A 72,089-nucleotide genomic window follows, 5' to 3' on the forward strand; every position below is an offset into this window, starting at 1 on the left:
GGCCTTTAACAAGCTTAAAGCGACACTCATGTCTGACCCTGTACTAAGGGCCCCAGACTTTGACAAACCGTTCCTAGTAACCACAGATGCATCCGAGCGTGGTGTGGGAGCAGTTTTAATGCAGAAAGGACCTGATCAAGAATTCCACCCTGTAGTGTTTCTCAGCAAAAAACTGTCTGAGAGGGAAAGCAACTGGTCAGTCACTGAAAAAGAATGTTATGCCATTGTCTACGCTCTGGAAAAGCTACGCCCATATGTTTGGGGACGGCGTTTCCACCTGCAAACCGACCATGCTGCACTGAAGTGGCTTCACACCGTCAAAGAAACTAACAAAAAACTTCTTCGGTGGAGTTTAGCTCTCCAAGAGTTTGATTTCGACATCCAACACATCTCAGGAGCTTCTAACAAAGTGGCTGATGCACTCTCCCGTGAAAGTTTCCCAGAATCAACTGGTTAAAATCGTCCTTAAGATGTGGAAAATATTGTTAGTCTTTATGTACTTGGTAGTATATTTAGAGATGCATGTGTCTTATTAACTCTGTTTTTCCTAGAGCTCCAGGAAGAAATCCCAGCCAGTGTTTCACCCTAGCTGAGATTTGGGGGGCGTGTCATAAATATAAGGGGAAGGGTAAACACCTTTGAAATTCCTCCTGGCCAGGGGAAAGCTCCTCTCACCTGTAAAGGGTTAAGAAGCTAAAGGTAACCTCGCTGGCACCTGACCAAAATGACCAATGAGGAGACAAGATACTTTCAAAAGCTGGGAGGAGGGAGAGAAACAAAGGGTCTGTGTCTGTCTGTATGCTGCTTTTGCCAGGGACAGAACAGGAATGGAGTCTTAGAACTTTTAGTAAGTAATCTAGCTAGGTATGTGTTAGATTATGATTTCTTTAAATGGCTGAGAAAAGAATTGTGCTGAATAGAATAACTATTTCTGTCTGTGTATCTTTTTTGTAACTTAAGGTTTTGCCTAGAGGGGTTCTCTATGTTTTCTAATCTAATTACCCTGTAAGATATCTACCATCCTGATTTTACAGGGGGGATTTCTTCATTTCTATTTACTTCTATTTTCTATTAAAAGTCTTCTTGTAAAAGACTGAATGCTTTTTCATTGTTCTCAGATCCAAGGGTTTGGGTCTGTGGTCACCTATGCAAATTGGTGAGGCTTTTTATCCAACATTTCCCAGGAAAGCGGGGGTGCAAGTGTTGGGAGGATTGTTCATTGTTCTTAAGATCCAAGGGTCTGGGTCTGTAGTCACCTAGGCAAATTGGTGAGGCTTTTTACCAAACCTTGTCCAGGAAGTGGGGTGCAGGGTTTTGGGAAGTATTTTGGGGGGAAAGACGCGTCCAAACAGCTCTTCCCCAGTAACCAGTATTAGTTTGGTGGTGGTAGCGGCCATTCCAAGGACCACGGGTGGAATACTTTGTACCTTGGGGAAGTTTTGACTTAAGCTGGTAAAAATAAGCTTAGGAGGTTTTTCATGCAGGTCCCCACATCTGTACCCTAGAGTTCAGAGTGGGGGAGGAACCTTGACAGTGAGTTTTAAGAGCATCAAAGAATGTGGAAGGACATTGTATAAACAATATGGACTTTAAACTCAGCTAGCAGAGTGTTGATGGAGAAACCACAACTTGAACAAGCAGAGCATGCAAAGCTGGCTAAGGGATGCACCACAGAGGGGCCAATGGAAAGCAACTCGTGGAGATCAGTTACTGACCAGAGCAAACTAGCTGGTGTTCAATATATGCCCCAAGATGGTGTACCAACAGCTATGGTCTAACCTGTCTTACACAAGCTGGAATGACAAGATGTTTTGTGGAAGGAAACTGGAAAATTCCAGCCCCAATTGCAAGAACTCATAAGTGATGCCTTGTTCCCTGACTGGAAAATGAGAGAGGACACCTTGTTTTGGTTGGACATTTCAGCAGAAGTATGGGTCACCATCAGATTGGACCATGCCAGCATCTCCAAGAAGAAGAACTAAGCTGAACTGCCAAGCAGAAATAGGATTAAATGGCTTGTATCCCTCAGCACATCACTTCCCGAAAACCAAAGTCACCTGGAAGGGAGAAGACTGCGTTCCTGGGGCCAGCCACCAGGGAGTACTCCTAGCTTGGATACCAGCTTGGATAGGCACCTTTAACCATCTCTTTTTACTTTGCAGCAATTCAGGTTGCCCGCTAGTGCACCAAGAAAAGATTTCAGTCATGTCTGTTCTTCGCTCCTCCTGCATTTGCAGTGTCAACTCCTGCTGGGAACAGTAACTGAGCTGAAAGCTAATAGCTGAGCAAAGATCTGCTGATAAGTAGCACACAGACTTTCTCATGACCCAAATCAGTCAATTGAAACTGGGTACCTAATTAGAAAGGAAGTGTACATGATTGTGCATGTGTTTTAAAGATTGTTACAGTGTTACAGGGTGTTGTCCTCGTTTTGTATCAGGTTCCAATCAAGATTGTTATAAAGTAGCTTTTCAACTGAACAAGTTATTATTGTTAACTCAGGCCTGGTCTACACTAGAGGGGTGGGATCGATCTAAGTTACTCAACTTCAGCTACGTGAATAACGTAGCTGAAGTTGACGTACTTATATCTACTTACCGTGTTTCAGAGTAACAGCCGTGTTAGTCTGTATTCGCAAAAAGAAAAGGAGTACTTGTGGCAACTTAGAGACTAACCAATTTTGGTTAGTCTCTAAGTTGCCACAAGTACTCCTTTTCTTTTTGCTACTTACCGTGGTGTCTTCACTGTGGTAAGTCGATAGCTGATGCTCTCCAATTGACTCTGCCTGCGCCTCTCACCCTGGTGGAGTACCAGAGTCGACGGGAAAGTGCTTGGCAGTTGATTTATCGCGTCTAGACAAGATGCGATAAATCGACCCCCGCTGGATCGATCGCCCCCTGATGATCCAGCAGGTAATATAGACAAGCCCTAAGACTGTGAAACACTGTACTTTTCTGTTGTAGTTCATGGTTTCATATTCCCTTTCAAGTTCTAGGTATATACAGACATAAAACACTATCAAAAGTGCAAGCCTCTAGAATTGCACTCGGTCTATACAGTTTGTCTTAAATATAGGGGTTTATTTTAGAAAGTTAGGAGTGTAATTTAAAAGCATTAACTGTGGATACACTGGGAGGGAAATCTTGGTGAATGCACGGGTAAGCAATTGACCAAATTGCCTTATGCTTTAGCTTTGGGATTGTTTTTCCTGTGTTGTGTTAGCAACACTGGCCAGTTGAAAACCAACTAGCACGAATATGGCCCTATTCGGAGGGATTCTTAGTCAAAAATCTATACAAAGTAACCTTCCCAGGATAGTGATTGAGTATAAGTATTATTTTATATTGTGGTAGTGGTGTTTGATTCTGAAAACTCGGATGGTTATTAACCAATTTTTTCTAGTTTGTTACCAAAATCACAGTCCAATAATATTTGTATCTTCTTATATCCTCTACTGTTAGTTGCTGTTGTTAGGAGTTAAGGAGCTCTACTGTTAGTTGCTGTTGTTAATTTATAAAATTAAATTTAACTCTCGAGTCCCTTTTCTTTAATTAAATCAAAATTCCAAGAACCCTAAGAAAGGTGGTATAGGTAGTCAGTTAAGCAATTTGCTCAACTAAGGTTTGTTTTATCTTTCTTAGTTATTTAGATCATTAATTTTTAGATATTATCTATCATTCTCCTTGTGGGATTTAATTATAAGTTAAGGCTCAGTTGGAATGGAAACCCAGTGTTTCACTTAAGCAGTGAACCACAACACTTTCAGCCTAATTTTGGCTTGGTTGTTAGAAAAGGAGATCTAAGATGCTGTTTATCAGCTAGATTTAGATTTCAGAATGACACTAAGACATTCTGAGTTATATAAATCAAAGTTTCACTATTAATCTACACTGGCCAAACCACTTTTTTCTGATAGGGAGTAAAAGTCCTTTGAGCAATCACAGTCTACATAAAAAAATGATTTGACAGTAGAGCAGAAGATCATATCTGTCCATTTAGAAATGATATAGCTGAAGAAACACAGGTCCCAAAAGCATGTAATGATTAAAAATGTTATTTCATGAGATTGATCATTTCCTTCAGGAAGAAGTAATATAACAGTGAGGTTTGTTACATGCATATTCATCAGAACATAGTAATACAAAGTAACCTGAAACAATGTAGAAGATGGTATTTATTGCAGTCATTTACTCTCTTCACTGAAATATTTCCATATTAATAGATGATGGACCTTAGTCTCAGATACACGAACTCCCTTTAACATTGCTTTTAAAATGCATGTAAATATGACTTACTTTCTCTTTAGTGGCTTTAGTGTAAATAAGAATAAGGCCCATAAGTCCAATTTCATAAGTAGTATATACATATGTATTCAGTTATGGATGTGCTATAACACAGACTGGTCTCCAATTTTGCAATATATGTTCCATGGATGATCAATAGTGCTCCATGTGGGGGCAGGGCATGTCTGTGTACAATGCATTGCAAGATAGTGGCCTTAGATTGGGCTCAGATTTTCCTGGATGAAATAGCTGATGGATTCCTTCACTAAGTAGTTGCTGAACCGAAAAGAAGGGATGCCATTTTAGATTTAGATTTGGTGAGTAGTGAGGACCTCATGGAAGAAATGGTTGTAGGGGACAACCTTGGTTCGAGCAGTCATGAGCTAATTCAATTCAAACTAAATGGAAGGATAAACAAAAATGCACTTAATGCATCCGATGAAGTGAGCTGTAGCTCACGAAAGCTTATGCTCAAATAAATTGGTTAGGCTCTGAGGTACCACAAATACTCCTTTTCTTTTTGCGAATACAGACTATCATGGCTGCTACTCTGAAAAATAGATCTGTGACTAGCGTTTTTGATTTCAAAAGGGCTAACTTTAAAAATTAGGTAAATTAGTTAGGAAAGTGGATTGGACTAAAGAACTTGTGGATCTAAAGGTGGAGGAGGCCTGGAATTACTTCAACTCAAAGTTGCAGAAACTATCAGAAGCCTGCATCCCAAGAAAGGGGAAAAAATTCATCGGTAGGAGTTGTAAACCAAGCTGGACGAGCAAGCATCTCAGAGAGATGATTGGGAAAAAGCAGAAATCCTACAAGGAGTGGAAGGTGGGAGGGATTAGCAAGGAAAGCTACCTTGTTGAGGTCAGAACATGTAGGGATAAAGTGAGAAAGGCCAAAAACCATGTAGAGTTGGACCTTGCGAAGGGAATTAAAACCAATAGTAAAAGGTTCTATAGCCATACAAATAAGAGGAAAACAAAGAAAGAAGAAGTGGGACCGCTAAACACTGAGGATGGAGTGGAGGTTAAGGATAATCTAAGCATGGCCCACTATCTAAATAAATATTTTGCCTCAGTCTTTAACGAGGCTAATGAGGAGCCTACGGATAATGGTAGGATGACAAATGGGAACAAGGATATGGAGGTAGATATTACCTAATCTGAGGTAGAAGCCAAACTTGAACAGCCTAACGGGACTAAATCGGGGGGCCCAGATAATCTTCATCCAAGAATATTAAAGGAACTGGCACATGAAATTGCAAGCCCATTAGCAAAATTTTTTAATGAATCTGTAAACTCAGGGGTTGTACCGTATGACTGGAGAATTGCTAACACAGTCCCTATTTTTAAGAAAGGGGGGAAAAGTGATCCAGGTAACTACAGGCCTGTTAGTTTGACATCTGTAGTATGCAAAGTCTTGGAAAAAATTTTGAAGGAGAAATTAGTTAAGGACATTGAAGTCAATGGTAATTGGGATAAAATACAACATGGTTTTACAAAAGGTAGATAGTGTCAAACCAAACTGATCTCCTTCTTCGAGAAAGTAACAGATTTTTTAGACAAAGGAAACGAAGTGGATCTAATTTACCTCGATTTCAGTAAGGCATTTGATACGGTTTCACATGGGGAATTATTAGCTAAATTGGAAAAGATGGGGATCAATATGAAAATTGAAAGGTGGATAAGGAACTGGTTAAAGGGCAGACTACAATGGGTCACATTGAAAGGTGAACTGTCAGGCTGGAAGGAGGTTACTAGTGGAGTTCCTCAGGGACTGGTTTTGGGACTGATCTTATTTAATCTTTTTATTACTGACCTTGGCACAAAAAGCAGAAATGTGCGAATAAAGTTTGCGTATGACACAAAGCTGGGAGGTATTGCCAATACAGAGAATACAGAGACCGGATATCATACAGGAAGATCTGGATGACCTTGTAAACTGGAGTATTAGCAATAGGATGAAATTTAATAGTGAAAAGTGCAAGGTCATCCATTTTGGGATTAATAACAAGAATTTTTGTTATAAACTGGGGACAAATACTTGGAAGTAACAGAGGAGGAGAAGGACCTCAGACTATTGGTTGATCACAGGATGACTATGAGCCGCCAATGTGATATGGCCATGAAAAAAACTAATGTGGTCTTGGGATGCATCGGGCAAGGTATTTCCAGTAGAGACAAGTAGGTGTTAGTACCATTATACAAGGAATTGGTTAGACATCATCTGAAATATTGTGTACAGTTCTGGTCTCCCATGTTTAAGAAAGATGAATTCAGACTGGAACAGGTACAGAGAAGGGCTACTAGGATGATCCGAGGAATGGAAAACCTGTCTTATGAAAGGAGACTCAAAGAGCTTGTCTTGTTTAGCCTAGTCAAGGTTCCTCCCCCACTCTGAACTCTAGGGTACAGATGTCGGGACCTGCATGAAAACCTTCTAAGCTTACTTTCAATAGCTTAGGTTAAAACTTCCCCAAGGTACAAATTAATTTTATCCTTTGACCCTGGATCTCCACTGCCACCACCAAACTCTAACTGGGTTTACTGGGAAACGTAGTTTGGACATGTCTTTCCCCCCAAAATCCTCCCAACCCTTGCACCCCACTTCCTGGGGGAGGTTTGGTAAAAATCCTCACCAATTTGCATAGGTGACCACAGACCCAAACCCTTGGATCTGAGAACAATGAAAAAGCATTCAGTTTTCTTACAAGAAGACTTTTAATAGAAGTAAAGGAATCACCTCTGTAAAATCAGGATGGTAGATACCTTACAGGGTAATTAGATTCAAAACATAGAGAATCCCTCTAGGCAAAACCTTAAGTTACAAAAAAGACACACAGACAGGAATAGTCATTCTATTCAGCACAGTTCCTTTCTCAGCCATTTAAAGAAATCATAATCTAACACATACCTAGCTAGATTACTTACTAAAAGTTCTAAAACTCCATTTCTGTTCTATCCCCGGCAAAAGCAGCATACAGACAGACACAGACCCTTTGTTTCTCTCCCTCCTCCCAGCTTTTGAAAGTATCTTGTCTCCTCATTGGTCATTTTGGTCAGGTGCCAGTGAGGTTACCTTTAGCTTCTTAACCCTTTACAGGTGAGAGGATTTTTCCTCTGGCCAGGAGGGATTTTAAAGGGGTTTACCCTTTCCTTTATATTTATGACACCTAACGAAAAGAAGGCTGTGAGGAGGTATGATTGCTCTCTATAAATATATCAGAGGGATTAATACCACGGAGTGAGAAGAATTATTTAAGCTCAGTACCAATGTGGACACAAGAACAAATGGATATATACTGGCCATCAGGAAGTTTAGACTTGAAATTAGATGAAGGTTTCTAACAATCAGAGGAGTGAAGTTGTGGAATAGCCTTCCAAGGGAAGCAGTGGGGGCAAAAGACATATCTGGCTTCAAGAATAAGCTTGATAAGTTTATGGAAGGGATGATATGATAGGATAGCCTAATTCTGGCAATTAATTCATCTTTGACTATTAGTGGTAATATGCCCAATGGCCTGGATGGGATGTTAGATGGGGTGGGATCTGAGTTATTACAGAAAATTCTTTCCTGGGTGTCTGGCTGGTGAGTCTTGCCCACATGCTCAGGGTTTAGCTGATCACCACATTTGGGGTCGGGAAGGAATTTTCCTCCACGGCAGATTGGAAGAGGCCCTGGTGGCTTCTCGCCTTCCTCTGCAGCATGTGGCACGGGTCACTTGCTGGAGGATTCTCTGCACTTTGAAGTCTTTAAACCATGATTTGAGGACTTCAATAGCTCAGACATAGGTTAGGGGTTTGTTACAGAAACTGGTGGGTGAGATTCTGTGGCCTGCGTTGTGCAGGAGATCAGACTGTATGATCATAATGGTCTCTTCTGATCTTAAAGTCTATGAATCTATGAGATTGCACTGATTATTACCTAACCTAATCAATACATTGGAAAAGTACAACAAATCAGCCAAAGTTTGTGCTAACTCAAGTTACTTAAGACAAATAGCATTTTTGAAAGTTTGTGATTGAAAATTATCCTCTAAAGGAATATAAGACAAACATATAAACATTAACAACAGTAAGAAATGCAAGATGAGTTAATATGATGATCATCAAAGTGGCTAAAATCACCTCTTTTGTGAAACATGGCATGTTGAATCAGGAAACAGATTGACATGTAATGTACTCAAAGCCCATTAAACTATCTAAGTCCTTACTGAAAGGTCAGTGTCAAAAATAAACTTGACTTAAAATTGCATAGATGCTACTGGGCTACAGTAGTTTCCTTTTGATATTATGGAGAGATGTAGCATGGTCTCAGGTTAAGATTGCAAACTATAGTTAGAAAGCTGTACTTTAGCCCTCCTATAATTTTAGTTGGAAAATTGGCTTGGCCACAAATTATGACATAAACAACGAGGAGTACTTGTGGCACCTTAGAGACTAACAAATTTATTTGGGCATAAGCTTTCATGGGCTAAAACCAACTTCATCAGATGCATGAAGTGGAAAATACAGTAGGAAGATATATATAACAGTACATGAAAAGGTGGGAGTTGCCTTACCAAGTGGGGGTTGAGACAATTCAGTTAAAGTGGGCTCTTATCCACAGGATGAAAAATTACTATGTAGTGGTAATCAGGGTGGCTCATTTCAAACAGTTGACAAGAAAGTATGAATAACAGTAGGGGGAAATTAGTTTTTAGTTCTTGTAGTGACCCATACACTCCCAGTTTTTATTTAGGCCTAATTTGATGGTGTCCAGTTTGCAAATTAATTCCAGTTCTGCAGTTTCTCGCTGGAGTCTGTTTTTGAAGTTTTTTTCTTGAAGAATTGCCAATTTTAAGCCTGTTATTGAGTGTCCAGGGAGGTTGAAGTGTTCTCCAACTGGTTTTTGAATGTTATAATTTTTTACTTCTGGTTTGTGTCCATTTATTCTTTTCTGTAGAGACTATCTGGTTTGGCCAGAGGGGCATTACTGGCACATGATGGCATATATCACATTGGTAGATGTGCAGGTGAATGAGCCCCTGATGGTGTGGCTGATGTGGTTAGATCTTACGATGGTGTCCCTTGAGTAGATATGTGGACAGAGTTGGCAACAGGGTTTGTTGCAGGGATAGGTTCCTGGGTTAGTGTTTTTGTTGTGTGGTGTGTAGTTGCTGGTGAGTATTTGCTTCAGGTTGGGGGGGCTGTCTGTAAGTGAGGACGGGCCTGTTTTCCAAGGTCTGTGAGAATAAGGGATCATCCTTCAGGTTAGGTTGTAGATCCTTGATGATGTGTTGGAGAGGTTTTAGTTGGGGGCTGAAGGTGACGGCTAGTGGCGTTCTGTTACTTTCTTCGTTGGGCCTGTCCTGTAGTAGGTGACTTCTGGGTACCCTTCTGGCTCTGTCAATCTGTTTCTTCACTTCAGCAGATGGGTATTGTAGTTTTAAGAACACTTGATAGGTGTTTGTCCTGTAGGTGTTTGTCTCTGTGTGAAGGATTGGCGCAAATGCGGTTGTATCGTAGAGCTTGGCTGTAGACAATGGATCATATGATGTGGTCTGGATGAAAGCTGAAGGCATGTAGGTAAGCATAGTGGTCAGTAGGTTTCTGGTATAGGGTGGTGTTTATGTGGCCATGGCTTATTTGCACTGTAGTGTCCAGGAAGTGGATCATTTGTGTGGACTGCTCCAGGCTGAGGTTGATGGTGGGGTGGAAATTGTTGAAATCCTGGTGGAATTCAACAATTGAATACACTTCCTATGTGAAATCCAAGTGTAAGCCTTCTCTCCTGTAGTTTTGTACAGGTACTACACTACAGCGTGGCCCAAGACTTAAAGTCACAGCCTGTCCTGCAGCCTTTTGGCCATCCAGGACAAAGGCTGCCCTCAGTTAAACATATTAATCTCCATTGATATTGGTGGCGTTATAGATGTCTGAGGGCAGAATTAACTTCAAGCCTTTACTTTTGGTCCTTTCTGTCTGAAACTGTTACTCCTTTAACATTGACATATTTTGTAAACCATATACAGCCACTGTCTCTTGACTGATGTTTATTTGGTAGTGAATCTTGGAATGGACATCTGTATATGAAAAGGGTATTATGATGTTATGTATCTCTACTTGAGCCTGGTGGCACTAATGTATGTTTAAAGGGCTTTCTGTTATTTAAAGCATCTCTTCCTATTGTAGAAACTCATTTGACAAAGCTTGATTTCCAGGCAATTATGCAGCTATTTAACTTCTTCCCAGTAAATTGCCCATCTTTACATCCACCCCACAGCTTCAACACCACCTCCTATACTCCCTCAGTCATGAGCATCTAATCTCTACCTGCCATCATGCCTTATTTTTTCTGTCCCTTTTAGATGTTAAGCTCATTGGAGCAGTGATTATCATTTATTGTATGTTTGTACAGCACCTAGCATGATGAGGACCACCTGCTTGTAGACTTCAGATGCTACCGCAACATAAATGTTAACTAATAATAATAATGATAATTTCAGCACCCTCATCTCAACCACAAGTACAGATGAAGTCAATGAGAGCTCTGCTCTGAATAAATGAAGTGCTATAAAATGCTAAAGTTCTCTGAAAAACTGGATCATAGGCACCTCAAATTTTGCACTCAAAATGAGAGAACATTTTGGCATTGTCTTTGTTCTTGTTTCTCATCTGTAAAATGAGAATAATAATAGCACCTTGCCTCACAGGGGTGTTGCAAATATAAATTAATTAATGCTTGTGAAGCACTCATGGACTATAGGTTTCAGAGTAGCAGCCGTGGTAGTCTGTATCCGCAAAAAGAAAGGAGGACTTGTGGCACCTTAGAGACTAACAAATTTATCTGAGCATAACCTTTTGTGAGCTACAGCTCACTTCATTGGATGCTTTCAGTGTAGCTCACGAAAGCTTATGCTCAAATAAATTTGTTAATCTCTAAGGTGCCACAAGTACTCCTTTTCTTTATTCATGTACTACAGTGATTAGTGCCGTAGAAAGGCCCCTGAGGAAATTAATAATTTGGTCTCCAGAGCAGTGTTTGAATAGTGTGCAGTAAATAAAGCTTATGGCCACACACTGAACAATGGGGGGACAATAAAATATTGAATAGCTGCTGATATACTGATCACCCTCCATTCTGTGCAGTGAACGCAGAAGGGGTCCTCTGGAAAAACCTAATTGACCATGCATTAAAGGCTGTATCATAACACATACTCACAAGATGTGTGTGAAGGAATTCGAGTGGCATAGACAACCTTAATTCTGATATTTCCTAACTTTTGGGTCCTTGACTTTGTAACCTAAATAATGTTTGTTAGTTTTTGTGTGTGTAATAAAATAGAACTTCCTTTACTTACTTTTAGAGTCAAATCCTTTAACTTGACAGAACAAGCTTTTGAAAAAATCAGGATTTTATCTAATTTGGATGTAAGTGACCATTGGACCCTATGGAGCCAAGTCCATATTTGGAGGATTGTCAGATCTGCTCCGTGCAAGCACTAGTGTCCAGGCAGAAGATGTGTGCAGAGCTAATACAATATAGTGACACTCTTCATCTTATGTTGTATGCAGGTTTCCATTATTCCCCAGCCACATACAGTTCCGAGGGATATAAAGAGATATAGTTCCTAGGTTGGGGAACATTCACCTCTCTGTTTTGGTGGGGATATAAGTAACATTGATAACTTGCATATTAATCAAAGTGTAATGAATAGATAGCAATAACTTAGCCAATAAGGCAATTTTAGGTAATGAGGATAAATAAGTAATCCATAGAGTTGCCAGGTGCCTGATTATATAATCTCCAGTACCACTTGCTGCAAGCTTTCCCTTCATGTCCAATGGAATACTCCGCAAGAGTATCATCAACAAGATCCTATTCCAGTACCAAGCACATGCTAACCTGCTAGAGAGTAGGCAGATTTCCAACAACATTGCAGTTGTATTGAGCAGTTTTTTAGACAATGGAATATCTCTGAAGTGTCAGAACAGCTAATTATATCCTTTTTGTAGACTTTAAGGAGTGATAGTGTCCACTTATAAAATAATTATGGAACACCAATCATAGTGATGATGGAAGTTGTTCAGCTTTTGTATAAGAAATGGCATGTTTTTGTCATCTACAGTAACCTGTGTTCAGTCTGGCTTGCTACAGTCTGTCTGCTGGCAGAGAGGTATTGTATCTAGCTTTCTGTTCCTCTGGATAATATCCTGATTATTTTGAAAATACTAATAATATTATTTTATTATATTGGTCTTCTGATCTGAAGCTTTAAAATCACTTTACAAAAGATGCCTATTATTATCTTCCCTTTGTATAGACAGAGGCACAGAGTGGTTAGATGACTTGCCCCAGGTCACACAGTGAATTTATAGCAGAGCTATGCCTAGAACTCAGGTTTCTTGACGCCCAGTCTGGTGCATTATTCATTAGACAACATTGCCTTTCAGAGAAGCTGAAGGAGTTATTGGAAGGATCTTTAGTGAAGTGGAGGCATCCTTAACTTTGCAGATTTAGAGTTCTTCCTTTTGTGATGCAAAGATGAGCTACAGGCAAAAATAAAACATCTTTGTAGCAGTAAACAGTGCAGGTGAAAGATCAGCATGACGAAGACTGATATACTGAATGTTTACTGCTCTAATGAGGAATTCTGCGCTACTGCTCCTAACGACACACAAGATGTAACCTTAGAGGAAGTTGAAAGATCTTGTTACTTTGGATACGTGGTTTCCACAACAGGAAAGACCATAAAGCAGCAATTGAACCAATCAAGAATAGCATTCACGAAACAGAATCAGTACAGCATTTAGAGCACTCAAATGAAGCTGAGACCTTTTAACACCATTGTTAAATCAAACTAATGCTGCTCTTGTTTGTCCAACAGGTGAAGAAAGAGGTATGCATGCTATCAAGAACAGCTGCCTGCACGGGAGCATGGATGTTGTGAGGGATGTTTGAAAAGCCTTGAGTTTTGGAGTTGTTGCACCGAAACACCTCATCATGCCAGATGAAATTATTATTTATCATGTATGTGACAATAGAATGTTTCACATTATACAGGACACAAAATAAGGAGAGCCCCGGCTTTGTAGAGCAAAAAGGTAACGGATAAACTGGTCCATCAAATAACATTAATGAGCAAAAATAACTGCACTGGGGTGAGAGATGTTTAATCTCCACCTCTTCCTTCTAATTGTTCTCTGGCCTATTAACCTCTTTTCTCTCTTTAATCCTTTTCACATAGCTGGATTGAGTGCAATGAAGTGTGCAATTGAATACATGTTTTTCAAAGGATCATTTTGAAAATTGTAAAGCTATCAATGCAGCTTTTAAAATGATAAATATTCATCAAGTGCTCCACTGATGAACTCTACTGGATTGTAGCTTTTTTTTTTGGCATTTTTTCTCACCCCATTGATATATTGTTCTTTACCCTTCATAAAAAATATTGGATATAGTGTTCTGTTCAGAAAATGACTGTGAATCGTACTGTTTAAATTTGTGTCCAATATTAATGTTGCTGCCTTAGACAAATATAACAATGATTATCATCTGCTTGTTCACCTGTGATTTGGAAAAAGCATTGATTATCCTTGCACTCAAGGATGAAAGGCTGTGGGTGGAAGCTAGACACGTGGTGACTCAGAGAGTAATAAAATCTGATCATACACTAACAATATCTAAATTCAAGCTGTAGTTATAGAAGTCTTGTCGTGGGGTGGTATGGCTATTCCTGTTACCTCACTGTGGCAGGTGAAGCTTGATAACTTCTCCCTGAAAATAAGAGTAAACAATGTGTACCTCTTTGGTGAGGCAGGGTGTGCATTCCACTTGCTTACAGCCCACTTTTCAAAACATTTTTATATGAGAAAGGTAAACATGTGTGTATCTGGTTGACAGGAATTCCCATGCTATATCAGATCTATGGTCCAGTTAGTCCACTGCCTTGTCTCCAACACTGGCCAGCACCAAATGTTTCAGAGAAAGGTGAAAGAACCCCCAGAGTAGGCAGATGTAGGACAGTCAGTCCCTCGTGAAGGTCTTCTCTTTATCCCCAGTAGCTAGAGATTGGCTTAAGACCTGACACATGAGGTTTTATAATCTTTTTTTAAAATCCAGCATTAACTATAAAAAATGGATATTCTTGTTATCCATAGTAACATGCAATCTTTCTTTGAATCTTGCTAAGTTCCTGGCCTCAATGACTTTCCATGGCAATGATTTCCACAGTCTAATTATATATTGTATTAAAAAGTATTTCCTTTCATCAATTTTGAATTTGCAACCTCTCGGTTTCATTAAATGTCTCACCATTCTTGTGCTAAGAGACAGAGAGAGCAGAAATTTCTGATTTACCTTTTCAATACTGTTCATTATTTTACCAGTTGTAGATCAGAAAGTGATGATTTAATTCATTTTTCTCTTGGTAAAGTGATGAAATTTTGTGTCTAGTGAAAAAGCCCATGACAAAATGACTAAATTAAAATCCCTACATGAGCAAAATCCCTAAACTAAACAACCAGCTAGTTTCCTTTATTTATTTCCATATTGTTTTGTTAATTTGTTGCTCTATCACAGTGTCATGTTAGGTGTCACTCTTGTAGAAATTCCACCACAGGCTGATTTTTCAGCTCAGTGTCTTATTCACAATGACCTCCAAGAGGCAGAAACTGACGGTCACCTCCCTCTGAATTATGGATGCAAAAGTCAATACATTTCTTCAGGCCAATGTACTCAGTGTATTAACCTGTTGGAAATACTTCCTCACTAATGTCACATTTATTCACTTTAGAGTCCAGTGAATAAATAAAAAAATGCTATATTAGAGTCTGTGAGGAATTGGGTATCTTCTCAAACTCAGGTTAATTTTAATTATTTGAGCAGGCAAGTACCAGATGATCTTGTGAGTTCAGATTGGGTCAAATGACTGGGAGGAAATTTCAGACAAGTGTATGATTGTACATATGTTATCTCAGAACAATCTTTGCAAGAGCCAGATTTGCTGATTAGTTTTAACAACAGGAACAAGAGCCAAAATTAACCAAAAGATAATTAACCCGAAGATAAATAAACAGAATTGCACAGCATGTTTTTAAGGATAAGCCTGTGACGCTAAGATACAAATCAACAGGGCCTGGGTTTGGCAGGCCAGCTAATTTAGTCTAGCCACCAGCAGACTATTTCCCTCAGTCCTGACTCTGGGGTCAAGTTTCCATAGCACGTGACTTCCGTAGCTCCTGTTCTCAAGAACCTACTGCACCAGAGGTGGTGCTCTGCTGCAGCACTCTCCTTATAAAGCCAGCCATTAGTCGCCACCACTTCCCTGTAGTGACCAAACATTCCCCGCAGCTGGACTCCAAGTGGAAGCGCCATCCCACCCCAGACAGTAAGCATCTCGACATTTTTCCCTTTCCCGTTAAGGCTGAGAGTGCATAGGTTAGTTTATTTAGCCCTGAGCTAAAAGAAACTTGTCATAAGTAAGGCAATCTTTCTCCTTTCCTTTCTGCCAGCTGGGGACATCTAGGTATAGTCCTGAGAAGCTCTTGCAATTTGGGAAGTGCAAAAGCTGTTATTGTGGCTCGTCCTTGGGTGGGACAATAAAAGGAGAAGGCTTTATATGTGCCCTCCTCCAGCTTCACCACTTGCTCACTCATTCAAGAGCTGACTGCCATCAGGCTTTGTGCTTTGAAATTATCAGTGAGCCTCTCCTAACAGCCCCAGATGCCTAAAGATTAGTAATAGTCATCCAGTGTTTTTAGGACTCTGTGGATGAACCCATAATGAACACTATCGATCCTGTTCTCCAGGTAGGAGTTATAGGAGAAATAGCATACATTTCTTATTTGTTATATTAAAAACATTCTGTCTGATAACACTGTGCTACAATATTCCTTTTGCTTTTCAGCATTACCAATGCATTTAAACAGATTTCAGAGTAACAGCCGTGTAAGTCTGTATTCGCAAAAAGAAAAGGAGGACTTGTGGCACCTTAGAGACTAACCAATTTATTTGAGCATAAGCTTTCGTGAGCTACAGCTCACTTCATCGGATGCATACTGTGGAAAGTACAGAAGATCTTTTTATACACACAAACCATGAAAAAATGGGTGTTTACCACTACAAAAGGTTTTCTCTCCCTCCACCCCACTCTCCTGCTGGTAATAGCTTATCTAAAGTGATCACTCTCCTTACAATGTGTACGATAATCAAGTTGGGCCATTTCCAGCACAAATCCAGGTTTTCCGGTGTTCAACAAAGCATACATGATGAATAGTGTATCAGTGCATATGTCATCTGCCCTTTCCCTATTTTGTGTTTTTGTCTAAGGGTACATCTCCACTACCCGCCGGCTCGGCGGGTAGTGATCGATCTATCAGGGATCAATTTATCGCGTCTCGTCTAGATGCGATAAATCGATCCTTGAATCGATGCCTATACTCCACTTTGACAGGAGGAGTAAGCGGAATTGACGGGGGAGCCGCCGCGGTTGACTCGCCGCCTTGAGGATGGCCAGGTAACTCGAACTAAGATACTTCGACTTCAGCTACGCGAATAGCGTAGTGGATTTGTGTATCTTAGTTCGAACCCTCCCCTAGTGTAGCCCAGGCCTAATACTTCCAGTCTATTTCTGCAGCCTCCTCTTTCTCTGTCCATTAAAATACATAACATTTGCTCCAGTCATCAGGCACTGCTAACATATCATTAGTTTTCCCCAGCTAAAGTAAGCAGCTAAATATTAGCATGTGTGCTAGTTTAGTGGTTCAGATTAATAACTCTACCAATCCAGAAAAATTTGAAGTCGAATTGACTACACAAACTAAGCTATTGACAATGTGGGAGTACGTTGTTTTGCTATGTCCTGAAGTGGCACTATGTTAACAGTGGTAGAAAATGAGAACCTTTGTTGTGATTGGAAAATTGTAATTATGTTCTAACCTAGTTTTCTCAAACCAGTGTTATAAAATCATCATTTGATCCTGAAATTGTTACTATGCAAATTTCCAGTATAATTTTGAGCCCTTTATAAAGTGTGATATTAACAGAATAATAATGCTAACCCCATTAATCACAATGGGGGAGAGGGTGAAACATGCTCTTCATGCTAAGACACGTATAATAAATATGAAGTGCTACACTCTGAATTGTCCTAAAAACTGTTAGTAGTGTTGGGCATTGCCTCCTGAGCCACGTGAGTGGTGTAAATCAAGGCAGAATTTGTATATTCTTGTATATTTCCCTTAAGCATGGTGAAAAGAGCTCTCAGAGCTCTCATAGCAGTAAAATTAAAATCAATACACAACTTGGTTAATGCTTCTGCCATCCGGTCCTTAGCAAAAGTACTTTATCATCGTTTTAGACTTCTAAAGCTACTATGATAAAGCTATTTCTGAGCCAGACTTTTGTGTAAACACATAAATCCGTGCACTAAATACTGGAAATGAAATAAACTACCATTCTAGAATGAGCACTATTAAGAAGAATTGACCTCTTCTCTCACCACTTACCACTGAGGTGAGTAGAACTATGTGACCGTCCGGTCTAAGAGTACAAATGATTATTAACTGACGTACTGCCACAGCTGTGGCCAGTGTTGGCATTTGGGCTTCTTGTTAGAAAGGAGAGCGTGCTGCCAGCAGGGCATTCTCAGTGCGGGGGCTGGGACTTTGGAACTGGTTCCCCACTATGATCTGAAATAGCCTGAACTTGGTGACATTCAAGGCACACTGCAAAAGCCACTTCTCTGATAGAGTTTTGGGGGAAGGAAAAGGGTAAGTTCTGGGTCAGGCTGGGATTTTTTTTTAATTGGCAGGTTTAGATAAATACAGTTGGCAGCAGGAGTTAATTTGTATACTAGTATTTAATGTTGTTGGTGCTTATTGTTATTGGATGTTTAATTTACTGTTAGGGTGTGCAGAATTTTTGTAAACATAAGTTTTTTATGGTTGTTAAATCCAAATACTTAAATAAATTAAGACTAATGCTCACTTCGGACTGAGCATTACGGTTCTGATCAAGCCAAGCACGTAAGCACATGCTTAATGTTAATTGTGTGCATAATCCTGTTAACTTCACTGACTGATTAAATGAAACAATAGGAACATTTTAAGCACCCCAGAATAATTCCGGGGATGTTGTCTGAAAAATCAGGACAGTTCCAGTAAACCTACAACATATGGTCCTTTAATATAGGGCCACATCCAGGAGTGGCAAATTATTCAATATTTGTGAACTAGGAAGGTATGACATCTAGGGAGGGGTGCCTTGGAAATATGCATAGTGATAATTTTACAGTTCATCTATCACAGCACAGCAACAACTCTAGAGTCAGTGTTTGATGTACATTTAGGATGTATATTTACATGTACACAAAATATTATTTACATAGTTAAATATATGTACAATTTTCACAATTTTTTCCCAGTTCTAACTGCTGGCATTGCTAGGCTGGAAGGAAATAAACTCATAGACCTATCTTTTTCTGGTCTCTTAATCCTCAGCACTCAATCACCAGTCTTGAATGCTCCAGGCCTCTCTGATTTTGTTTTTCCCTTCAGCTCCTCAAGGCTTCTTAAATCTTCCATTGGTTATTCCAATTACTGTGCTCCCTGATTCTCTTTCTTCACTCTCACCCTCTCCCCTTTCAGATCTTTTGCATCTGTTCCCATCACCTTTTTACCTAGTGGTGGAACATATTGATTAATTTCAGACCCTTACAACAGTCCTGGGGGCTTAGTGAATCAAAGTCCCATTTAAAAATGTAATTCTATAGATCCACTCAAGAATTTTTAAATTAAACACAGTTTGCCTGATTTAAAAGAATAACCATGAATCAGGCAAGTCAATTTCGGCAAAACAATTTGCAAGCTGACACAGCTTTGATAAATGCTACCCTTTATTACTTGTTCAAGGACAGTTTCTTCCTGCTAATACTACTGACTTCTTAAGTTGTCACACATACAATATGTAAAGTTACTATGCCATTTGAAGGGATGGGTGAGCTGTCCTGTCCTGGTAATGAATGTATCTCAATACTATGAAAAGGCAAATGGACATGAACACGCACATCATAAAGATTTTTAAACAAGCTTGGGTAACCACAGTTCTTTCTGACATTATCTCCTACACATAAATGCAACCAATGTTAACATTACAGCATGTTAAATAGGCTGAGTTTTGCTCAGCTTTATAACATCAAAGGATGAATTTTCTGGTCACCAGTATGAAAGCATTATCAAAAATGGTTATATATATTTAAAAGAAACTATGTCCTGTCTGTTGTCCCTTTGAACATCAGTTCTCCATGTTTTACAGTAGCAAAATTCATCTGAACATATTCCACGTGAGCTGATTCGTGGTTTGTCTCTAAGTTTTAATTTGACTACATTATAGGATACAGTTACAGGATACACGTTATGACAGCATATTAACCTCCATAATCTGAATATTGCCAAATATAATATTTTAAGAGACTTTTTTTGAAGTACACCAACTACATTCATCCCTCTCATTGAACAACAATGAAATAAAATAATTACAGTGGAAAATCTGTATCAAGATAAGGGGAGGCAGAAGCCCAGATCCACAAAGGTATTTAGGTGCCTGAACCCCGGATTTAGGAACCATTGAGATCAACAAAACCCCCTCTTGGCTGCCACCTAACCTGTGGGCACCTAAACTAACTTGGTGCCTCCGTCTGGCCTTTGGGCATGCACAGTGCTGCCTAACCCCAGATGTCTGGTTGCCTATCTCACACTTAAGCCCCATAGTGATCCTCAAACTAGGTGAAGATGCCTATTTTGACTCTGAGGCCTCATTTGGTAGGGGTGTTCAAAGCATGCCTATCAGATTTGGCCCCACTCAAAATCCAGCCAGAGGAGGAAGTGATGCTGCTGCCTCCCTTATAATGTTTTGCCCATTGGTTATGTGTGAAGTAGGAGATCCAAATTCAATTTCCCCCTCTGCTTGATGGGGAGAAAGGATTTGAACAGGAGTCTCTCACCTCTCAGGGAAGTGGCCTAACCACTGGGCTATGGGATATTCTGTGGGTGTCTCTTGATTTCTCCTGTTTCAGCTTTCACTTTACATAGATATGTACCCAGTCATTGGACCTCAGAGAGCAAGAGAATGACTCAGTGTTTCCACTGAATGCATCCAATGAAGTGAGCTGTAGCTCACGAAAGCTTATGCTCAAATAAATTGGTTAGTCTCTAAGGTGCTACTAGTACTCCTTTTCTTTTTGCGAATATAAAAGGTTGGAGACCGGGGCCAGTTCCCCTGCTCTAATGACTGTTTAAGAATTTATCCACAGTGGAATGGCTTCACATCTTCCACATTCTGAGTGAGTCCTCTAATCACTTGACAAAAGGCTACGTGGGAGACTTCTCTTCCTCTTGCAAGAACAGCTTAGGCTCCTAAGCCATCTGTCTCCAGGAAAGTCTGTGGATCTCAAGCAGAGATAGGCGCATCACTGCAGACTGAATTTAAGCCTCTTCTCTGTCACGGAATTACGTGCCTAGGATACATCCTCTTGTTTGCATTTCCCATTGGCTAGCTTAGGCGGCTCCCCACCTAGCATGCTGGCTTTTGTATATCCCATTCTTAAGGCACCTATCTCTCCCCACGTATTGCATAAGGAGCCATCCTCATCAAACATACATAGTCTACTGAGAACAGTTTCATCAGCCAGAGTGACCACTTTTGCTGACATTGTATAGTGAAACTGACATTCCCAGATCTGGCTCCCTCCTATGAATCCACAAATCTCTGGAGCAGCCTGGTGGGTGATGTCAGGTAGGGTCAACGCATGCGTCTGATAGCACTTCTATGGAGAGTTTGAGAACAAGGCATGATGGGGTGCTTTTTGTCCATCCTGGTGACATGGCTGAGGAGCATGAAGTGCCACTTTTGAATGTAGTGAGCAACTGGAGGAAGGCCAGCTCTCTGCAAAATTATGGCATTTTGCACAAAATCTATGCTCAGTGCCTCAAACTGTTCCTAATCTCCCTTTAGGAGAATACTGGTTTCTGATCTGTTTGGCAGTACTGGCAGGACACAGATTGATAGATCCTGAACTTTGTCTCAGCACAAAGATGGTTTGAGTCCATAGGTGAGACATAAACTTCATGCAGACGGGAACAAAACCTATTAATCAGAGCACATCTGTTTTGCTGCAACTGTTTGAACTCTTTTGCAGCCTAGATATATGTACTCCTCAATGTTCTCCACTGTGTTCGACCACACCTGCACTGGGAGTTCTGGTGACCCAGATCTGAGGTTCTGGACTTTGTTTTTCTGCCATGAGATGTTCAACCCCATACTGAGGGTAGTGTCTTGGAAACCTTGAAGGGAAAAGCTAATATCTACATAGTGTGACAAAGCTCTGTCCTTGACTCTGTGGGTCCCGCGTTTCCTGGCGGATTTCGCTAGCCTCTCCGGGGGGAGTAAATTATCAAACCCTGGATAGTCCCTCCCAATGACTACAGGATATGGGAGTTTAGGAACTATGCCCATGGTCACCTCAATGGGTTTCCCTGAACCTCTATCTCCACTGGGATGGTGGGGTAATGGCTCAAGGCCCCATGCACGCACGTCACTGCTACGCATTTGGCTTGTAGCAGCTGACTACTTTTTACCAGCTTACCCGATGTGAGGGTGATAGCCCTCCCAGAGTCCACAAGTGCTCTAGTCTCTGCTCCATTTATCCTCATTGGCCTGGTGTAATTATGTGGGGCTAATGTGACCCCCGCAAGGTGGATAAGGGAGCATGGGACCTCCCAATCCCCCAAGTTACATTGCATAGGCTCCTCGATGCTGGGACACTATTCTGCTATGTGTCCCCACTCCCCACATGCATAACATCTATAATTGCTTTTAATCACTCCCCTCTCCTAGGGACTAGGGGGTTTAGTCCCGGGGTTCCCCCCACTCAGGCCAATCCCTTCCTTCTGGGGTCCCCGCTGGTTTTCGCCCCCCCCCTTCCATCTAGGACTCCTCAGGGGTTTGGCTGCCCAACCTTCCAGGGTTGGGGTCGGATGCTTGCTTCGAAAGGGGCCTTCCTTGGGTAGTCGGGTTAGTTCCCTGGCTGTCATCCGTCTTTCTACCAGTGTGATCATCTCGTTGTACGTGGATGGATCATTCTGCCCTACCCATTTGCAGAGATCTGGCAGCAGTCCCCACATGTAAAGGTCTATGACCAGGGTCTCCAAAATCTCCTCCAGCCTGCACACCTCGGGCTGTAACCACTTCCGCGCGAGGTGTATGAGATCGAATAACTGGGACCACGGGGGGCTGTTCTCCTGGTATTTCCACTCATGGACCCTCTGGGCCCTTACCGCTGCTGTTACCCCTGATCGTGCTAGGATCTCTGCCTTCAGATGGGTATATCAGTGGCATCCATGGCAGGCAAGTCAAAGTAGGCCTTCTGTGCTTCTCCACACAAAAAAGGGGCGAGAATGCTGGCCCGCTGCTCCTGGGGCCACGCTTCATGCTGAGCAGTCCTTTCGAATGAGAGGAGATATGCCTCTAGGTCATCTTCTGACGTCATCTTTGGCAGACAACCAGTGGCCCTCAGGGTTCGCGTCCCGTCGGACCCCCGGGTCTGGGTGGTGAGGATCTTCAGCTGGTTCACCACCTCTCTCAAGAGGGCACGATCTTGGGTCGCCTGGCTCATCAATAATTGCTATTAGCCGCATAGACTCCTGTTGTGCCATTGCCTGAACCCAGGTGGCCTCCTGATGGGCTGTCGTGGCTTGTACGAGAGCTCTTACCACCTCCTCCATTGTGGTACAAAGGAAACAAACAAACCAAAACAAACAAACAAAAAATTGAAAACCCCAGTGCACTTTTTTTCTTAAACCTCTTTCTTCTGCCACGCTGTGAACGAAATCCCACTTGTAACACCAGTTGTGACAAAGCTCTGTCCTTGCCTCCGTGGGTCCCACGTTTCCTGGCAGATTTCGCTAGCCTCAGAGGCTCACTGTGACCCTCTACATAACCCTTCTCTCTCTAGAGACAAGGGTCACAGTCTATTGAGCCATTTTCATCACAAGCCAGCGAGGGAGGTGAGGAGAAGCTATCCTTCCTTGCACAGTCTCTGTTGTCTCCCAGTCTCAGTGATTAATCAGGGGGCAAAGGTGGGGGGAGCCCAGGCCCACCCTCTACTCCGGGCTCCAGCCCAGGGACCCTAATAGTAACAGCTAGGATAGCTGACCTTTTAGAAACATGACATATACAATTCCCTGGGCTACTTCCCCCACAGCAGCCCTCACTTCCTCAAGCTCCACTTCACCCTTACCTCAGGGCCTCTTTCCTTGTGCCTGATATGGTGTGTACTACTCAGTCTCTCCAACAGCACAACTTCCTCCCACAGCTCCTGTCAAGGTTCCTTCCCCACTCTGAACTCTAGGGTACAGATGTGGGGACCTGCATGAAAACCTCCTAAGCTTACTTTTACCAGCTTAGGTTAAAACTTCCCCAAGATACAAATTATTTTACCCTTTGCCCTTGGATTTCCACTGCCACCACCAAACATTATCTGGGTTCCTGAAAAAACGGAGTTTGGACACGTCTTTCCCCCCAAAATCCTCCCAACCCTTGCACCCCACTTCCTGGGGAAGGTTTGGTAAAAATCCTCACCAATTTGCATAGGTGACCACAGACCCAAACCCTTGGATCTTAGAACAATGAAAAAGCATTCAGTTTCCTTACAAGAAGACTTCTAATAGAAGTAAAAAAAAAGAATCACCTCTGTAAAATCAGGATGGTGAATACCTTACAGGGTAATTAGATTCGAAACATAGAGAATCTCTCTAGGCAAAACCTTAAGTTACAAAAAAGACACACAGACAGGAATAGTCATTCTATTCAGCGCAGCTATTTTCTCAGCCATTTAAAGAAATCATAATCTAACACATACCTAGCTAGATTACTTACTATGTTCTAAGACTCCATTCCTGTTCTGTCTCCGGCAAAAGCATCACACAGACAGACCCAGACCCTTTGTTTTTCTCCCTCCTCCCAGCTTTTGAAAGTATCTTGTCTCCTCATTGGTCATTTTGGTCAGGTGCCAGCGAGGTTACCTTTAGCTTCTTAACCCTTTACAGGTGAGAGGATTTTTCCTCTGGCCAGGAGGGATTTTAAAGGGGTTTTACCCTTCCCTTTATTTTTATGACAGCTCCTGACATGCACCCCCACCTGACTAACTGGGAGGCTTTTAACTAGTTTCAGCCAGCCCCTGATTGGCTTCAGGTGTCCCAATCAACCTAGCATTCTCCCTGCCTTCTGGAAAGTTCTTAATTGGCCCCAGGTGTCTTAATTGACCTGGAGCAGCTGCCATTTCACTTATCCTGGTACCAGGGATTTGTTTAGCCTGGAGCTAATATATCTATCTCCTACTACTTTTCTATAGCCATCTGGCCTTTCCCTGTCACAATAGGGATTGCCATATTAGATCAGACCAGCAGTCCGTCCAGCTTATTATCCTGTACCTGACAGAGACTACTACTTGACACTTTTGAGGATGTCTCCCCCCACTCCCTGTCACACACTCTCTCACACTTCCTCCCACACACACTTCAGCTGAAAAGCAGCTGGCAATCTAGTAGGATGCCCATAGAGCTATGGGATTGAGAAACCTGCCTCACGTGGTCTAATCAGCAGCAAGGGAGATTTAGATTAGATATTAGGAAAACTTTCTAACTATAAGGGTAGTTAAGTTCTGGAGTACGTTTCCCAGGGAAGCTGTGGAATCCTCTTTACTGGAGGTTTATAAGAACAGATTGGAGAAACACCTGTCAGAAATGGTCTAGATTTACTTTGTCCTGGTTCAGCTCTTGGGGCTGGACTTGATGACCTCCTGAGGTCCCTTCTAGCTCTATATTTAATAGAATCATAGGACTGGAAGGGACCTCGAGAGGTCATCTAGTCCAGTCCCCTGCACTCATGGCAGGATTAAGTATTATCTAGACTAGTAGTTCTCAACTTATTTACCGATGTGGGCCGCATCCAATACTACCAGTATGGCCCTGAGGATGTCACATGGGCCACAGCTGTGTGCTGACTGGGCCACAAGCAGCCCACAGGCTACAGGTTGAGAACCACTGATCTAGACCATCCCTGACAGATATTTGTCTTACCTGCTCTTAAAAATCTCCAGTGATGGAGATTTCACAACTTCCCTTGGAAATGTATTCCGGAACTTAACTATCCTGACAGGAAGTTTTTTCTAGTGTCCAACTTAAACCTCCCTTGTTGCAATTTAAGCCCATTGGTTATTGTCCTATACTCAGAAGTTAAGGAGAACAATATTTCTCCCTCCTCCTTGTAACAATCTTTTATGTACTTGATTCTATGATTTCTTATGCATTATACTTAAAACTACAGCTCTGAGGTAAGTCATTGATGTAAATGTGTTGGCTGGTTTACCTTGGAGAGACTTTTGAACTTCACTCATGCTTAGGGAAGAGATCAAGCAGAGCTGCAGCGTAATTTTTGCGGTATAAATGGTAAGCAGTGCATCAGGAGATTAGTCATTACTAAAATGTAGTACTTTACTTGTGAGAGAATGTCACTGCATGATAATCAGGTAATGTCACTGCATGGTAATTCTTATGACAGTGACCTTTGTGCATTGTGTGACGTTGCACTCTATATGATTTTATAAAAATATGCTAGAGTGTGAATATAATGTAACTGGAATATGCTTCATGCAAAAGGTATCATTACAAAGCTTATAATCTACTGAGTGTGGTCATCCTATTTGTATAAATGTATTACTCTTGTATCTAAAAATAGAAATATAAAATATAACTCTGAGGTCCTATTGTAGTTATGCAAAGTGTAGGCCATCAATGGTGGTTTGGAATCTTAATGGCTCTCATTAACCAAAACAATTACATGTAAATGGCTCTGTTTTACTTGTAAGTCTTCCTGTATACCTGTGGGCTGGCAAGTGGGTAATGAAGTCTTACAGTGACATATGATCATGTCACCTAAACTAAAATCATTCTTTAACCTGGTGCTTTTCCATTAAGAAGGAGGGGTGGGAACCCAGAGGACCAAAGAATTCCCGCCTTATGCAAAAGATATATAAGTGGGTGAAACAGAACAAAGTGGGCAGCCATCATAAAAAATCCCCTAGCTACCACCAAAACTGGAACAAAAAACAGTAGCTATAGGGGGTGTGAGTAATTGCTGAACCCAGACTAGAAGAAGACTAGTCTGTAAAAGAAAGCTTACTGAAATTCCTCTCAGGGTGAGGTTTTTATCTGTATTCAGTTGTCTTACTGTATTAAACATAAACTTGTGTGTTCTATTTTATTTTGCTTGGTAATTCACTTTGTTCTGTCTGTTACTACTTGGAACCACTTACATCCTACTTTCTGTATTTAATAAAATCACTTTTTACTTATTAATTAACCCAGAGTATGTATTAATACCGGGGGTGGGGAGGGACAGCTGTGCATATCTCTCTTTCAGTGTTATAGAGGGCAAACAATTTATGAGTTTATACAGGGTAAAATGAATTTATTTGGGGTTTTGACTCCATTAAAAGTTGGGCATCTAAGTGTTAAAAACAGAAACACTTCTTAAGTTGCTTTCAGTTAAATCTGCAGCTTTGGGGCACATGGTTCAGACCATGGGTCTGTGTTGGAGCAGACTGGTGTGTCCGGCTCAGCAAGACAGGGTGCTGAAGTCCCAAGCTGGCAGGGAAAGCAGGGGCAGAAGTAGTCTTGGCACATCAGGTGGCAGCTCCAAGGGGGTTTCTGTAATCCAACCCATCTGACATTGCTTTCTAGATACAGGGACATTTTGAAGAATTGAAGGGGATGTTCAAAATAATTAATCTGCTAGTGTTAAATTAGAATAATTATACAGATTAAGAAGAAAATGAGGAATAAGAATAAAACTGTGAAGAACAGATACATGAATCGCCCTAGTGTGTTAACCTCCTCAGCAGTGTAAAAGGGAAGATAATGAAATAAAACCCAAACCTTATTGTATTTATAAGATCTATTGTCTGAGAGTTGATAAGTTAAATATGGAGAAGTGGTTATACATCTAAATGGCTTCCTATAGCTCTAGATTAAAAAAAGACATACAGAAAACATACTGTCAGGGGATATTCTCATTACCAGGCTAATGACAGAGCCACATTGAGTGGAAGATAGAGCACTCTAACAAGTCTGAGTTACTTTTACCTTTGTCTACTGGATGTTACTCCAAAGGTTGTGTGCTCATTTGCTTTGGCAGTTTCTGTGTTCTAGTAGAAGCATGCACTGAGAAACTGTAGCCTGCTCTGAGCTGCAGGAACTTGATTGTACATAACCTGAAGACAGATGTTCTACGGGGGCAAACACATTTTTGCAGGTGGAGCTCATTATCTTGTGGGCTTGGAGATTTACTTTCTAGTTTAGAATATTAGCTGTATTAGATTTGACATAGGCAAATAGATCTTATATTCATAAGACTCAATAGGACATTAATTTGGCTTTATTACTCTTCCTTGTCCCCTGCTAACAACAGAAGCATGGGAGGACTAATGCAGCACAAAAGTATGTGGTGCCAGTTACTTTGTAAAGAAGCCTCAGTTTCATTACACAGAGTCTGTCCTCCATGTTCTTGCAGCACTTTCTGAGAGCTTCTTCATATGGAAAATTGGGGCCACATTTCCTAGGCTCACAGCCGGAAGGCCTGAATCTTTCCCCATCTCTGCTCCTCTTTTCCCATTGATCCCATTTTAGAAAATTCCCAAGGATCATACTCGTTTGGTGCACTCTTTCAAATTTTGTTGTGAACTGATTTTACAAATGTGCAGTTGGAGAGTTGTTTGCAGCAGTAACTTTCCCAAAGGAAAAATTTCAATGCAGTAATTTCTTCAGTTTGTTTCTCCTTTCTCTCCTTCTATTCATGTTATTTCTCTCCGTAGAGATTCTTCCACCATCTCATTGGTTATTTGCCTCTTCTATGCTTTCCTCCATCTTTATCCTGCTTACTCCCTCCTTTTCCTATTTTCTTGTAGCTCTCCTCCATTCCTGTCTCTCTTCTTCCCTTATCAACACTCTCCACCTCCTCCTACTTATCTGCTTCTTTCCCCCCTATGTTTCTATTTCTTGCTGAATGAACTTGCCCTGCCACCTGATCTCCTTGGAATTTAGCAATCATTCAGTATAGAAAGCCTAGCTCCTAATAGACAGGGTGTCCACAATACACATGTATCAACAACATACACTGTGGAGCCAGAAAATGTTGAGATAGCTGAAATTTCCTCATGACTTTGCTTTTTCTAGTGGCTTTGAACATTGTCAAAGAACATTAATATTGTTTTTGATAATGTATTCTAAATAGTGAAGTTTAAATCAGGCTGTTTACTATGTAGTACATAGGTTTGATTTACAATTTAGTATTACTGATTATGCATATTTTGATAGATATGGAGAAACTAAAATGTAATAGTCACCTATGTCTACTTGCACCCTATAGTGATACATGTATAGTTTTAGAGCAGAAATTTGTCTGTATCCCCTTTGTCAAATGAACTTGCATCATAGTGTAAAATTCATTGTCTAAACTAGCATATTTTAAATAATAAAATATATCTCTACCCATTGTTCTTTAATTATGTCAAACCAGGTATAAATGTCAATTTACTGTGTACAGCAGTAAAACAGCCTTCTGCATCATGAATACATCGTAAAAGCTTGGTTATAGCCCCATGACACATTTTTAACAATCTCACTGTAAAGAACAGACTGCCTAGACTTTGTGCTAATTGCCCTGTACAACTGACAACAGATAAAATAAACTGATGTTCTTTTGTGATCAAAAGCTATCATAAAGGATCAATTTTTAATAGCATTATCAAGCATTTAACTAGGCAAGAGGCTTAAACACAACAGAGATTCATTCCCGGGAATGATTTCTTCTCAATGAATGAATGTTATCAATTATCAGCTTAAAACAGTAGCATTACTTGGATGCAGTTCCTGTGTGTGTCAGAAAGGCTGTTGAAAGCTCTCCTGTGACATAAAGTCGCTGTGATCTGGCTCCTGATTTAAGCAATATTGTAAATACCATTTTTTCAACATGCATCCTTCTCTTTTGAAGCAGAAAGTCGATTGTTAGTGGAAGCCAAGTCCTAGTAAAAAGGGAGGTTCTGAAATTTTAAGTTTTTACTCTTTTAGATTCAGAACAACCTTTAATTTTATAACATAATCTACGGTGCATTAGTTTACCAGGAAGCAACTTAAGTTATCATTTGCATTGTCAACATGGCATGTATATAGAGGGAGAGATTCAATAGCGCAGTCAGTTCCTTTGATTTAATAGGAAGTGCTGTATACATTTATCTTCAGCATTGGACAAAAACTGATGAGAGAAATTTAAGATGACAGATGTACCAAATTGGAACTTTAGTTCAGCTCTCACATTCGAGAGACATTGACTGGGTCACAGTTGCAAACCTGTGATTGCAGTCTACTCTCTTCAATTTCTAATATCTGAAGTGATAAATTGCAAACCTGTATGAACATGAATGCTACTTGGGCTACTTACAACTTTAAGAATTTCCCTGGGATTTATATGGAGCTCAACTGGCACTGCCAAAATTTCTTTGATTTGTGCCTTGATAGTGAAAATAAGTTACTACTATAATTCCATTCTTTACCATGTTATTTTATGCCTTTCAGTATCCACTCCTCCTTCATATGAATAAATGTAATGAAGGTTAAGAGGTGAGAATTAATGGACAATAACTATGGATGGGATTTTCAAAAGAACCTCGGTGACTTCAGACGTGTGCTCCTGTGTCACTTAGGTGCTTTTGAACATACATAGAATGGGATTGTCAAGTAGAGGTTCAGGATAACATGCTGGTAGTTGGGAGAAATTCTTCATTCTATCCTGTTGATAATGTCTTTTCTTTGATCATCTAATTTAAAAAATGAGTATTGATAATATTTTACTGAGTCCTTACTCTGAGCTAAACAAAGATTATCTTTCAGATACTGTGGGTCACCTTCAGAAAGTCAGTATCTCCTGTTACCACCCACAATATCTCCGGTTAGTATCCCACAATAGCATTAACTTATTTTAAGCATGAGAAAGTTATGAGGACGTTGGAAGATTTTCAGAAATAGGATCCTCAAGTGTGACTCTTCTACTTAGGATCCTAAATAAGTGGGCGGACTTTCAAAAGTTCTGAACACACAGCAGAAGGATGGTCAGTCCTTCTGAAAAAGAGACTACTTATTTTAAAACCTAACTTTAGGCTCCTTTTTTTAAAATATTGGGATGTCTTGACTAGCAATAAAGGGTGTGTGGTTGTTTCGCTTCCCACCACTCCATCATGTTAGCTCTGTTGAGTTCTCCTGCATCTAAATGGGGCTTTTGAATAACTTCTGAAGCCAAGTTAGGCTATAGCATGGTCAACTAAGGGCTTCCCTAATTACTCTAGGTTTGTATGATAATTGAGGCAGGATTAGCCCATAAATACCCATAACTATAAATAATCCAGTAAAGGCAGATCCAACACAAAATCATTTATTCAGCATACTCAAATATTCTTTTTTTTTTAAAGAATAGTGAATAGCTTTTCAAGGATATTGGAAAACAAAGATTAAGTGACACAGAAAACAATGTGATCCAGCATGAAGACCTGATGACAACTAATTGCTAAGAAAAAGCGTGAAGATTTAATCAATGATTTGAAATGCTAGCCAGGAGGCAATTTTTATAAGTGATTTGTTTTTAAATTTTGAAAAGTTTGAGTAAGAAATTATAGTTTTGAAGTTATACATATCCACAATCCTTCTGGTTTTCAAAAGTTCTATTAAGAAGACAATGTATAAGTCAGACTATGTCTAAAGGCAATATATAAAGAATAAACCAGTTTGGGCCTGAGCATGCTAGGGCCTGAGCATGCTCACTTTTTGTTGTAAGGGAACTGAGGGCACTCAAGAATTCAAAGGAGTGGCTCAGCACTTCGCAGAATCAGGCCTTTAGTTTGGAACATCATATGTCCTTGTGCCATCTACAATGCCAATCATATGCATGGCACCTTCTTTAAAGCAGATCTGATCCTACTTTATTTGCTCCCAGATCAGTCATTAATATCTTGTTCCAGTATAAAAGAGAGCTCTGGATTATACCTCCTGATTTACACAACGGCCAGTCTGAGCTTGTAAACCTTTCACACAAAGTAAATGGAAAAATAAATGAATTCCATTTGGATTCCAGAGTCATAAATTAAATAGTTGGTACAAGTCACTGTTATTATGGAACTTACCTTAGAAAGAAACTTTGGTGTGACAAGTCCTGATTCACTTCTGAAAAGTTCTGCTATTATTTTAAGACCATGTACGGTTTGGTTTGGTTTTTGTCACTTTGAAAATTGCAAGCTTAGGTTTAGCTTAATCTTCAGTTAGATAGAGTATTGGGAAATGAATTAACTTTTTACAATGTAGTCCTTGCATCTGACAAGGAAAATATATTTAATTTAATTTGCTCATTTCTGACTTTTTCAGATATAATCCTTTAACAAAGAGCTGTGTAATGTATTTGCATTATTTCTCAGTAGTCATGCCAAGCCTATGTCATTACCATGCCTATGTCCAGGTCTGTGTTCCCTGTTTTTCCAACCAGCTGGCAAGCTTCCCCTTAGGATTCCTGAATCTAAAGAGCCATTGCAGGGAATGCCTGGTTTGTCCTGACCACAGAGTTTCTCTCATATAAATAATGGTGAAAATTTCCTACAGATTTAACCACTGCCAGGAGTTCCTTTTAAATGGTGCAATAATTTCTCTCCAGAGAACTGAGCTGTTTGCTGTAATAAGCCACCACCCTCTCAGGTCTTTTGTGTTCTTGTGTCAATACTTCCTCCAAACTGTAAGCACTAGCATCAGTGTCCAGTATGAAAGGGGTTTCAAGACACAGGTAGGCTAAGACAGGATCAGTCACAACTCCCAGCATAAAAATAGATAAAACCAAAACAATCAAAATCATCACACACACCATAAAAACCCACCACATTGGGTAGACGCAGAAATATCTGATAAAATGACAGCTGGGGGTTAATTTATTTGAAAAAATTGCTAGCCATACATCTAATAGTTTTGACCTAAAGCAGTCTTAACTAAAGGAAGAATGAGGAAACCATAATGCTGATGCTTCAAACAGTAACAGAAACTGCTGAAGACAGGTCTTCAGACAAATTGTACAATTCTCCTAAAAACATTAATGGGTCTGTGGTAACAAATAACATTCATACCGGTGCATCTCTCATGCCTCCTTTTCTGTGAGATAACCACAGGCTCCTTTAAACTATCTGGCCCACTATTCTGCACATACAAACCACTGTGTACCGGATAAGTATAGCTGTTCAAATGCCTTTGCTGATCCATCAGTCCAAGCAACACAGTATTTACTTAGAATAGGTTGGGAAGGAACTCCATTAGAAAGAGAAAATTCAGACTGCAATTCAAGAAACTTACTCTGTCATCTATACTTTGTGCCATATGAACCAGGGGCTGTGTGGTCTAATGCTTATTGAAGGGGACTAGGAATCAAGACTCCTGAATTACAGTCTCTGCTGTGTCACTGAATAATTTTTGTCACCAAGTTCTGTGATCTTGAGCAAATCAATCAGGCCCAAATTTTCAAAGCTTTCCCGTAACTTTAGGTCTCTGTTTTTTGTGGGCCAGCTGTTTTCTGGGGGCCAACTGAGGCACATAAAATTAATTGACAGTTTCTGAAAATATTGTCCTTAACCTCTGTGTCTGTTTTCTCATCTTTATAATGCAAATAACACATTCAGTGGGGACGTCAGGAGACTTAATTATGTTTGTAAAATACTTTGCTATCTTCAGATTAAAGGTGCTATAGAAGTGCAAAATTGTATTGTCAAAGGATTGTTGCCTTGTTTTAAAATACATGCAGTGCTTTGCATATTCACTTAAAAATGCTCACTTGCTCATCTATGAACACATGCTCACTTGGGCCCAATCCTAACCTTTTTCAGTTTTGCTTGAATGAGTACTGCCACACTGGGACAATACTCAGCTGCACTAACTGGATCACTGAAAACTCTGCCAGCTATAACAAACGGGTATTCTCCTCAATCCCAGTTAAGAAATGGAAGGTTTTTATCTGCTCTTCTCCCCTGTCACTTTCCAAGATCATATGTGTATGCCTTCTCCTTCGTGTTATCGCCATGATACTGAAAAACACAACCCATAGATTAAACCCAGTAGTCATTTTTCAGATTATTCCTCCTCGCAGCAACTCCTGCCCCTGTACCTTATGTACTGGGCTGGGATAATCAGTCTATCTGATTGCCAATGCAAATTTTGCAACACACCGTAATTACCTGGGTGTTTTAATTGCAGTCCATGTTTACTGTGGGACTATCACCCAGTTTATAAACTTCAGTCTTGATTGTCACCTGTCATTTCATCAGTAAGTCTGGCAATGAGATTCCAAATGGAGACTTTGATAAAATAATTATGTAGATTTGTCAGACTATGTAAAGTAAATGGAAGGCTTAATAGTAATAGATGATGGTAAAATTCCCATTGATTTCAATGGGAGCAAGATTGGGCCTTCACTTATTAGACTTATAAAATATTATTTTCACGCCCTGTACAATGTTCTGCTTCACTGGTGATGCTGTTTGAGCTTCAGACAGTTGTTCAGCTTTTTCAAAGCTCTGTACTTAATATGGTCAAAGAGAATAAACCTGAAAAATTATCTAGAGACACTAATAACAAAACCTCTCTAGAGGAAAATGTTATGTATTTTTTAAATGGATTGCTAACCTGGAATAATATACAATATATGGTATTTTTAAGATACAATTAAAACAACTACATTTCTAAAGTTAGGAGCTAAGGGTTAGATCCACAAGGGGATTTAGGTACCTAGCTGCCACTTTGGGCATTTAAGTCCAAAATTTACTCAAAACCCCCACTCAGCAGTTGTCTCACCTGTAGGCATCTAAACTCTCTTGGTGCCTAAGTTTTATTGTTAAATTCCCCTAGGCACCTAAATATCTCTTGGTGGGCATGTGCTTAGTCACCTCAGTCCTGATGCCCAGTGCCTAGCTCTCACCTAAGCCCTACTGGTCCAATCTGGTAGGCATGCTCAGAGATTGTTTAGAGGGGTGCCACTACCCCTTATTCTTCATAGTTAGAGGACTCACTTTAGGATGTGGGAGACATGGGTTCAGATTCCCACTTTAGCTGAGAAGACTAGGGACTTGAATCTGACTTTCTACATCCCAGGAAAGTGTCCTAACCACTGGGCTATCAAGCCATTTTATTGGCCAATGAATATTTAATACAAAGTTGAACATCTTCACCAGGAGAGATTGAAGGAGTCTCGCTCCTAGAATTCCCCATATCTCACTGTAGAGCACTCACATTGGAGATGGGAAACCTGAGTGTGATGGTGCCCCCCCCATAAGGCTTTATGGAAATATGCTTATGAATGTACATATGACATATGCCATGTAACATATCTCTGTAAAGGTTATGATCTACTGAATCTATTAATGCTATTTGTATGCATGTATCATTTTTGTATTCGAAGTTATGAATATTGGCTGTGTACTGGCTTAATTTCTAAGTAGCCTTAGTAGAGCATATGGTCAGCTTCTTGAGAAAGGAATGTGCAAATCAGGTGCCCAATCAAGAAACACTTAAAGGACAATGAATCTTGTAAGGGTCCAATCCACATAAGAAGTCTACCTGAGGATGTTCAAGGAAGCATGTGAACCATGGCTGCTACCTGTAAGTTCTGAGTCATGCATGGACATGTGACTTACCCATGTGACTCCACAACTCCATCTTGGAGCTGGACTTTGCATAGGAGAGAGGACCCACAAGAGAAAGTCAATTTAAGCCCGTGGGAAACCCCTCCATTTTGTCTTCAGCTTACTCAAGAGATAGCCTCTCCACCCCCAAGGATACCTGAAAGAAACTGGAACAAAGGACAGTAACTACAGGGGGTGTGAGTGATTGCTGGACCCAGACTAGAAGGAGACTAGTCTGTAAAAGAAGTTTACTGGGTGAGGTTTTCATCTGTATTCAGTTTTCTTAGACATAGACTTGAGTGCTCTATTTTTTTTCTTGGTAATTCACGCTGCTACTCTGAAACCTTTGTTCTGTTGGAACCACTTAAATGGAACCACTTAAATGGAACCACTTAAATCCTACTTTCTATATTTAATAAAATCACTTTTTACTTATTAATTAACCCAGAATATGTATTAATACCTGGGGGGCAAACAGCTGTGCATACCTTTCTATCAGTGTTATAGAGGGCGGACAATTTATGAGCTTACCCTGTATAAGCTTTATATAGGGTAAAATGGATTTATTTGGGGTTTGGACCCCATTGGGAGTTGGGCATCTGAGTGTCAGGACAGGAACATTTCTTAAACTGCTTTCATTTAAGTCTGCAGCTTTGGGGCACGTGGTTCAGACCCTGGGGTCTGTGTTGGAGCAGACTGGCATGTCTGGCTGAACAAGACAGGGTGCTGGAGTCCCAAGCTGGCCAGGAAAGCAGGGGCAGAAGTAGTCTTGGCACATCAGTTGGCAGCCCCAAGGGGGTTTCTGTGATCCAACCCATCACACTGGGTTCTAGTCCCAGCTCCTGAGTCAGGATTTGAACCTGGATCTCCCACATTACAGGAGAGAGCTTTAACTATTGTATAAAAGGGGGATGGGGCCTCTCCTTGTCAGGTGTTTTTTTGGAGGGAAAGAAAGGTGACCTTGCTTAGGCACCAAAGGTCAGGATAGGGGTCACAGCTGTGAATCCCAAGTGGAGAAAGGCACTTGCCTCCAGTCCAAAGTAGATAGGTCAGTCCCTTAGGCCACACCTTTTTCTTCTGCGTTTCATGTTGGCTCCTCACTCAGCACACTGGCTTCTATGAATTCTTAGGCACTTAACTCTCCCCGTCCTTTATAGTAGGAGCCTAATGCAGGGGCTGTGAATTCTATTAAGCAGCAGGGAGCCTAAAGTTATGCACCAAAATGCTGAGACTAGGTCTCTTGTGTGGCTCTAGCCCCAAGAGTCTTTGTCTGTTAGGCTCACCCAAAGTCTGATTCTTTCTTGGTTGATATGTGCTGTATATCCAAAAGATTTAGGGCCTAATTTTAAAGGGGCTTTCAGAATTGTACTTTCAATTATTGGGTGCCAGCTTGTTTTTATTTACCAATATATTATTTTAAATTAGTACTAATATCTTATTAAAGCTGTTATTAAAATATTTAAATTATTCTAATTTAGGCCCCTAGGGACTAAATATAAAAGTCAGAACCAAACACTGCAGATAGCCAGACAGTATGTCCACAAAAATCAGATAGCTGCACAACACCTTATCACAGAGCAATAAGGTCTTTGCCAGTATGGCAAGACTAAATGTACACATCTCTCATTGTTTCTTAAATACCGTAGAGCTAATTGGATTATAATACACTAGACAAGGAAAACAAGATTCAAAGGTGAGGGCCCTCCACTGAGTGTCCTGTCACCCACCAGAAAGTTCGGCCCTGGAGATGGTCAGCTAGAGCCAGCCACAGATGGCCAAGTGAGAGAGGTGGCAGCTGGATCATAGGCCATTTAGGGTTTCACAGGTATTACTATTTAATACGTAGCATTTTTATAGTTCTTTATGTGTTCAAATTACTGTACAAATATTAACTAGTTAAACCTCACAGCGCCTAAACTTTATTAGCCTAATTTTACAGATGGGGAAACTGAGATGAAGTTATTTACACAGGGAGTCAGCGGCAGGGCCAGGATTAGAACGCAAGAACCCTAACCCCTTGTCAATTCCACCCAGACCACATTCCCTTTCAGTGCCCATGTAAGCAACAGGAAGTCTGTGTGGGACTCAGAGCACAGGTGCGATCTACTTATCACTACCTGTTCCCATAAACAAGCAGATAGTCACATTCTTCACTAGCTGAAGCTTTTGAATGAATTTAAGTATTCTCCCAGGTAAAACATGTGGCAATAGTAAAACCCCAAATGTCAAAGATAAATCACTATGGTGAGCAGTGCTTGAATTATGGGGGGAACAGTGCAGGGGAGCCCTCACTGAAAGAAAAAAAATGTTATATTTTAGAACACAGGCACAAGTCCCTGTTTTAAACACATCCAAGCCTATTGTCAAAATACAGACTTCAATGAGTGCAGGCTGTTTCCATTCCTGAGGGACATACTGGACTAGATTTTCAAAAGAGCTCAGAACCCAGTGGCTCTCAACGGGAGTCTGCCCATTCCATTGAGGAACTTATCTTTTTTGAAAATCTGGCTGATTGTGGTCCATATTCTGCCCTCATTTACACCCACAAGTCCTGTGGGTGGATTTATTTCCATTTTACTATTGCTGAGCCCAATCCTTAAAACTCTTATTTACCCAAGGATTCCCACTTTAGTGATGAGAATTGGGTGAGAAAGGACTAGTTGCATTAGGATCAAGCCCTTCGTATGGCTTTTATTTAACTCCAACCCTAACCTCAGATCCTTACACTGATGCCCTAACTCTATGAAAGCAACACATCTGTACAGTTGTAATGGTGTGTGTGTGAGAGAGAGAGAGAGAGAGAGAGAGAGAGAGAGAGAGGGGATCTCTGTGATTGGAGTCACTGCCTGCCCTGCTCCCAACACCCTGGCTCTTCCCCCACATATGACAGAGCCCATCTGAGGGGACCAAATGCTTCCACCAGAGAAAGTCACTGTGTTCCTGGGACAGAGCCTGTGCCCATGGGGAGAGTTGGGATATCAGGGCAGAAAGGGGGAAGTTGGGGTATCAGGGATTGAGCCAGAAGGGGTATTGGGGTAAGTACTCTGCATAAGGAGCAGGAGGAAGTTGGGGAGTCAGGGTGGGTGCTCTGCAAGATTAACAGGGAGCAGTCAGAGTGTCAGGGATAGGAGGGGGAATCAAGGTGGCAGCTCTGCACAGGGAACAGGGGATGGAGGTGTTGGGTTAGAGGGAGCAGGAGAATGGGGGTATCAGAGGCAGAATGGCAAGGTCAGGGTGTCAGGAATAGAAAGGGGAGTCAGGGTGGGTGTCCTACATGAGGAATGGGGTAAGTCGGGGCAGCAGGGTAGAGAGAACAGGCAGGGTGTCAGGGCAGAAGGGGAAATAGGACAAGTGCTTTGCATATGGAGCTACTGAGATGTGGTAGGGAAGAGGAGCACAGAGAGCAGCTGGCTCCAGGCTGGGAAAGGGGATCCTGACTGTTCACATCTCTCTCATCAGGGGTAGCTGCTCTCGGCCTGATCACCCTGGTTCCTACCCACTGCACAGCCCAACTGTTGGTGCCTCAGTGGCTGCTCCAGCCTCTTTGGATCCCATTCTTGCCTCCGCCCCCAGCAGCCATGGAGCCCCACCTGGCTTGACACACTGGCCTGACCCAAGTTATTGGCCTGGACCTTCTAGCAACCACCCCAGCGACAGAAGAAGTTGTGAGCTGCACAGTTTGTCACATTCACCTCACATAGAAAATTGCTGCTATGGCCATGCATAAACATTGTTTATGGGGAAGGTTGGTGAGTAGTAAGGGGGCCAAAACCTGCGTTCCCCACCAGTACCTTTGCATAAGACAGAAGTGAGGTAACCTGTAACTCCTTTTGGTTCATGGGTAAGGACTGAATGGAAACTAAGTAAGGAAGTAAGGAAAAATAATGGTAAAGGAGCAAAACTTTTATTTCTCTTACATAATGAGATATAGAAATGAGTCACTTCCAGAAAGATTAAGATTGTACTCTAACAATCCAAGGCAGCTCAGCGTGGAAGTGAAATGCAAGAGACAAATGCAGTTTGGGTAAAAGGTAATGTATTATGTGAGTAATGTGATCATTTTTATGAGATTCTTTAACAGCCTAATTAAATAATGGAACCTGGGGAAGTACACATCACTGAGCTAAAGTAATCAAACTTCACGTGTCTCTCCTGAAAGATGCAGCAAGCAGTAAGGCAAATTAAGTTTCCAAGTTGAAGACAAACTTTATTTTTTTATCCTGACAAGACTAGAATTTCAGGGAACTTTGAATGATTACCAATGATCTTCCCAAAATCCAGGTCAGTTGCAATCACAAAGAGAAATGAGAATGTTCTCTGTAAGCAGCCTTCAGTTATTCAGAATCTGGAGTAAAAAACTGGTTATGAAAGTCAGTAATATATTAATGAAGATTAACAATAGAGCCCTGAGGATCCTGAGTCACTGAACTGGAAACATGAGAATGATTGATGCAGCCATGGTAACAAATGCTTACTGAGAAATGATAGTTCCCAATGTTATTATGGAGAGAGAGGAGAGCAGTGAACCAAATATGGAACCCCAGAGCCTCCATGTCATTTGTTAAGAAGCACTTGGAAGCAGCTGATTCAATATAAAGACAAGTTCTTGCTTGCCAAAACAAGATGTAATGGTGACTGGAATTGGGTGACTGTCCAGAAAGTTATAGAAAGAATGCATTCTTCATCGTCCCAAAATGCTATTTTCTGTGTGTTCCAAAGTTACATCAGTGCCAGAAAACACCCCCCACAGCAATATGGGGAAAAAATTAAGAACACTAGTATTGTTGCTATTAAACTGAGAAGACAGTTTCAGTATTTCAGTATTCAGTATTCAGTTCAGTATTGAACTGCACACCTAAACAAAAGCTGGTGCATAATAGATTAGAATCTCTCTTAATTAAAAAAAAATCTAGGCATACTCACAGTACTTGCTCCATGAATAAAGTCACTTTATTCATGGAGCAACTTCTCCATACAAAAAGAAAAGGAATACTTGTGGCACCTTAGAGACTACCAAATTTATTAGAGCATTAAGCTTTCGTGAGCTACAGCTCACTTCATCGGATTCATAGAATGGAACATATAATAAGATATAGATAGATAGATAGAAAGATAGCTATACAGATAAGTTGGAAGTTACCATACAAACTGTTAGAGGCTAATTAGTTAAGATGAGCTATTATCAGCAGGAGAAAAAAAACTTTTGTAGTGATAATCAAGATGGCCCATTTAGACAGTTGACAAGAAGTTGTGAGGATACTTAAAGGAAATAGATTCAATATGTGTAATGACCCTGCCACTCCCAGTCTCTATTCAAACCCAGGTTAATGGTATCTAGTTTGCATATTAATTCAAGCTCAGCAGTTTATTGTTGGAGTCTGGTTTTGGAGATTTTCTGTTGCAAAATTGCCACCCTTAAATCTTTTACTGAGTGGCCAGAGAGTTTGAAGTGTTCTCTTACCAGTTTTTGAATGTTATGATTCCTGATGTCAGATTTGTGTCCATTTATTCTTTTGCATAGAGACCGTCCAGCCAATGTACATGGCAGAGGGGCATTGCTGGCACATGATGGCAGATATCACACTTGTGGATGTGCAGGTGAATGAGCCCCTCATGGCGTGGCTAATGTGATTAGGTCCTATGATGGTGTCACTTGAATAAATATGTGGACAGAGTTGGCATCGGGCTTTGTTATAAAGATAGGTTCCTGGGTTAGTGTTTTTGTGTGGTGTGTGGTTGCTGGTGAGTATTTGCTTCAGGTTGGGGGGGCTGTCTGTAAGTGACAACTGGTCTGTCTCCCAAGATCTGTGAGAGTGAGGGGTCATTTTTCAGGATAGGTTGTAAATCTTTGGTGATGCGCTGGAGAGGTTTTAGTTGGGGTCTGAAGGTGACAGCTAGTGGCGTTCTGTTATTTTCTTTGTTGGGCCTGTCCTGTAGTAGGTGACTTCTGGGTACTCTTCTGGCTCTGCCAATGTGTTTTTTCACTTCAGCAGGTGGGTATTGTAGTTTTACGAATGCTTGATAGAGATCTTGGAGGTGTTTGTCTCTGTCTGAGGGATTGGAGCAAATGCAGTTGTATCTTAGAGCTTGGCTGTAGACAATGGATCATGTGGTGTGTCCCGGATGGAAGCTGGAGGCATGTAAGTAAGTATAGCGGTCAGTAGGTTTCCGGTATAGGGTGGTGTTTATGTGACCATTGCTTATTAGCACCATAATGTCCAGGAAGTGGATCTCTTGTGAGGACTGGTCCAGGGTGAGGTTGATGGTGGGATGGAAATTGTTGAAATCATGGTGGAATTCCTCAAGGGCTTCTTTTCCATGGGTCCAGATAATGAAAATGTCATCAATGTAGCGCAAGTAGAGTAGGGGTGTTAGGGGACGAGAGCAAAGGAAGCATTGTTCTAACTCAGCCATAAAAATGTTAGCATACTGTGGGGCCATGCAGGTACCCATAGCAGTGACATTGACCTAAAGGTATATATTGTCCCCAGTTGTGAAATATTTGTCGGTGAGGACAAAGTCACAAAGGTCAGCCGCCAGGTTTGCCGTGACATTATTGGGGATACTGTTCCTGACGGCTTGTAGTCCATCTTTGTGTGGAATTTTGGTGTAGAGGGCTTCTACATCCAGAGTGGCCAGGAGGCTGTTTTCTGGAAGATCACCGATGGATTGTAGTTTCCTCAGGAAGTCAGTGGTGTCTCGAAGATAGCTGGGAGTGCTGGTAGCGTAGGGTCTGAGGAGGGAGTCTACATAGCCAGACAATCCTGCTGTCAGGGTGCCAATGCCTGAGATGATGGGGCATCCAGGATTCCCAGGTTTATGGATCTTGGGAAGCAGATAGAATAGCCCTGGTCGGGGTTCTAAGCATGTGTCTGCACAGATCTATTCCTGTGCTTTTGGAGTCATTCAACTAAAAACACATTTATAATTCACTGAACAATTTTGGGATGGTCATTCATTCTATCTCATTTTAAAACACGTTTCACTAATTACTGTGTCCTGCTGTAATATACTAAAGCTTTATTAATGAAATTAAAGAAGGTAGAAAGTGTTCAGGTGTAATTTGTTAGGGTGTAAGGAGTTATGTTTGTATTGCGAAATAACCTTCATGTCTACGTTCATCATGCTAGAGGAGTGTAATACAGTAATTAGAACTGCAGACTAGGGGCCAAGACCTTTCAAACTGTAATCCTGAGACACTGACTTCCTCTATGGCCTTGGCCAAATCACTCTCCACCTCCATTTCCTGCTCCTGTAAAATGGTGCAATACTCAGCTGCATCCTGAGATTCTTGTGAAACTTAACTAGGTAGTGCTAAATAGTGGCAGTAAGCTACAGCTTTGCACTGGGGCTGGAGAAGAGCCACCTGCTCAGCAGAGCTGCAGAAGGAATTGTTCCTCAGAAATGCACAATTCCTCCTGGAATCGCCAAGGAACACGCCTGCTGCACTTTCCTTAAAGAAGTTGTTGTGTGCTCCCCACTACTCTTAGCTGGATCGTAGGCTGATTTAGGTCCCAGTCATGGCCAGGCTTCCTCCATGTCCCAGCTGTGCAAAGATCAGGGTTATCAACTGTGTTAGCCTTGCTGAGCACTTGCACTCCCTGAATCTAAGAATTCCCACTGTGCCCTGGGCAAATTGCACACGTGAGGGTGGGAGTGAGGATAGACTTTCTTGTGCATCTTCTTAGGGGTCAGGCATTATCTGTCCATAATGCTTTGTAAAGCTCTTTGACGGGTTCTACATTAGTGCTGAGTTATACTTCGCTATTTCTGACTAACTGTTCGAATATAAGACACATATCCAGCTGATAGCTTATCTAGAAATTGTGATGAACTAAAACTAGAAAACTGTATCAGGACTTGCAGAACACCATGGCAAAGTCCTCCTGTTCTGGTAAAAGTTACATTTTCAAAACTGAGTTGAAAGTTTAGTGGGAGAAATTAGTTCTATTGAAATCAAAACTACTGTAAGATTATATAAATGCCACAGAAAATCCCGAGTGCTAGAGAAACATTCAGTTTTGGAGAAGTGCAAAAAACCCAACTGTAACTGAACTATATCTTGTTCAGAAAGCTGAAGCATAGGCTTTGAAAATTATCTGACAGGATGCCATAATTTCATAGCATCAAGGAAAATCAAATATTTAATATTTTTAAATAAACTTATCTGACAATACAGTAGGCAAAATTTTAAATTCCTTTTTACATTACATGCCTACCTTTCTTCTCAAAGGAATAATTCCTCACTGTGGGAAATTTAGTTGGTTTAGCTATACCATATACTTGAGTGACACTTGCCTTTTGAAATACTGTCAGAGGAATGTTGGCAATATATGGCAGGCTGAAATAGAATATTTTTCTTCTGAAATTAAAAACCGTGAAGTTTATTCCTTTACTATACTCTTTCTTTGATTCTGTTTTGATAAGATGTTTCTATTTTTGATAATGTCCTTATGTTCTCTGTTTAAAACGTGTTCTGAATAATTAAAGTGATTTTGACTAACTACTGCAGAAGTTGTAAAGATTTTCTGGGTGCTGAGCCTGGGGGTTGCTTAATAACACTTACAGTTAGTCAACTGGATATTAATCTTTCTAGACATCCATAAACAGATCATAGGCACAGATCTATGCAAATTTTTAACTCCAAATCAACTAGTCCTGTTAATCTTGCTGTGCTTTTGTCATAAATATAAAGGGAAGGCTGACCATCTTTAAATCCCTCTTGGCCAGAGGAAAAACCCTTTCACCTGAAAAGGGTTAAGAAGCTAAGAGAAACTCGCTGGCACCTGACCAAAACGACCAATGAGGAGACAAGATACTTTCAAAGCTGGGGGGGGGGGGAAACAAAGTGTTCTCTCTGTCTGTGTTGCTTTTGCTGGGACCAGAGCAGGAATGCAGGTCAGAACTCCTGTAAAAAGTCAGTAAGCAATCTAGTTAGATATGCCTTAGATTCTGTTTTGTTTAAATTGCTGATAAAATAAGTTGTGCTGAATGGAATGTATATTCCTGTTTTTGTGTCTTTTTGTAACTTAAGGTTTTGCCTAGAGGGATTCTCTATGTTTTGAATCTGATTACCCTGTAAGGTATTTACCATCCTAATTTTACAGAGGTGATTCTTTTACTTTTTCTTTAATTAAAATTCTTATTTTAAGAACCTGATTGCTTTTTCATTGTTCTTAAGATCCAAGGGTTTGGGTCTGTGTTCACCTATGCACATTGGTGATGATTTTTATCAAGCCTTCCCCAGGAAAGGGGGTGTAGGGATTTGGAGGGGAAAGACATTTCCAAGTGGGGTCTTTCCCTGTTATATTTGTTAGATGCTTGGTGGTGGCAGCAATAAAGTCCAGGGACAAAAGGTAAAATAGTTTGTACCTTGGGGAGTTTTAACCTAAGCTGGTAAAAATAAGCTTAGGGGGTTTTTCATGCAGGTCCCCACATCTGTACCCTAGAGTTCAGAATGGGGAAGGAACCTTGCCAGCTTTGCATGCTTTTTGTTTCAAACCAGAACCTAGTTTCAAGCAAACTTAAGTCAGGTGATATCCAGGTGGAACTCTAGTAAAAGTTAGTGACTCCAAATCAGGCAAAAGCCAATAGCTTTGTTTTAGCTTCATTTTGAATTTTGCATTGTTCCATTACAAAACCGAAAACAAACCATGAAGTGAAATGCCTGCATTTTATGATGTATCAACAGGTACATCTACACCACAAATTGAGGTGTTATTGTAGTGTGGGTAGGCATTCCTACACTGTAGTCTAGCTAGGTAACAATAGCAGCAAAGATTTGGTGAAACAGACCCTTGCACGGACCAACAACCTGAGTACGTACCCAGGATCCCCAGGGGGCTTGTACTGTGATAGTTAGCTCTTAATGAATCCTGTACCACCACATCTTCACTACTATTGTTATCCACATTAGCTGAACCCATAATGGGTATACTTACCCATGCCAGAGTTACACCTTAAACTGGAGTGTAAACATCAGCTATGTTAGAGATGCATGGATGATAGCCACTAGTTACAAACATAAGCAGTTAGGCCTTTACAGGAAGAGAGACAGAAAGGCCTATTGTGTCAATCCTGCCTTCTGCAACCAATATACGTGTAACAGGGTGGTAGTTCTGGGACCTTGAATACAATGTAGGGTTTGTGTGGTGAGTCCTCACCAATATTGCCAGTCCTAAGTGTTTAAAAATCATGAGCCAGACTTCCCAAAATCATGAGAACAGCTTAAAAATCATGAGGTTTAAAAATAAAAATTGGGTTCTTTTTATTTGTCTTCTGGTTTTTGAGTGTTATGGGTGCACTAAAGTAATGTTTTTGAGCTTTCCTCCACCCACTTATGGGCTAGAAACTGTTTTTTGAAAGACAGTTGAAATTATCATGCAATCATCTGAATCCAGGAGTTGGGAATTTAAGAAAAATGTCAACTCCTGCAACATTTGCAATAAAATCATGAGAATCGTCCACCCTGCAACCCAAAGGGAACTAGGGATTGCGACGCAGGAAGCCCTGCAGGGAAAGTCTTGGGGACAGCAAAACTTGGAAGAAAGCTTTCGTTGAAATGTATTTGGTTGTTCAAATTAACAATAAAACAAACCCCAGCAGTTGGTAAGTTTGGACTATATCCAGCTGCATATACTCTTGTTCAAAGCAGGGTAGGGCCTCCATTGGTGTAATGCAGGAGTGTTTCCTAGTGTTGCCAGCCTCCAAAGTTCAAAAGGCAGGAGTCAGATCTCCAAATTTCATAAGATTGGCCCCAAAGTCATTGATATTAGAAAAAAAAACTTTTTAAATTGTCTTCTCATTTTTGAACTCCCCCTGCCAATCCCAACAATGCGTGTCAATGAACAGCTTTTGCTAGCTCATTTTGCTTCTCCAAAATCCATGCGTGCCAATATCTTGTGAAGAAAAAAAACTCAGTAGATCTTTATGCAAACGTGCATAGTTTATACAACTTAAAATGCTTCCTGTTGGGGTGGACGGCTTCCAACTTCAGACAATCCACGCCCGCCCCTCCAAAGGCCAATTCATTATTTCTGTGCTCCCAGCCTCTCATCTTCCCACCTCCGAGCCCCACATCTATTAATTAGGTATCCGTCAGTCCCACATCAAGTAATTTTATGCCCTTCAGCATCTCCAGCTCACCTCTGTTCCCACTGCAGCTCCAGGGTCTTTTCCCATCCTCCCACCCTTCTCTCAGGCCTGGGAGATGGCCACCAAGTTTCCTCACCCCATACCCCCAGCCCTGGGGCAGAGGGCAGTTCCAATGAAGTCCTCTTTTCCCACTTCCTAGCCCTGGTGTTGCAGGAATCGAGAGGATTATGTTGGTACAGCACAGAGGCACTGATCCATTTTTTACCAGAGGCGAGGGGGAGCATGGAACACAGACAACCTGAGAAGCTGTGCTCTTTCTCCTTCCTTCTTTCCCCATCTCTTGTGGAAATGGTGTCTACCGCTCTGCCTCCTACGTACCCCACTCCTACCAAAAACTTCCCTCAGTTTCTGAGCGGAGCAGGAGAACTTGATCTGCAACAGAGGCCAAATTCGCATTATTCATGATAAATTTGCATGAGCTGGAAATGAATGTCTTGTCCAGCTTAGTTTTAAAAGCTTTGAGCAAAAGAGTTTCAACTAGTTTCCTTAAAAGAGTATCCCACAACCTACATCAGGAAGTTTTACTGATATTAAACCTAATTTTTTCAGCTTCTAACTTGATTCCATTACTTTTAAGTTATATTCCCACGTACAAGCTAAATATTGCTCTCCTTCCATGGTGTGTATGTCCTTCAGATATGTTGACTCCATGTATAGTTAAACTACACATATTTTGCTCTTTTAGTTTTTCTTCTGAAGTCAATCACTTCAGCCCTTCACCATTTTGTTGCTCTTCTCTGAACTTCCTTCAAATTGACAGACTGCAATGTGCCCAGAACTCTAGATTTCATAGAATCATAGAATCATAGAATATCAGGGTTGGAAGGGACCTCAGGAGGTCATCTAGTCCAACCCCCTGCTCAAAGCAGGACCAATCCCCAATTAAATCATCCCAGCCAGGGCTTTGTCAAGCCTGACCTTAAAAACTTCTAAGGAAGGAGATTCCACCACCTCCCTAGGTAACGCATTCCAGTGTTTCACCACCCTCCTAGTGAAAAAGTTTTTCCTAATATCCAACCTAAACCTCCCCCACTGCAGCTTGAGACCATTACTCCTTGTTCTGTCCTCTTCTACCACTGAGAATAGTCTAGAACCATCCTTTCTGGAACCACCTCTCAGGTAGTTGAAAGCAGCTATCAAATCCCCCCTCATTCTTCTCTTCTGCAGACTAACCAATCCCAGTTCCCTCAGCCTCTCCTCGTAAGTCATGTGTTCCAGACCCCTAATCATTTTTGTTGCCCTTCGCTGGACTCTCTCCAATTTATCCACATCCTTCTTGTAGTGTGGGGCCCAAAACTGGACACAGTACTCCAGATGAGGCCTCACCAATGTCGAATAGAGGGGGACGATCACGTCCCTCGATCTGCTCGCTATGCCCCTACTTATACATCCCAAAATGCCATTGGCCTTCTTGGCAACAAGGGCACACTGCTGACTCATATCCAGCTTCTCATCCACTGTCACCCCTAGGTCCTTTTCCGCAGAACTGCTGCCTAGCCATTCGGTCCCTAGTCTGTAGCTGTGCGTTGGGTTCTTCTGTCCTAAGTGCAGGACCCTGCACTTATCCTTATTGATCCTCATCAGATTTCTTTTGGCCCAATCCTCCAATTTGTCTAGATCCCTCTGTATCCTATCCCTGCCCTCCAGCGTATCTACCACTCCTCCCAGTTTAGTATCATCCGCAAATTTGCTGAGAGTGCAATCCACACCATCCTCCAGATCATTTATGAAGATATTGAACAAAACTGGCCCCAGGACCGACCCCTGGGGCACTCCACTTGACACCGGCTGCCAACTAGACATGGAGCCATTGATCACTACCCATTGAGCCCGACAATCTAGCCAACTTTCTACCCCCCTTATAGTGCATTCATCCAGCCCATACTTCTTTAACTTGCTGACAAGAATACTGTGGGAGACCGTGTCAAAAGCTTTGCTAAAGTCAAGAAACAATACATCCACTGCTTTCCCTTCATCCACAGAACCAGTAATCTCATCATAGAAGGCGATTAGATTAGTCAGGCATGACCTTCCCTTGGTGAATCCATGCTGACTGTTCCTGATCACTTTCCTCTCATGTAAGTGCTTCAGGATTGATTCTTTGAGGACCTGCTCCATGATTTTTCCAGGGACTGAAGTGAGGCTGACTGGCCTGTAGTTCTCCGGATCCTCCTTCTTATCTTTTTTAAAGATTGGCACTACATTAGCCTTTTTCCAGTCATCCGGGACTTCCCCCGTTCGCCATGAGTTTTCAAAGATAATGGCCAATGGCTCTGCAATCACAGCCGCAATTCCTTTAGCACCCTCGGATGCAACTTGTTCAGCCCCATGGACTTGTGCACGTCCAGCTTTTCTAAATAGTCCCTAACCACCTCTTTCTCCACAGAGGGCTGGCCATCTGTTCCCCATGTTGTGATGCCCAGCACAGCAGTCTGGGAGCTGACCTTGTTAGTGAAGACAGAGGCAAAAAAAGCATTGAGTACATTAGCTTTTTCCACATCCTCTGTCACTAGGTTGCCTCCCTCATTCATTAAGGGGCCCACACTTTCCTTGGCTTTCTTCTTGTTGCCAACATACCTGAAGAAACCCTTCTTGTTACTCTTGACATCTCTCGCTAGCTGCAGCTGCAGGTGCGATTTGGCCCTCCTGATTTCATTCCTACATGCCCGAGCAATATTTTTATACTCTTTCCTGGTCATATGTCCAACCTTCCACTTCTTGTAAGATTCTTTTTTATGTTTAAGATCCGCTAGGATTTCAATGTTAAGCCAAGCTGGTCGCCTGCCATATTTACTATTCTTTCGACACATCGGGATGGTTTGGTTGTACCTTACTCACAGTTTGGTGTCAGTGGGTAGAGTAATCCTAGAGTCCAGATGTGTACTTGGGCAGGCCTTTGTCCAGTTCCCTGGAGCTCATCCTATCCTGAAGCTCTACCACTTAACCCTGCTATAGTAATTTTAGCCTTATTTAATGGCTAGGTCAGAGGGTCCTCACCAGAGTTCCCTCAACTCTCCTGCTATGCTCCGTGGCTTCAGTGAAGAGCCCTCTCTGCATTACACACCATTGAAGAACTGCATCTGTATCATCTCCCACTGTAAAGTCCTTAGTCTGTGTTGTCTCTTGCTGTAAATCCTTTCAACAGCTCAGGACCCTCAGGGCAAGGGAACCAGTGGCTCATAGATCCCTTGAGCAGAGTCCTTGCCATCAAGGATGCGGTGTTGGTCACAAGGTAGAAGCATTTTTTCACTCTGTCCTTCAGTTCTACTACCCAACCAATTCTGAGTTTATGTTATGGTGGCTCCAACCTGTCACTAGAGGAATTCTGGGTAAAAAACTTACGCAAATAAAATTCTTTCTGTAGTTGCACATCCCCCTGTACCTCAACAGATGGGGCAGAGAGCTTCTTCTCCTCTGGAACTTTTATCTGTCTCGAGTGGTGGATAAATAGCTCATGCAGATGAAACAGCTCTGTGGCTGTTCTTTCCCCTGTTCACAACACACAGGAGCAGAGAGCTTCTCACCCTCTAGAGCTTTCTGGCCCCGGGACTTACATTTCTAATCTAATCTAGCTAGTCCAAAATAATGTGAAGAAAAGGCATAAACTAGGACCTTATCATAAGCTGGGCCTGACAGAGGACCCATTCAGCAAAGTTAAGTGACCAAAGGTAGATTCCACCTCTGCAGAGAGATGTGATGAAAAATTAGTTTGGTATCTTGCTTGGCTACTGAGCTTTCAACCATGGGAGAGAGAGCCAAGAAAAGGTAGTAAAAGAGATACATGATTTTAGTTGCTTTCTGGATTCCAAAAGCAATAGCTCTCTGTTTTGATTGCATTAAATTACAAAACATTTCTAGACAGCCAAACCATAAGATAAGGTAGGAGAGGGCACCACAGAAATGTAAAATAAAAAGCCTGGGAGCTACGAACCAAAGCTGACAGCATGTATTAAATGGAATAGACATGTTGAGCACTGACCAGAAAAGGAATCCTCAGCGTTAGATAAGGGCTTAGAAATCTACTTGAAGTTACAAAGCTCAGTGTTGTAAGAAAGACAGAGAGTTCCATCACCATGATGGACTGAATATAAATCAGAAGCGTATATACTGGATATTTTCAAAATGCAAGAATCCGAGAGCTGAATGCCAAAACTGTGCCTAGAATTGTGCATCTATCTATCCAAATACGTATCATAGCTGTACAGGCAAATGAACAGTTGGATATATGGGTGGCCATTTGTGTAAGCAAATCCTTGTACTCTGGCTAATCATGGCTCTCATCCATTCTATGTGCAAAGATTTGCACAATATATGTTTATTATTTAACAAGATTGTTAAGACTAAATTGGTTATATAAAATTAATATAGAGATAATCGGCATAACTTGGGTGGTGGTGGAAGGATATAGAGCTATATGGTTATTCACAGCATCTCTGTCCTTCAGCTGAGACTATTCCATTTACTATAATATGGGATAAGTAAGATCTCAGCCTGCAACTGAATAATCCAAAAAGGCGATAGACCCATCTCAAAGTTATGGAAGAAGTATTAGTATGAGTATTTAGCAATTATTCAATCAAAATTATTACATAAGGACCAGAGAACCTTATGCTGAGAGGAACCTTACTCCCTGAGCAGGCCATTGAAATCAATTGACCTATTTATGGAATAAGATACCACTGAATGTCAGTAGGAATGGTAGAATCTGACCCCATATTATTAGTAAAATAGGTTCTAATTCAGTCAGAATAAATCAGTAACTTAAATGTTCACAGGAGAAATCAGAATTAGGTTTTTACTGACTCAGGATGCAGCCTTCCTAACCAAAATTAGCATGGCTCTGTTACTTGTTAAACCATATTTTTGTTTTGAGCAGACTTGTCATCAGTGAGGGCTGCCTACTTGTTCATACTGACATTTCTATAAGTCACAGTATGCAGGGGATGCAGTCTTTGAAGGGACATGGAAACAATGCCATAATATCAAATGCAGAGGTTTCAACTTAATTCAAACTATTAGCCAGTAGGAAACTAATCCCCAAATTACCTGGCAGGGTTTTTCCAGTGCAAATTTCAACTGGGCACCAGTGGCCTCAGGTCCTACAGACCTGAAGGTGGGTACGAGGGCAATGCCCTCCCCCCTGTACCTTGGAAGCCAGAATCCCAACCCACTCCTCCCCTCCACACAGGAGCTAGGAGAGACTGTAGTTTCACTATAAAATGCTATGTAGTACAGTGTGGTATCAATAACTATGTAGATAATATGATTTAGGTTAAAATAATCCATGCTAAACTACAGTTGAAAAAATAAATGTACAAAGTACATTTGGGATGCATTATCTTTACATACTGTTATTTAATTAATTAATTTATTTATTGAGTTCATTCACTTACATCACTAATTCACAACTTTCAGCATGGGAGTCTCAATCTGTAGTGAGAGTCAAGAAGGGGTCTACTATCCATATACAATATGCGACTAAGGCTTGCTTTAAGATGAAGAAGTTAATACTTCTCTTGATGATTCAAAAGTGAAAACTTAAAATTGTGTATTCTATCTAATATAATACAGTTTTAAGAAGCATCATAATTATCTACACTGATCTTGTTAGGCTGTTTTATGTGAAGTGCCATGTCTGATCTTAAAGAAAACAGAAAAGTAATTAATCTCTTGATTTTATCAGTAGATCATGTGTCTATCCAATATGAAGATACAATTAGAATTGAGAGGCAAAAAGAGAAATAAAATTAACAGTGTCTGTAAAATGATTAATTTTGTGTCCTAGAGTCAATTAAGCATAGAATAACTGCAATTCTCTGAAATTAAATGTAATGTCATAAAACATTGTAATGAAGGAGTTGGTAGAGATGTAAAAAGAAATGTTAAATATGAAAAGCTCGTAAAATTTGTACTTCACCATTACAGAGCTTTAAAAAAAATTGATTGCACTTTAACTTCCTAATTAATAGTAATGCTGGTTTAGGGATTTTCATCTGTAGATCTCAGAATACAATATGACAAGAAAGGACAAGTGACTTGACCAAGGCCACATATATTAGTGGCCTAAACAGGAAGAGGGAAACCATGTTCTCTAATTCTGACACCAGGGTTTGATCCATTAAGCCACAGCTGCCCCATTGTATAATGCAATGCTTCAGCCAAACTTCATTCCAGTCAGATGGCTCAATAATGAATCAGCCAGCTGTTTAGAACAAGAAGTTGTCTATGGGTGATCAGAGACCTCATCTCCTTTATACCCGCCTCTGCCCATCCCTATTCTGTAAGAATAATGCTCAAGTTTAACTATGCAAATCAGATGATGAAATGATATTAAGTGGCTATGCCAACACCTAAGTTGGATGTGTTCAGACTCTTAATAGGAACTCAATGTTTCCAGAAGCTTGAGCAGACGAGTTGAACACAGCCCATGTGCAGCTAAGAAAAACAGCAGTGCTGCCTCTCCCAACAGAGCTGTGGCGATGTAGGAGTAGTCAGGTAATTGCAAAGAAGGATGCAAGGAAGTCACTAAATCCCTGGTTTTTGAGGGTAAAGGATCTGGTTGAAAGACAGCCTCAGGTATACCAAATTGCAGCCTGGTGCTTGAAACAGCAATATCTCTTTTTTGTTATAAAAATTGAGATACAATTCATTATCCACGGCCTCTTGTATTTGGTGTACCAGTACCACATCACAACAACTACTCCATCTGTGCCAGAGTTTCTAGTTTTCTTGCAGGAGATGAAATGTGAACTGAATAGGGCTAGAGGGGCATCTTTTATCTTGTTCAGGAGGCCACTACTTCCTGAACACTACTGACTACCAAGGCTGCTGCACCTCAAAGGGGAAAGAATTCTAGTTGTATATTAATGTTTTAGTAATATAGTCATGTTTAATTCAAGTTTGACATGAATTTTACTTTGCATTTTGTTTAGTCTCTTTAAGTTAGTACAGTAATTACCAATTCTGAGCTCATCTTGCCATGTGAAAAGCTGCAGCTGAAGGTTTGAAAGCAATTAGCTGCAAACAAATGCCGTCAGCTAGTAGTTAGAAAATGAGTTGGTATTAGAAGGCTAAATTGTGCTTCTTTTTAGGAAACTTGCTATTACTGCCATCTTCCCAATATAGGTATTCTCTAGTTGACAGAGAATTCATCATCAAGAAGGACATAGAGAGCATGCAACATTACTCCTTTATCCAAATATGTTGATTAAATCTGTTGAAGAGATACCAGAACAATTCTGCTCCTTCACATAGTTACACTTTATTTATACAATAAATAATTGCTGGAGATAATGTCAAATTATCAGAAGTTATCCTGCAGCGAGTGTATGTAGGGAGGTAGAAATAGTCATGGACTATTTCTAGGTTCAGAAATTTTGGTGCCAATTCCTGCTGAGTCAGCTGATGAGATGGGAGAGCAATACAGCGGTGCACAGACAATCCAGGAAGTTTTTGGAAATTGTAGGGGACAATTTCCTTGTGCAAGTGCTGGAGGAACCAATTAGGGGCTCTTCTTGACCTGCTGCTCACAAACTGGGAAGAATTAGTAGGGGAAGCAAAAGTGGATGGGAACCTGGGAGGCAGTGACCATGAGATGATCGAGTTCAGGATTCTGACACAAGGAAGAAAGGAAAGCAGCAGAATACGGACCCTGGACTTCAAAAAAGCACACTTTGACTCCCTCAGGGAACTGATGGGCAAGATCCCCTGGGAGAATAATATGAGGGGGAAAGGAGTCCAGGAGAGCTGGCTGTATTTTAAAGAATCCTTATTGAGGTTACAGGGACAAACCATCCCGATGTGTAGAAAGAATAGTAAATATGGCAGGCGACCAGCTTGGCTTAACAGTGAAATCCTTGCTGATCTCAAACACAAAAAAGAGACTTACAAGAAGTGGAAGATTGGACAAATGACCAGGTGAGTATATAAATGAGTATATGACCAGATGACCAGATGAGTATATAAATATTGCTCGGGCATGTAGGAATGGAATCAGGAAGGCTAAATCACACCTGGAGTTGCAGCTAGTGAGGGATGTTAAGAGTAACAAGAAGGGTTTCTTCAGGTATGTTGGCAATAAGAAGAAAGCCAAGGAAAGTGTGGGCCCCTTACTAAATGAGGGAGGCAACCTAGTGACAGAGGATGTGGAAAAAGCTAAGGTACTCAGTGCTTTTTTTGCCTCTGTCTTCATGAACAAGGTCAGCTCCCAGACTACTGCACTGGGCAGCACAGCACGGGGAGGAGGTGGCCAGCCCTCTGTGAAGGAAGAAGTGGTTCGGGACTATTTAGAAAAACTGGACGTGCACAAGTCCATGGGGCCGGAAGCAGTGCATCCGAGAGTGCTAAAGGAATTGGCGGACGTGATTGCAGAGCCATTGGCCATTATCTTTGAAAACTCATGCGATTGGGGGAAGTCCAGGAAGATTGGAAAAAGGCTAATGTAGTGCCCATCTTTAAAAAAGAGAAGAAGGATGATCCTGGGAACTACAGGCCGGTCAGCCTCACCTCAGTCCCCGGAAAAATCATGGAGCAGGTCCTCAAGGAATCAATTCTGAAGCACTTAGAGGAGAGGAAAGTGATCAGGAACAGTCAGCATGGATTCACCAAGGGAAAGTCATGCCTGATAATCTAATTGCCTTCTATGATCAGATAACTGGTTCTGTGGATGAAGGGAAAGCAGTGGACGTGTTATTCCTCGACTTTAGCAAAGCTTTTGACACGGTCTCCCACAGTATTCTTGTCAGCAAGTTAAAGAAGTATGGGCTGGATGGATGCACTACAAGGTGGGTAGAAAGTTGGCTAGATAGTCGGGCTCAACGGGTAGTGATCAATGGCTCCATGTCTAGTTGGCAGCCGGTATCTAGCGGAGTGCCCCAAGGGTCAGTCCTGGGGCTGGTTTTGTTCAATATCTTCATTAATGATCTGGAGGATGGTGTGGATTGCACTCTCAGCAAGTTTGCGGATGACACTAAACGGGGAGGAGTGGTAGATACGCTGGAGGGTATGGATAGGATACAGAGGGACCTAGACAAATTGGAGGATTGGGCTAAAAGAAATCTGATGAGGTTCAACAAGGACAAGTGCAGAGTCCTGCACTTAGGACGGAAGAATCCAATGTACCGCTACAGACTAGGGACCGAATGGCTAGGCAGCAGTTCTGCAGAGAAGGACCTAGGGGTGACAGTGGACAAGAAGCTGGATATGAGTCAACAGTGTGCCCTTGTTGCCAAGAAGGCCAAAGGCATTTTGGGATATATAAGTAGGGGGATTGCCAGCAGATCGAGGGACGTGATCGTTCCCCTCTATTCGACGTTGGTGAGGCCTCATCTGGAGTACTGTGTCCAGTTTTGGGCCCCACACTACAAGAAGGATGTGGAAAAATTAGAGAGAGTCCAGCGAAGGGCAACAAAAATGATTAGGGGACTGGAACACATGACTTATGAGGAGAGGCTGAAGGAACTGGGATTGTTTAGTCTACGGAAGAGAAGAATGAGGGGGGATTTGATAGCTGCTTTTAACTACCTGAAAGGTAGATCCAAAGAGGATGGATCTAGATTATTCTCAGTGATAGCAGACGACAGGACAAGGAGTAATGGTCTCAAGCTGCAGTGGGGGAGGTTTAGGTTGGATATTAGGAAAAACTTTTTCACTAGGAGGGTGGTGAAACACTGGAATGCGTTACCGAGGGAGGTGGTGGAATCCCCTTCCTTAGAAGTTTTTAAGGTCAGGCTTGACAAAGCCCTGGCTGGGATGATTAGTTGGGATTGGTCCTGGCTCTGGGCAGGGGTTGGACTAGATGGCCTCCAGAGGTCCCTTCCAACTCTGTTATTCTATGAGTCTATGGTGGCTCAGAGGAATTTTAAGATTCTCTCATCTTTCCCCTAATCATAGAAACATAGAGCTGAAAGGGACCTGAAAAAGTGGAGTCCAGCCACCTGCACTGGGGCAGGACCAAGTAAACCTAAACCACCACAAGTGTTTATCCAACCTGTTTTTAAAAATGTCCAGTGATGGGGATTCCACAGCCTCTCTTGGAAACCTAATCCAGTGTTTAACTGTATTTTATAATTAGAAAGTTTTCTCCAATATCTAACTTAAACCTCCCCTGCTGCAGATTAAGACCATTACTTCTTTTCCTACATTCACTGGACATGGAGAACAATTGATCACCATCCTCTTTATAACAACCTGTAACATATTTTACAACTATTATGAGGTCCCCCCTCAGTCTTCTTTTTTCAAGACTAAACATCCCTAAGTTTTTTAACCTTTTCTCATAGGTCAGGTGTCCTAAATGTTTAATCATTTTTGTTTCTTGCTCTGGGCTTTCTCCAGTTTATCCACATATTTCTTAATGTGTACACTCAGAACTGATCCCAGGATGCCAGCTGAAGCCTCAGCCATACCAAGTAGGGAAGGACAATTACCTCCCTTGTCTTATATACAACGCTCCTGTAAATATACCTCTAACTGATCATTAGCCTTTTTCTCAACTGCATCACAGTGTTGACTCAGATTCAATTTGTGATCCACTATGACCCCAGATCTTTTTCAGCAGCACTACCACCTAGCCGCTTATTGCCTGTTTTGTAGTCATGTATTTGATTTTTCCTTCCTAAGTGAAGTACTTTGCATTTGCCTTTATTGAATTTCATCTTGTTGATTACTGACCAATTCTCCAGTTTGCCAAGGCCATTTTGAATTCTAATCCTTTTCTCCAAAGTGCTTGCAACCTCTCCCAGCTTGTGTCATCTGCAGATTTTATAAGCATACTCTCCACTCCATTATCCAAGTCATTAAATGAAAATATTGAATAGTACTGGACTCAGGACTGACCTCTGTACGACCTCACTGGATACATCCTGTCAGTTTAACAGCGAACCATTGATAACAACTCTGAGCACATTCTTTCAACCAGATATGCACCCACCTTATAGCCATTTCATCTAGACCACATTTCCAGGCCTACTGGGAGGACTAAGACCCAGATTTGTAAATGTAATTAGGTGCTGTAGTGCCTAACTGCCTTAGAAGCCTAAGTCCCATTGGCTTTCAGTGAGACTTAGGCTCCTAAGGACTGGCTGCACAAAGATATTTAGGCACCTAACTGCCACTTTAGGTGCCTAAATCCAAAATTTAGATTTTTAGACTCCCTGTTCAGCTGTCACCTAACCCTGTGGGTCAGGGGTCAGCAACATTCAGCAAGTGGCCCATCAGGATAATCTGCGGGCAGGCCATGAGACATTTTGTTTACGTTGACTGTCCGCAGGGACGTGCTGGCTGCCACTTCCCGCAGCTCCCATTGGCCGGGAATGGTGAACCGCAGCCACTGGAAGCTGCAGGGGGCCGCGCCTGTGGATGGTGAACATAAACAAAATGTCTTGCGACCTGCCAGTGGATTACCCTGATGGGACACATGCCAAAGATTGCTGACCCTTGCTGTAGGTGCTTAAATTCCCTAGGTGCCTAAGATTCCACTGATAAAGTCTCCAAGGCCCCTCAGTTTCTGCTGGTGGGTATAGGTAAAGCCACCTCAGTCCCGACACTCATCTCATAGTTTGTGCCTAAGCCCCAGCAGGATTCACAAACTAGGCATTCCCACCTCACCTGCAGGGTCCAATCTGGCAGGCATGCTCAAATCACGCTAACGGACTGGGGCCCAAACAAAAAACCTCTACTAAAGGAGAAGGTGGTGATGCCTCCCTTTTGTGCACTAGCCAGAACCCTCATCCAAGGAGTGGGAGACATGGGTTCAAATTCCCGCTCTGCTTGAGTACTGAACCGAGATTTCCCATGTGTCAGGTGAATACTCTAATCACAGAGGCATTGGCTAGTCTGGAATAACTCTCAGTCTCTCCTGTTGAAGCTAATCTGCTTTGTATTAAAAAAAATAATTGGGCCAAAGAAAGAGAGAAAATGACCAGGGCTGGATTAACTCTCCTGTGGGTCCAGGGTTATTAGATTTCGTAGGACCCCTGTATACAAGTCTTTTTCCTACTTTAAAACAAAATGATCACAATTATGGCATCAAGGCTATTAACGCTATTCTAAATTTGCCTTTTCATTAACATAAAGCCATTCTGTGATTACATTTCAGTATTAAAACATGTAGAATATAGTTAAGTTAATTCAAAATAGCCTACGTCTTATTTTAGAACTGCTGTTATATTAGTTTCTTTCTGGGAGGGAGTTTGGGTGCAGGAGGGGGCTCCAGGCTGGGGTAGAGTGCTGGAGTGCAGGAGAGGGAGAGGAGGGAGTTTGGTGCAGGAGGGGATTCTGACTTGGGGCAGGGGATTGGAGTGCAGGAGGGGGTGAGGGGTCAGGGAGGGAGTTTGGGTGCAGAAGGGGATTCTGACCTGGGGCAGGGGTTTGGGGTGCAGGAGAGGGTGCTAAGTGCAGGCTGGTTGTTAGGTGCATGTCTCTGCATGCTCCTGGGGGGAGGGGGACAGTGTGTCTCTGTGCGCTGCCTGCACCCACAAGCGCTGCACCCGCTGCTCTCGTTGGCTGGGAACCGGCCAATGGGAGCTGCAGGGACGGTGCTGGCGGTGGCGGCAGTGTGTGGAGCCACCTCCCCCGCCCCCCAGGACCGCAGAGACATGCCAGTAGCCGGCCGCTTCTGGGAGTGGCGTTGGGCCACAGCATGCAGGCACCGTGCCTGAGCCCTGCTTTCCCAGGTCCCCCTTTAGCCTGGGGACCTGGGCTGCAGCCCCAAAATCCCTTGCATTAATCCAGTCCTGAAAATGACTCTATAGTCTGATCATTAGGCACTCTCATGGGTGGTAGGGAGATCTACGCCATTGAAGAATAAAGTCTAGGAAAGGGTTCACAGGTGTGACTCCCAAGTAGAGGGAGGTCTAAATCCTACCATCTCTTCAGCATTTCCTATTGGCTATCTTAAATGGCTCCCTTCTCATCTTATTGTCTTTTGTGAGTCCCATTCCTAGGTGTCTAACTGTTCTCATACACTGTACAGGGAGCCTGGGTTCCTAACTCAGGGCTGTGGATTGCGGTAAGCAGCAGGGCACTTAAAAGTCAGGCTTTGTAACATTGAGTCTGCCCTGTTTGTGAATGTAGCCCTCAGTAATTAGGATGCTTTTGAGAATGACATTTAGGCTCCTAAATCAGTTAGATGTTGCAATATGATGCCTAAATACCTTTAAAAATCTGGGCCTAAGCCAATAAGTTGACAGTATCTCTGTTTATCTCTATGATTTGTGATTTTGCATGTAAGACATGTTTAGAACTTCAGAAGCATACAGATGGTATTTCACTGACACAGCGTTTTATTTGTCATTTGTACATTTGGATATCTTAATAGACAATGCAACATTTTAATTTTAATTTTTTGGTTTTAAGATTTGCAGTTGACCTTGTGAAAGGAGATGGCAAACATTTTTCCCCTCTAGGTTCAGTCCTCTAAATTGCTGCTCTGAGATATGTGTATCTATTTCTTATGTGACTCCATTCTCCTAACTCAAAACTAATAAACTGCAGATTAAAAGGAAATAAATCAGTTCATAAACTGGAGGATTTTCTAGGTTTCTGATTAGCTTTACGAATCCCCCTTACTTATTGCATCCTTAAATACTGCATACTCTGCAAAAAGGAATGACTTTTGCATTACAATGGATGATACTAGAGAACATATTGTAATTTGATTTTTGTATAAATAGCTGACACTATTACTATTGGGTTTTTAAAATATTAACTAAAAATATTTTCCTTTAGATGATCTCAGTTATCACTGGCTTCCCAGTATGAGTTCCCAGTATTCATTAGGTTGGACAAATAACAATTTGTGTCACAGACAGATGGCAATCTGCACTGTAAATGTAGACACATGAGACAAAGACAATTATTCACATTTTGTGTCCAGTCCTTCAATCACAAAGAGTGTTCAGCAAATTCATTCCATTTATTTCCCAGGCAGACTGTAAGTATTTAGGTGAAATGTTGTGTACATGGAATGTCCTATTTGCATTTTGATTTTTCCCATTTACTGCAGTATTTTTAGCTCAGAGATAAATCTTAAGGCAATCAATGAACTAGCATTTTGGTACAGTTATTTCAGAAATATTATTTTAATGTTCCAGATATAAAGGCCCAGATTATTCTCTCCTACTGTAGAGGCCTCCTTTGAGGGGATCTTCATGGAGAATTTCTCTCCGAGTTTCATCCCTGTCCTCAGGGGATGAGTTTTGCTTCCTTCTGCCTCTTTTCCCCATCCGAAAACCTGTCATGGCCCTCCTCGCTTTGGCAGCACTGGTGCTCCCTATTGGGGAGTGGAAAAGTTGATACAGCTCCAGGCTGTCTTATGTTTTCTGGATAATCCCCTAAGGAGTGGGAAAGATTTTTTTTCCTTCAACCAGTCTTCCCATGACACATCCAGTCTCTGTCCTCTTCCCTTATGTGTACCCTGGAATGGTACCACAGAAGTCACTGACCCTGCTCTTCCTGCGAGAGGCAGGCAAGATCTGTACTTGGTCATCTAGAAATGAAAGACTGTGTATAATTTTTCCATTCCCCTGAGCCTTCTCTTTGGCTTCATGCTACTAGATTTTTCTCTGCCATTTCTTAAACAAAATTGTGCATTTTCAATATGGTAAATACTGCCATTCTTGTCAATTTGGAATGTTAGTCACTAGTCTTTCACACTATTTGGTTGATGGAAGCTTTAATTTTAACAGAATTGGGTCCATTTGACCAAAGGGTGCATATGTTGTCTATTATATATTTTAATGAATATGTTGGATTCCTATTTATTTATTTTACTATTTTAACAGAATGATCACCACAAAATTTCCACATTTAGAAAGAACATACATAGGGCAAATACTTTACAGTAACTCATGCTATATCTCCATGTGTGCATGGTTCATATCATTACAATGAGAGCATAATGCAGCCCACAGGAAAATGTGACCTGACAGTAACTAACCCAAAAATAGCAGATGGTACCAACTGAAGTGTGTGGTGATAGATGGTAAGCACCACAGATCCCTCTTGGAGAATACAGCCATACAAGCCATGGATCTGATAAGGCTGAAGTGTCAGACATTCATAGCTGCAATGCAAGAAGCAAAAGGGGGAATTCCAAGGACAATGGAGATAATATTAAAAGCATACAGGCATGTTTTCAAAGGCCTGGGATACCTTGAAGGAAAACTATAACTAGAAGCAGACCCCACAGTGGAATGTGTATGCTTACCATGAAGGAAAATTCTCGTAGTACTAAATAATCCAGTATGCAAGGAACTCAAAAGTCTATAGAGCAGTGTATCATAACTCCTATAGAGGCCATAGGTAAGCAGCATGGTGATGGTAAAAAAAGTCTTTTGGCAAATTATGTGTCTACACAGAACCAATGCAATTGAACTTAGCATTAAAAAGATGCCACTATACACTGCCTATAATTTATGACATTTTGCCAGAACTCTCCAAAACCAAAATCTTTATAGGCCTGTGGGGTGAGGAACAGGCTTGGCACATAAGCCTGGATAAAGAGCTCAGGATGCTGACAACCTTTGCAATACCATTTGTTCGCTGCAGAGGGCTGTGCATGCTGATGGGCATAACCCCAGGACTATATGTGCTCCAGATAAGTCTCACCCAACTGCTGGAAGGACTGCCTGGGGTGCAAATAACTACAGATGATATCCTCAGTGTAGGTGAAGGGTGCAATGATACAGAAGTTTACAAGATCATGTTAGAAAACTACAAATTTTTCTGCAGGGATTCAAGGACAAGAACATAAAGCTCAACCCAGAGAAGACGTGACTCAAATAGCATGAGGGGACATACAGTGGACATCTGCTCACAGCAGAGGGACTGAAAGAAGATCCCAGCAAGATCAAGGCAGTCAGAGATATGATATCTTCACTGCTAGAAAGTTTATCTTGATATTCAGTCTAATTCTTATGCGCAGTTGATCCCATTATTTCTAGTTAAATATCTAACTTGCATAACTACAAATGTTATTACTGGCCATAAAATTATCCAGCCCTTTTAAAATGCATTCACAATATTTGTCTTTAGGGAGGAATAGTGGATATTCAAATATTGTTTTAAAATACAATTATTAGTCATTTTAAAGTCTGTGGGTATAAGTTTCTTTTTCAAAGAAGAGCTTGCAGTTCTCCTTCAATACTTGAGAAATCTTTAAATAGATTAACTGAATTTTATAAACTTTGGTGATTCAGGTGAAGTGAATGAGGGAAAAAGCTGAGAGAAATAATTGAATGTGCCCATGATTATTAGGAATAGGACTTTGAACAGGTAGTTTTTTCACAGAAATAGTTATTCAGCCAAATTGCACCACCATGTGTAAAAAACATCATTGCCTTTTATTACTTTGGACTTACAGATTTGGCACTGTTCTGTATGGAGGATTTGCTAAAAAGGGAGCTCTGGTAGGTGGGAATGTGGAGAAGAGACAGGCTGAAAGAGGGCAAACAGACCGCTACTGAGGTACAGCAATCTACAGGGGGAGGACCAGGACTGTGAGTAAGACTTGGCTGCGATCCCCCTGACTAAGGAGTGACAAATGAACTCTGAGGGTGAGCTGGGAAGCATCCCTGTCCTCAGCTGAAGCTCTGTACTCCCAAGACTGTGTCAGAAGGCTGGGGCCATGCTCCAAACTCAAGGGAAAACAGGGAAGATAGGAAACAGCCCAGGGGAGGGTGGGAACTGAGCCACCCCCATCCACCTTTTCCCCCTTAGGCCCTGGGCTAGGACCTGGTAGAGAGGGAGATCCTGGGTCCCCCTAGCCTTCCCTCTTCCCCTGGCCTCCTGAGAGATCCCAGGGGACTGGGGGTGCGGGAGGGACTGTGGCTAGGCTGCTGGGCCCCTGGACTGCCTGGAAGAGTTGCCTCAAGGCTTGGATATACTGTGTGACTGTGGCCTAACCACTAGACCTGCTGGCCCTCAAGTGAGTGCCAATCAGGAGAGAGCTCCCAGGTCTTCCACCCCATCTTATCCACACCTCCTTTGTGAAAGTGGCACCTCTCCATACTTCTCAAATTGTAGCAATGGCTCCATTGTATTGTACAAAAGATTATAAACACATACACACCTTGATTAATACAGATATGATTTATTTTGCCTTTTAAATATTCAGACCATCAAACTACCACACATACACCTGACCGAGTTACTATTTTTAGCTGTATTATGCATCATACTGTCTTGAGAATGTGCTCTCATTACACTAGAATAGACCACATTGGTTATCAACTCATCTGGAGGAGGGAAATCAGACCTGATCATCCATTCTCAAACTTTATCTTATTTTCTAAAGGCATATTATATTATGCCATTGTATAAAGACTATAGATTAATGTTGCCAAAACCCTTTGAAGATGCAAAAAAATTTGTTAACTATTAGTTTACCAGAGTAGCAGGATCTATGTCTCTGCATAGAAATGCAGGGCTCTTCTGTTAACCTATTCTATTGACAGGAATTAGAACACTCTATAAAGCTACTGACAAACTCTGCTCTCTCATTTTGCCAGGTACATTGTGTTAACTCTGAGATTGTAAAATGGCTCCCATTACTATGGTTTCTGAACAATTTATAATCTTTAATGTATTTAGTCTCAAAACACACCTAGAAAGTAAGTACTACCATCCCTATTTTACAGATGGGGAATGTAATTGTAAATGTGGAATCATTATTGGTCTTGTGTGTTTCTAGCAGGGTCCTGTAGGGATTATTTCTTGTCCCTAGGCCTATTTAACATTTTTATCAATGACCTGGAAGAAACATAACATCATCAGTGATAAACTTCGCAGTTGACAGAGATTGGAGAGGTAGTAATAATGAAGACAACAGGTCACTGATACAGAGCAATCTCAATTGCTTGGTAAGATGGATGCAAGCAAAAACATGCATTTAATATGCATATTCAATATGAATGAGACCAAGTGTAAAATTATACATCTAGAAAAAACAATGTAGGCCAGATTCTATGCTGGGAAGCAGTGACTCTGAAAAAGATTTGCGGATTATGGCAGACAAGCAGCTGAATATGAACTTTCCATGCAATGCTGTGGTCAAAAGTGCTTATGCGGTCCTTGGATGCACACACCTTGGGTAATCTTGAGTAGGAGTTGAGAGGTTATTTTATCTCTGTATTTGGCACTGGTGCAACCATTGCTGGAATACTGTGTCCAGTTCTGGTCTCCATAATTCAAATAGGATGTTGACAAATTAGAGAGGATTCAGAGAAGAGCCATGAGAATGAATGAAGGATTAGAAAACATGCCTTCTAGGGATGGACTCCAGGAGCTCAATCTATTTATTTTAGCAAAGAGAAGATTAAGAGGTGACGTGATTAAAGTCCATAAGTACCTACTGGGGGAGCAAAAATTGATAATGGTTCATCAGTCTAACAGAGGAAGGTTAGAACACAATGCAATGGCTGGAAGTTGAAGCTAGACAAATTCAACTTGCTATAAGGTACACATTTTTCACAGTCAGGGTAATTAACCATTGAAACAACGCAATAAGGGTTGTGGTAGATTCTCCATCACTATCAATTTTCAAATCAAGATTGAATGTTTTTCTAAAATATTTGTTCTGTTTCAAATAGGAATTAACTCAGAAGTTCTATGGCCTGTGTTATTCTTTGGTCCTTTCTGGTGTTAGAATCCATGAACTGAGATTCAGTGACTTATCCAAGATCTCACAGGAAGTTTGTGGAATAGCAGAATTCAAACCAAGTTCTCGCAGTTCACAGGCTAGTACCCTAACCACAGACCATCCTTCCAGTCTAGGGCCTTATTTAGGATAGAAGACACGAGCAACTGACACAGAAAGGTCTAGCTGGAAACTTGAGGAAAAGTCAAGTTTGGGGACAAAATTTAGGCCCAGTTTGGGCTCTTATTATTTGAGTTACCACTAAACTGAATGTTGGGACAGGAGCAATTTAGGGCTTCTGCAGCATGCATCTAGTCACAATTACCATTATTACTGAAGATTAAATGGGTGAGGATATCACACACTGCCAAGGTTCCTCCCCCACTCTGAACTCTAGGGTACAGATGTGGGGACCTGCATGAAAACCTCCTAAGCTTATTTTTACCAGCTTAGGTTAAAACTTCCCCAAGGTACAAATTAATTTTATTCTTTGTCCTTGGAATATCCATTGCCACCACCAAACTCTAACTGGGTTTACTGGGAAATGTAGTTTGGACACGTCTTTCCCCTCAAAATCTTCCCAACCCTTGCACCCCACTTCCTGGAAAAGGTTTGGTAAAAATCCTCACCAATTTGCATAGGTGACCACAGACCCAAACCCTTGGATCTGAGAACAATGAAAAAGCATTCCGTTTTCTTACAAGAAGACTTTTAATAGAAATAGAAGTAAATAGAAGTAAAGAAATCACCTCTGTAAAATCAGGATGGTAGATACCTTACAGGGTAATTCGATTCAAAACATAGAGAATCCCTCTAGGCAAAACCTTAAGTTACAAAAAAGACACACAGACAGAAATAGTCTTTCTATTCAGCACAATTCTTTTCTCAGCCATTTAAAGAAATCATAATCTAAAACATACCTAGCTAGATTACTAAAAGTTTTCTAAATTCTAAATTTTCTAGATTACTAAAACTTTTACTAAAAGTTCTAAGACTCCATTCCTGGTCTATCCCCGGCAAAAGCAGCATACCGACAGACACAGACTCTTTGTTTCTCTCTCTCCTCTCAGCTTTTGAAAGTATCTTGTCTCCTCATTGGTCATTTTGGTCAGGTGCCAGCGAGGTTACCTTTAGCTTCTTAACCCTTTACAGGTGAGAGGATTTTTCCTCTGGCCAGGAGGGATTTTAAAGGGGTTTACCCTTCCCTTTATATTTATGAAACACATGATGGGACATACTATATTATCTATTTTTAATCACAACTCTCCATTGAGATCAGTGATACAGTATGGATCATTCTTCCTATATTCTTAATTTAGAACTTCCTTCAATATAAATATCTAAATGTAGTGATTAACATATATAATGTTTAAGATACCAATCTTTTTTTTTTAACCTCCGTCTGGTTAGTAAGAGGCCAGGCAGTTTCTTCTGGATAGCCATGAGCCACACAGGGAATCTCTCCCACTGTTTTTCTTATACATAAACAAAACACGTTTTGTTATATAAATCTGGATCTTTGGTGTTTCTAAGGCCAATTCAATGTCCATTAAAGGACTCTCATTGGCTTCAGTGGCTACATGGATCAGATGTCTCATTCGTAACTATGACAAACTTTTTACACATTAAACATATTACCAATATATGTTTCTTTGTTTTCTTTTACTCTTTTTATTTTTTTAATAAAGGGTGTTTTGTTCCACTAATCTGATTCTTTTGTCAACTACAGTTATATCACATAGTATATAAGTTTGTATGGGATCACTGAAACTTTGTGGAGCACAAATATGCATCTGGAACAGAAAGGATAATTTATGCCATAATGTTTATGTGAAAGCTAAATATGGCTCAAAATATTACACCTCCACTAATATCATTGTACCTTATTTTTAATACCTGTTATCAATATGTCACTTCTCTTAAACAAACTACTCCTTTGATAGTATTAATACTTCAGTAGTACAGAATCTTTATCTACAGAAGAAGAATTTCTGAGGCTAAAGATATTTTCTCTTTCTACTGAGCTTGTCAGTCTTGTTTTAATTTTGGATTTAAACACATTAATGCAAAGTACATTAGAACTGCTCCACTTGAAGATTAGGAGGACAGTAAAATTAGTTGAATGTCTCCTTGGAAACAAAGGTAAACACTAATCAAAAATGTTTTGAAATAATTGTAATGGTGCATATTTATGAGATTCTCTGTTTTTCATGGCTCAAGTAGCAGGGGAGGCAGAGACAGATGAAGGTCAAAGTTAGAGAACTATATTTCATCTATGAAATGGGAGACTATTAAGCCACAGAAGCAAAAAAGTCATCTTGACACCTGGATTTAAATATGTTCAGGTTGTTTATGAATATAAAGAACAGCAATAGGGCAACTCTGCAACTAGATGAAAGTGCTCCCTCACTTTAAGGTTACGTTTTGTGTGGGATTTTCTACTGGGTTCTTCATTCCATTATCCTCTATTATAAATTCACCCACCTTTAAGCAAGTCTATATTGTAATGGGTTGGACTGCAAGCAAGTGTGCTTTATGACAGAGGCTGGGGGAATAGGTATTGAAACAAAGTATTCTTGCAGTGGATGGTGCCATCTCTCACTAGCGCTGGCAGGTGCTGGGCATTGCAGTGTGAGTGGCTCTAGCTACATTAAAGAGGGGTTGGGTTTTGTTTTTTGTTTTTTTTTTTTTACTTTTCAGACAATGTGGTCTCTCCTCATTCCATATCCCTGATGTTACAGTAGTGTCAGAATCATGGAATAGTGGTGATTATCAAAAGTAGAGCTAGTTAAAACTCCTGTTCTGCGGGAAATTCTGATACTTTTATTTTTTTCTTTCAATTGGAACAAACCAAAAAATTTCTAAAATGCCCATGAAATGAAATTTTTGGAAACAAAGTGGTTTGGATCAGTCTAAATGTTTTATTCAGATTTTGAAACAAAAACACTTCAAAAATCAAATTTCCATTCCAACACAGAAAATCTTTTATTTTTTTAAACCAGTCGCATGGTTGTTTGGGCCTGAAATGACTTTTGAACTGTTGGGGTTGGCAATACTGTAAAACAAACTCGTGCCAACAAACAGAAGTGGGGTGTACCAGGCAGATGTCACAGCTACAATCAGGAAGAGCCAAAATGGGATAGGCTGGCTTACAGACGCTGAGAGATGCAGGTCCTGCTGGACGAGGTTAGCAAAGATATTGCAGAGGTCACTCCCCAGTTCAGAAGGGCAGGTAACCCAGGGAGGAACTGTTGACCTTTCAGCATGTTACAAAGGCCCCTGTTTGGGTAGATGTATGAGACGAGCTGAGCTTTGGTAGGATGTGGGCTTCAGAGCCTGAGCTGCAACTTCTAAGCACTGCCTACATAACAATTTTTAGGACACTAGCAGGAGCCCTGGGAGCCTAAGTCTGTTGACCTGCGCTGGGAGGCTTGCTACTGTGGGCTTTGTAGACATATCTTCAGAGTTTGTTATGAACTGAAGTGAGGAAGTTACAGTTTTGCAGACTGGCTCCTTTTGTGCCGAGAAAGGTTGTTGGTTTGCTACTGCTGTTCAGCATCTTCTTGGACTGAATCTTTAACCTTGAACCTTAGATACATATTCTTTTATGTTTCATATGTTGAACTTGAAATGAATAAATGTTTAAATGAAATAAATATTTACACTCAGTGGTCATTCAATGCTTCAAATGTTTTTCTTTGAAATGAAGCTGAGCCTGTGTGTAGAATAATTTAAACAATGGAATGTATGTCACTAAATTACTTACTGTTCTTTGCAACATAAGACCCACATTAATTAAAGTGTGTACATGTCTTTTCTATTCCAACATCTTACAAATGGAGATTCCATTATTGTCAGTGGGTATAAGGAATTATTAAACAATTGAGAGCATCTAAGTTTAAACAGTGCATTAAGCATTTTGTGGGACCACCAAGGAAAGCACTTGAAACATCAGATGAATCTGCAGAAGGTAAATTGTCCTTGAAAGACATAAACGCAGCATAAAGGGGAATTTATAATCTCTCTCTTGGGTTTGACAATATTAATTTGTCTCAACCATTTTGGAAGCCCTGACCACACTGACACTTTCCTAGGTGCATTCTAATAAGGGTGATACTGTTTCATTAAGCTAAATGGGATTCAGCAGAGAACATGACAGTAACTCATAAGCAATTAGAAAAAGAGTACTTGTGGCACCTTAGAGACTAACAAATTTATTTGACCATTCAGTGGAAAATCATGTATCCGATGAAGTGAGCTGTAGCTCACGAAAGCTTATGCTCAAATAAATTTGTTAGTCTCTAAGGTGCCACAAGTACTCCTTTTCTTTTTGCAAATACACACGAACACGGCTGCTACTCTGAAACCTGTCATAAGCAATTGTCATGGACTGTAAAGTGATCTATGAATGCCAATTGTTAATGTATAGCATGAGAACAGAATAATTTGTTTATGTAAACCACAATATATTCTAATTAGGGACAACACACAGTATTTCAAACTGATATATGGAAATATACATACTGAGCAACAGTGTTTCTAAAGCTAGGTCATTATGGTTCTAGTGGACATCTAAGATGCTGTGATTGGAGATCAATCCCAGAATTTCTTATACTACAGGGGCAATAACATAATTCATACCTGTAGGCACTGTCATTGTCAACATTACCACAATTGTACTTCTTTGCCACCACGCTTTGTGTAACTACACACACCCATTCCGAGGCAGTCATTTAGGAATCATTGACATTGCTTCCTCGGAACGGGTGCGTGCAGTTACACAAAGCGTGGTGGCAAAGAGGTTAAATTCCTTTGTTGTACTAAGGAAGTAGAATGGGCCACGCTTTATATTAATGGTCTGAAGCTAGAAACAGAGGCAAGTTGCCAGGTGTAGTTGATTATCCCCAAGGCCCAGCACAACAGGAAGAAGCAAGAGCAATAGACGATCATACATTCAGTCAAGATTAAAGGTGGCTACTGGACTGATCTGGTGAACATTTTACCTTTGTCCCAAGGTAAAAGGATTAATGATTACTTACAATGAAGACAATGGGGAACTGTTTGTTTTGCTTGTTGCCATGACACCAGGATACAACTGTCATTTTTAAGGCTTTTCCAAGGTTATTACTATAAAAATTGTATACATGGAATAATTGGTGCCTCATGATTTCAAAAAACACAGCCAGCCAACTGTATGATGTAACCTGACAATGAGCTTACAATCCCACTTCTAAATATAAGCAGGCTGTATATTTTGATTCCTGCTCCTTTAAAGTTTTGAAAATGCCAAAACATACATCACTCCCCCACTGTGATATTCACTCCACTTCTGTTGAATGAAAAGTAGAGAAGGAAGTGGAAGGAATTTGGGGCAATGTTTGTCAAAAACACTATAGAAAAATAAACTGATTTAAGAAAGAAACAGAAAGAAGGTGTCTGGAGTATGAATGGAGCTTTCTGCCTCCACTGGAGCAGATAATTTAGTAGTCTGGGTCTGAATTTGGACTAATATTTATGATATTCAATGTGTTACTGCACCTACTTACGTTAGGTCTGAATTTGATCCATGTACTCCCCCTAGAGGGCAGGTCTGGCTCAGACTCCCTTCTGGGAATATTTCTCCATTACTTATACCAGTTTTACACTGGTTGAATTCAGTGGAATTACGTGGTGTTACTACTGATTTACAATGCTATATGCCAGGGGTGGCCAAACTGTGGCTCGAGAGCCATATGTAGCTCGTTTACTGTTAAAGTGTGGCTCACAAGCCTCCACTGCTCCCCACCCCCCATTCCTCACCCACCAGACTTGAGGGGGGAGGGCGGGGAGCTCAGGACCTCTACCTTGCAGTGGGGCGGTGAGGTAGGAGCTTCTGAGCAGTGGGGAGGAGGGTCTCTGGGCTTCAGCCCTGCAGGGCGCACCTGCTGGGGCTTCAGCAGGAGTGAGGCTGAGGCCCTGAGCCCCGGCTCCCCGCAGGTGTGCTCTGGCTGTCCAACTTCTGAAGATTGTCATATGTGGCTCGGAGGACCAGTAAGTTTGGCCACCCCTGCTATCTAGTGAGTGAGAGGAGAAGTACACCCAGCAGGATGAAACAGTTGTGAACTGATAGTAGGTCAGCAGTTCAAGCATGGTGTTTAGACAACTGAGGTGACTCAGGGCCACTAAGTTCCTCTGGATTTTCCAGACCAGACTTCTGTTGGCTGAGTGTGTGGATGTTGAAGAGCTCATGATGTTTTACAGGACCTGAGGTTTGACCAATGTCATTGTACCAGCTCCTGTCCCAACTACTCTGCAACATCCTCTGTATTGATTTATCGCTGCCCTTCATCCTAGGGATTTCTTTGCAAATTGCGCATAAAAGGTGCTATACAAATGCACATTTTAACAACAATATATTTTAGTACATTGGGACATTGTGTACTGGGAGAGCTGTTTTACTGGGATATCTCCAGAGAAGCTAATTTAGCCTAACGATAGTCAATGGTAATAACTGAGCCTTGACTGGAACAGTATTAGTATAATTTTAGCTAGTGCCCAGTTGGATAATGCAAATTCAAATCCAAATCTTGGCTAGTACTGCATGGATGCACTAGGAAGAGGAACGGATGTAAGGAGCCCTTTCTTCCCATACACCTGTAGCAGGTGTGTGGACACTTGCCACAGGAAGAGTCATAGCAGAGATGGGGCTGAGGGAGCTGCAGTTACACAACTTCAAAGGATGTAACCAGAGTCACCTCCACTCCAATCACTGCTTTCAAAAGTATGATTTTCCACTTCTGCAGATCTCAACTGTAGCAGTACGGCCTGGGGAGAATGATGGTCGGTCAGATAACCTAAATGAGTTAGGGCTTAATAAGGTAAAAACAACACCTTGCATTTCACTGAAAAATTACATCTGTGCAATTCTTGCAGTGCTGGTATTACAGCCACCTGTGGGGTCTGCCTTTAAATTAGGAGCCAGCTGCATTTCTAGACTAGCTTGAGTCTCTAAGTTGTTCTAATCTGCTGCTACATGTGGCATGCAGTACAACAGTCTTGTCTCAAGGTAAAGCATGGGTAATTCATAAATGTTTAATGCCAAAAAGGACAACTGTGAACATCTACTCTGAAACGCCTGTGTAACACATGCCACAGGGCTTCCCTGAACTAATTCCTGATTCAAGTCCAATAGCTGTGTTTGAACTAGAGTATATCTTTTAGAAAGACATTCAATCTTGATTTTTTT

The sequence above is a fragment of the Eretmochelys imbricata genome, chromosome 1 (assembly GCF_965152235.1).
Source record: "Eretmochelys imbricata isolate rEreImb1 chromosome 1, rEreImb1.hap1, whole genome shotgun sequence".
Taxonomy (NCBI): Eukaryota; Metazoa; Chordata; order Testudines; family Cheloniidae; genus Eretmochelys; species Eretmochelys imbricata.